Below are 72,089 nucleotides of genomic sequence, written 5' to 3'. Positions count from 1 at the left end.
CTGCTGCCATCATCTATACATTGCACAGCACAAGGTGGCTTAACCTGTGCCCTGTGACCTTCAGGTGTATTCAGGAAGGGGGGTGGGGGGTAGGCTAGCCACAACATCCAACCCATTCAGATACTGGCGCCAGGCTTCATGACCTTTTTGACACTTGACTCCAACTGTATTTTTTTGGGACCATCTTGATTTTGATTCTCCTGTGCACATGCCCAACAAGGTTTCTGGGTATGTTGGTGTGAGGTATACTGCAGCCATTCATGCCACTCGTTCTCTAATGCCCTTGCATACAGTGAGTTAACCTCACTCAGGTCTTCATCAAACTGAATCTCCCTTGGTGGGGCTACACTCGGCAGGGGTTGGTCCCTTTCCTTCTATTTTCGGGGAGTTGGTGCAACCCTTTAATTTACCTCAAGAGTGGATGTTACATTGGTTTGAGAATCCCAATCTATACGAGAGTATATGCACCCTATTGGAAACACTACATCAGTTATTTCTACAAAGGTGTCCTGTCTCTTCCCTAGGTTTATTCTCTCATCTTATTGTCCTTCAACTTCGGTCAGAGTAAGATTACATTTGTTGTTAAATATTGACACTCTCTTAGTTGATTGATCACCCAATAGCAAAGTTTATCTTCTCTGGCCTTGTCCCTTGCTGTTGAGGCTTGTTGAACCTTCTGGTACACTGGTGGTGGAGTTGGTATAAGCATACTAACCACCGTCTGCTGTACAGTACTTTTATTTCTAACAATGTCAGTTTCCAATTTGGAGGTGATCACTTGTTCCTTTAAAACAACTGGAGCCACAATCGGTTCTCCTGAAACAACTGGAATCTTAACTTGTTCCACCACACCTGCTGGAACCTCAACCTGCTCTACCGGAACCGCTGGAACTTCGTTTGGCCCTTGAGCCAGCATAATTCGCCACGGTCCGCAGCTGATCAACAGCAACCTGAGTAACCAAAGAGTCTGAAGATAGGGTTTGTTCCCCCTGAGGCCCCACTTCCGCGGGCTCCTCCGGGGGCTCTCCGTCCACAGGTTCCCTGGGATCCTTGGCGGGCGCCCTGTCCGTGGGTGCATTCATCCTCATGGTCTGGTCTTATGTCCCTTTGCAGTACCTTAGAACAAAGATTGAAGATGAACCCATGTGGTGCTTCCCTCTACCTGAATAGCAGTTTGTGTCGCTCTGACCACTGTATAGGGGCCCTCCCTCCTTGACTCGTTCCACCGTCTCCGGAAAACTCTCAGTAGACGCTGTCTGCAGGGTCCACCCCCCCTGGTGGGTCCTCGTCTGGCTCTGGAACTTTATTGTTTTCCTGTTGGTATATCACTTTATGTATTGCAGTTAGTTGTCTGATATATTCTCTTAATTTCATTTGCTATTGTTCTAATGGTGGACCTTCATGTGGTCCACGTAACAGGGGCACAGGCATGGGTCGACCTGTAAGCATTTCATGCAGGTTAGATAAGTTTTTCAGTTAGCTTGCATGCAGTAGCTCATTTGTGCTAGTGGGAGTGCGTTCACCCTGTTTAATTTTGTGCTTGCACAGATTTTGTTTATTTTCATCTTAAGCGTTCCGTTCACTCTCTCAATTTGTGATACACACATTCAAGCCTTTGCTTTATTCTCAGGTGCTGCATCACTTGTTTCACTTACTTCTGTATAAATAATGATCCGTTATCTGAGCTGATCTCTGTTGGATTACCAAATCAAGGTATTGCTTCTCTCGTGAGGAACTTTATCACTGTCCCTGCTACTTAGTCTGCTGATGGAACATCCTCTACCCATCTGCTGAATCTGTCTACTATCAACAGCATATACCTTTTACCAATGACCTCTTTAATCATATCCACATAATCCATCTGTAAGTGTCTAAAAGGTCCTTCTGGTGTTGGAATATGTCCTAATGGTGTAGTGATGCCTTTTGGCACATTGTTTTAGGCACAAGATTCAAGATTCAAGATTTTTATTTGTCACATACATATACATACTTTCATACATATATGCAGTGAAATGTAATATACATACTTTACACACATACTTTAGATTCAGCCAGATGTGGGTCAACCATTAATTGAAGATATTGAGACCAATATCCTTGCTTTTTAATTCTCTTGAATTAACTAGGTGCCACAAACTGTCTGTCCTGGGCCCTCCACAGGCCGTCCTCAGCCCGCTTGGCCCCTCTTTTTGTTCATACACACCCGCCTTCTCTTGCATTCTTATAATATCATCTAAGCTTGCTGCCACCTCGGGTATAATTTGTGGCGCTCAAATTCCTGTTGCACATTTTGAAGCCAGTTTCGCTGCTTTGTCTGCCATATTGTACCAATGATTAGGTAGTCATTGTCTTTCTTATGTGCCTGACACTTAACGATTGCCACCTGTTTTGGTAACAGAATGGGTGTGCCATCAGTTTTTTTTAACCCTCTTAGTTTCCATACTGCTACAAACAGATGACACAGGCCATGAGCATATGTAGAATCAGTGTAAATATTTACTATATGCCCTTCACCCTTTCTGCATGCTGCTGTTTTAGCTTTCAACTCCGCCAGTTGCGCTGAGCATGGTTGTGGACAGGCCTCACCCTGAATTGTGATAAACTGCTGATCAGCCTTGCGGCGGACCACAGCAAACCCTGTGTGGTTACCAATGTGATCCTTGAAGCATGGTCCATCCACAAACAGCTCATAGTTTATTATTGGGATGGACATCAGATCCAGTCTGAGTTTTGAGTATGTAAGTAAATCTGCCACACACTCATGTGATGTGCCCACGTAGTGCTGAAGGACTCTCTCTGTTGGGTTTACCGTGGAGCATCTTTTTGATGTCACGTCTGGGTATGTTAATAAAGTTAAATGTTCCAAAGCCTAGCATTGGTTAGCACAAAATTTTCCTGTTTGACGGCCACTGCATGATGGCCACTGAACATTTTTAGAACCTCTTTCTCTCTTTTCAATCCTTTTTTCTTTTCTCTCCTGTTCTAAGTTTGTGATTAAAGTTTCCATTTCCTTACACAATGCCATGTCAAATGTTCCCTCCTTTGGCCATAATTGCTTATTTATTTATCAATTTTATAGTTTTCAATCTGCTGTAAATAAAATGTAGTTTTACATTAATTGATTACTTTTAATTTATTGAATCTTACATTTAATTGTGTCCTGGTGTAGCTCCACGGTGAAGTTCTGACATTCCGGCAAAAAAGCGCCCAGTACCCCCCCCCCCAACTTCCCTCAGTGCTGCAGTACTCCAGATGCCTAACTTAAGGGCAGGGACTCGAAAAAGAGGATTTACGAGCCCACGTTGCCGATTGCCCAAATTGGAACCCGTGGTCTAGATTGCCACGGTGACACCCGGGTTCAAGGCAGGCAAAACTCAAAATGTGATCAGATCTGGACTTGATGACCTTAGAATTGGGATCCTCAATTGGAAAGCTACCGTGCAGTATCACCACTGAGAACCAGCCAGATCCAAAGCAGCGAGCACCTGAACTTCTTCAAGGGAATTTATCAGATCAACATACACTTGGAGAATTATTGGAGAACCTTTAACTAATAATCCTTAATCAACAAAGTGTCATACCTGAATTTTACCCTTACGACTCTGTAAATTTTCTCCTACTCTAGCCTTATGTAGTTTTACTCTTCCTCAAAGTAAATTCCTTTTCCTTATACTTTTTATTTGCTCTGGTTCTTCTTTCTTCTCTCCTTCTCCACTTCTGACCTCTTGTTCCAGACCAAGCGCCTCAGGGAAGCCCACTTGTCACACAATCTACTCCTTAATCTCTCACAGACCTTAGCGGCAGTATTCCCTACGGGATTGCTCTCACCACACACACACACACACACACACACACACACACACACACACACACACACACACACACACACACAATTAATCAGAATCACTAGTATTTAGACAATGTATCATGAACAGTTACTTTTAGGGTCTTATTTCTGAGATATTCATTTGGGGACTGTTTTCACACAATAATGTGCCTTGTAGGTAGAATATGAGCATAGAGAATCAACTCTGAGTCTGTCAGTGCACATATCATCTTCCAAGACATCAATTTCAACGGGCGCTAAGGGGACAGGCGTGTCATCCTCTTGTTCTTTAAAAGATGCATCTACCAAATTCGTATCTATTTTAATCACAATATTTCTTACCACTAAACATGAACTATACTTCACACACTTAATATAAACATTTAATATTAAATATAATATTAACATTCTGTGATGAAGTAGTAGAAACTAGGGATCACATCTTTCTTCAAAACTTTTTGGTGTGATATGTAAGATTGGCTGTGATCATAAACCTTTTCTCTCCAATTTTCCCAGAAATTATACAACATTTGGAAGCAGAACGGAGAGTAAAAAAAAAAACAATTTCTGTTTAATACTTTATTTTGTGTGTCCCGTCTGCTGTAATCCAGTATAATTCCACATCAGTCATATTTTAAATCTACCTGCAGGTACAGGAGAGAAAAGACATAAGATCATTGTGGAATTTGTCAAAGCAACAAGTTTGATGAGAGTTTGAGGTTTAAAACTGCAGTTCACACTCCAGACCAGTCGGTGGCGGTAATGCACCATCAAGTTGTTGATCAACCACCATTAAAAGAAAGAAGAAGAAGAAGAAGAAGAAACAATGGCCGAGCAGCTCCCTCCTTTCACTGTTTGTGTACAAGAGCGAATCGTTGCTGCGGTTGAAGAGGTTTTATTTGTCTGTGAAAAGGTAAAAGTAGCTAAAGAAGTGAGAGTTTTATTGAGCGAGAAACTGGCAGCAGCAGACAAAGACATTGTCAGACATTTAGAAGAATCTGTGGTGGATTGTGAGAACAGACTGGGGCGCTCGAACCAGGAGCTCTGCAGGCTGAACAAACTACTGTATTTAATACTGACACCTGAAGTCAAGCTACACAGAGCAGGTCTGTATGAAGAGACACTACTTTATGACATACATCTATCTGTCTGTCTGTCTGTCTGTATGAAGAGACACTACTTTATGACATACATCTATCTGTCTGTCTGTCTGTATGAAGAGACACTACTTTATGACATACATCTATCTGTCTGTCTGTCTGTATGAAGAGACACTACTTTATGACATACATCTATCTGTCTGTCTGTCTGTATGAAGAGACACTACTTTATGACATACATCTATCTGTCTGTCTGTCTGTATGAAGAGACACTACTTTATGACATACATCTATCTGTCTGTCTGTCTGTATGAAGAGACACTACTTTATGACATACATCTATCTGTCTGTCTGTCTGTATGAAGAGACACTACTTTATGACATACATCTATCTGTCTGTCTGTCTGTATGAAGAGACACTACTTTATTACATACATCTATCTGTCTGTCTGTCTGTATGAAGAGACACTACTTTATGACATACATCTATCTGTCTGTCTGTCTGTATGAAGAGACACTACTTTATTACATACATCTGTCTGTCTGTCTGTATGAAGAGACACTACTTTATTACATACATCTATCTGTCTGTCTGTCTGTCTGTATGAAGAGACACTACTTTATTACATACATCTATCTGTCTGTCTGTCTGTATGAAGAGACACTGCTTTATTACATACATCTATCTGTCTGTCTGTCTGTATGAAGAGACACTACTTTATTACATACATCTATCTGTCTGTCTGTCTGTATGAAGAGACACTACTTTATTACATACATCTATCTGTCTGTCTGTCTGTATGAAGAGACACTACTTTATGACATACATCTATCTGTCTGTCTGTCTGTATGAAGAGACACTACTTTATTACATACATCTATCTGTCTGTCTGTCTGTATGAAGAGACACTACTTTATGACATACATCTATCTGTCTGTCTGTCTGTATGAAGAGACTCTACTTTATTACATACATCTATCTGTCTGTCTGTCTGTATGAAGAGACACTACTTTATTACATACATCTATCTGTCTGTCTGTCTGTATGAAGAGACTCTACTTTATTACATACATCTATCTGTCTGTCTGTCTGTATGAAGAGACACTACTTTATTACATACCAAGCCCCAAACATATTTCTTGAATACATCTTCCTATGCAACTGAACACATCATCAGTGATGTAACCTGGTGTTCTCGGGTGTTTCGGGTCTCTCAACATCATACACCCGCTCCCAGGCGACCCCACCACGGTTGATAAGACCGCGGTGTGTGGTCAGGTGGCATTTGCTTGTCCCCATGGACCTTCTCTCCGGATCCAGAGCCATCTCGAGGCTTTCACAGCTGCTTCGGTGATGTTCTTGAGGGCTCTGCTCCTTGCTCCTCCTGTGATGCCCAGTACACTGAGGGCTCTGTGGATTGAGTGACCCACAAATCCTCTGCAGCCTACTTCAATGGGCGTGCACCTCACCTTCCAGCCCTGCTCTCGACAGTTGATGACCAGATGTTCATATTTGGTCAGCTTCCTTTCATGAGCCTCCCCCAAGCAGTCCTACCATAGCACTATCAGCTCCATGATGACGATGGTCTTGGTGGCCTCAGAGACCAGAAGTAAATCCAGCTTCGGGGTGGTGCTGACAATGTGCTGCGGGAATCTCAGTTGTTTCTCCAGGTCCACTGAGAGGTGCCAGTCCTGGGCCGTTGACAAGATCCCTGCTGCCGCCCTCTTGTGTCCTGCCCTTGGCTGCACTCCTGCCCCTACAAAAGCAATTGCACTGGTGGTGTTGCGTATTCGGCTGCAGCTGCTCATCCCCTTGCTGATAGCTTCTGCAATCGGTTTCAGCACCTGGTTCTCGGCTCTCGCCGAGAGCTTTTGGGCAGGAGCTCAATATGTGCTCCAACGTTCTCCTTGCTGAGCACAATGGGCAGTTCGGGGTCTCGACCTTTGCCCAGGTGAAGAGGTTCACCAGGCTAGGCCTCCCTCCCTTTTGTACCGATGTGTCTATGTACATGATGTTGGAAAGGAAGTCAGACAGCCGCCTTGCTATTATGCTGAGGAAAATCTTTCCTTCTACGCTCAGCAGTGAAATGATTCTGAACTGGTCGATCTTCTTTGAATTCCCCTCTTAAGGGGTCCAGACTCCTTCAGCACATCTCCACTGCTGCACCACCTTCCCTCTCCTCCAGATGACTTTTAGGATATTCCAGAGTCGCTTGAGTAGCAATGGGCAGTACTTGTAGACCTTGTATGGGACCCTACTTGATCCAGGGGCTGAGCTGGATCTTGCATTCCTCACAATCTCCTGGACTTCCTTCAGAAGTGATTCCCTGGTGACAAAGTCCTTGGTAGGAGGTGGTGGGTCTACAAGGATGTCACACTGGCCCAGCTCCATCTGTCTGTTGGGGTCACTGAAGGTGTTCTGAATGTGCAGATCTAGCTCCTCCTTTGAGCAGACCAGATTGCCATCTCGCTTCTGCCCCAGCAGCAATTTGGTGAAGCCAAAGGGATTGGCTATGAATGAAGCACGCTTCCTGGCTCTCTCCTTCCGGCGCCATTGATGCCATTTTGCTCTACGCAGTCATCAGCCTCTTCCTCAAGGGGACGCTGCTCCTCACTGACTTCCTTGCGCCTCTTCTTGAGGGACTTAAGCTCCTGTCGGATCTTGTGGATTCAAGATGATTATTTGTCACATACATATACATACTTCCATACATATATGCAGTGAAATGTCAATGCAACGCACCCGGTGATTACACACAATATGTTCTACACTGAAAACAGTAGCTACCTAAGAATTTCTACTTGACTAACTAAATGATTCCTAAAATGTAAAGCAGTAAGTCGAATGCTATAGAATAAAATAAAATATATAAAATAAAATAAAATAAAATAAAATATAATAAGAACTCAAGGGTAATGCAGGGTGGGGGTACAAAATAGATAAAGGGAATAGGCTTATGTATATGGGATAGGCTATTTATGTATATACAGATATGTGCATTAAAGTGGCATGTGAAAAAAGTGAGGTAGTGTTTGTGAGATATACAGCACAGTATACAACAGTACGGAACTTACGCTGAAATCTTCTGTTCGCTGCTGATGTTTGGTGAGTCCAATCCACTCTGATGTTAATGACTGTCACTCTGCTCTACAAATTCCTGTACTTATAGACCATAGACCAAAATGACCTAACTTCCCTGTAACATACAGGAATCTAAACAACTAACAACCAGTTCGGACTCAAACTCTCAGTACCCCGCAAAGCCATGCACCCAGAACAATAAAGATGTCTCTATTAAACGTAAGGTCACTAACAAACAAGTCATTTTTAGTTAATGAGCTTATAAATACTCATAACCTGGTTTTCGCTCTATTAACTGAGACCTGGCTGGATAGAAATGGCTCAGTCGCACTCACTGAGAAAGCACCTCCTCATTTCAAGTTCATCCAAACCACTAGAGCTGACCAGAGAGGCGTAGGAGTAGCTGCCGTCTTCTCTAGGATCTACACCTGCAAGGAAATCCTCCTTGGAGAATTCACGTCTTTTGAACACCTTGTTATGTCTATAAACTGCAGTGCCCCCATTTTAATCATCGCTGTCTATCGGCCACCAAAATATAAATGTGGCTTTCTTGATGAATTCTCTGAGCTACTGTCCAAGGTCTCCACTGATTATGATTGTGTAATTATCTCAGGTGATTTGAATATTCATGTTGACAATCAAACAGACCCAGATGCTCAACACTTCATGAGCCTGTTGGAGGCGTTTGGCCTCACTCAGCACGTTTCTGGACCCACCCACAATAAGCGGCAAACTCTGGACGTGGTCAAATCAAAAGGACTAAATATCACTGTACCCTATGTCATGGATGTTGCTATTTCAGATCACTGTTGCATTTTCTTTGACGTGTCTGCTCTTCCTGTACAACAGAGGGGAACCCCAACAATTATAAAACGTTTCATTAACAATCATACCATTGAAACCTTTAAGAGAATTGTAAATGAGTTACCGCTGTTCAAGGCATCATCAACTGAGGATCCTGTGAACAACTTCAACTCCAAAATATTAAATGTTATTGATAAGATTGCACCTGTTAAAACTAAAAACATAGAAAAACAAAAAGCCCCCTGGAGAAATGGAGCAGTTACTAGGCAGCTTAAGAGAGAGTGTCGCCGGGCAGAACGAAAAGGGAGAAAGACAAATCTTCAGGTTCATCATGAAATTTACAAGGATGGACTCAATCCATACAATATAGAAATGAAACAGGCCAGAGCGTCTTTCTTCTCTAAAATCACTAATGAAAACCTCAACAACAGTAAAGTGCTCTTCTTCACTGTTGATCGACTTATTAATCCACCGTCTACAACCCGTCAGAGATGCTCTCCACTGAAAAATGTGAGGAGTTCACTACATTCTTCAGTAACAAACTGATATCTATCAGACGGAATATTAGTGCCTCAACATCCAGAACTGAACCTTCCTCCAGTTCCCCAGTAACATGACTGCTGCCATGTCCCACCTCGTCCCCTCAGACATAAAAACACTGGATGATATTGTTGGTCAGCTCAGGTCCTCCACCTGCCGCCCGGACCCCCTCCCTACCACATGTTTTAAAACAGTTTTTAACTGCCTGGCACATGAGGTATTAGAGATTTTAAACGGCTCTCTTCAATCAGGTATATTCCCTGCAGCATTTAAAACAGCCGTCATTAAACCACTCCTGAAGAAGAGCAATGTCCATGCAACAGTTATTGCCAACTACAGGCCCATTTCCAACCTGCCACTCCTCAGCAAAATACTTGAAAATACAGTTTACCTTCAGCTTAACAACTGTCTAACCTCAAACAGACACTTATCAATCTGGCTTTCGACCTCACCATAGCACAGAAACAGGACTAATTAAAGTTCTGAACGATCTACACATAAACACCAATGCAAAAAAACGATCTGTTCTTCTGCTCCTGGATCTCAGTGCTGCCTCACAGCAAGAAGGTCCTGGGTTCGATTCCTACTTGGGGCACGGTGAGTTATCTCCCAATTAGCGGCCTTTCTGTGTGGAGTTCTCCCCGTGCTCACACGGGGTTTCCTCCTTGTAACATCAGACACGACCCCCACCAAAAACATGCACAACATTGTCATTGAAATTGGTCCCTGGGCGCTGCTGTGCGCTGCCCCCGAAGGAAGGACAAGCCAGGACGGGTTAGAAGCAGACAACTCATTTCACAATTTGAAGCATGTGTTGGTGTGTGTGGTAAATGAAGAATCTTCTTCATAACCATCTCTATATGTATATACAAGCTCTCTAGATAGATTCATACAGGGCATGCTCTCTATATAGATGTATACAGGCTCCGAGAGGTAGATGCCTCCGTACGTGACGTCACGTCGGCCCAGCAGGGAAATGCAGATGTCTAGCCTCGCGTGTTGTGTGAACATACGTCCGTCGAGATTTAAGTAAAACGAACTCTGAGCCATGTGAGGTGATAAATAGATAGAGATATCTATATCAACGATCCGTTTTACACGAATGCATGTTTTTTTTCTCCAAAAGAAGAGAATGTAAACTTTTAATGAAAGTAATAATGGCCATTTCTGAGCGTTTTGTTTGTTTGTTTTTTTGTTTTGCTCACAGTGATGTGAGTCAGGTACTGGAATACTTGAAAATATACCATTATGAGCTGCTTGAGAAATTGAGACCAGAGGTCTTCTGCCCTCGAGTGCACCGTGCACTGCTGTTTTGGAAGAGTTCCGACCAAAGGAGCAAAGCACAATTTATTAATATTCAGAACCTTATTTTATCGGACGAGTTTTGAAGATGTGTTTATGAAACAGGATTCAGCACATGTATACAGGGACAACAAATGCAGAAACGTTTTTTTGCCAAAAGGTTGCTGTTGAAATGAACCAAGGCCAAAACTTTAATTACATTTTTTGCCTCCATTTTTTCATGTGACAACATGTGATAAATAAGTTTACATTCATGACTGATGTATCAAATATGATCCATTCTGGATATTATTTGATGGTTCAGGCTTTTACTCTATGTCAACAGGTTAATATATTATTTCCAGAACCGCTGTTAGGACATTCTACCAGGGAAATATAATAAATCCAAATAGAATCCTGCATGGTTGGAAATAGACAATTATAATAGTAGATGACAATGAGAATAATGACAGATATATCGATTATAAATAATAACACTAATATTAATAACAGACAGTGGGACAATAGTGCTTGAAGGGTACTTGAAAGTCCTCAAATTTCATGTTGCAATGCAAATATGAGTCATTTTACAGTCCCGCTTCACCACGTTACAGTAACTGAGCCACGTTCATGCGACAATTATACAACGATAAATAAGGTAAAACAGTCGACGTCACGACGTCACGACGTCACCTCTCCCTCGGAGCGAATCCCCGGCGCTCTCCACCGCCCGTGCCCGCCTTCCCACCCCGCAGCTTCCGGGGACGCGAATGGCCGCTCTCCGCTGACACTTCCAGACGAGAGTTGGTCTAGAAACTCGAATCGAACCGGCTTTGCCACCTTCTCTGGGTCGGATTCGGAGCCGAGGTAGCCGCGCGTGTCATCAGTCTCCTCCGGGAGCCGGCGCAGCTGCACTAATTAGCACAGTTAGCACAGATAGCTAGTTAGCTAGTTAGCTAGTTAGCTGCCACAGTTACATAGCTGCGCTTTCTTTGCGCTCAGCCTTTCGTTGTGCTTCACTACATTATCCAAAGTATCCGGGTAGAAATACCGTCAAAATGGCTTAAGTTGTTTTTTTCCTGTATTAAGAAAAACAATTCGGTTGTTTACAGTGAGCTCATCCAAACACGTGTGATCAGAGCGCTACCTTGCCCCCCCCCCCTCCAAGAAGAAGGAGGAGGAGAAGGAGGATTATTCTGTATCGTTTAGTTCACAGGTACTATTTGAGGAGATATAGCGACTCACACCCCAGGACAGGAGGGTTGAAAAAGGAGATAAAAGGTGTTTGCAACCGCAATAAAACTGGAGAAGGAGAAGAAACAATGGCCGAGCAGCTCCCTCCTTTCACTGTTTGTGTACAAGAGCGAATCGTTGCTGCGGTTGAAGAGGTTTTATTTGTCTGTGAAAAGGTAAAAGTAGCTAAAGAAGTGAGAGTTTTATTGAGCGAGAAACTGGCAGCAGCAGACAAAGACATTGTCAGACATTTAGAAGAATCTGTGGTGGATTGTGAGAACAGACTGGGGCGCTCGAACCAGGAGCTCTGCAGGCTGAACAAACTACTGTATTTAATACTGACACCTGAAGTCAAGCTACACAGAGCAGGTCTGTATGAAGAGACACTACTTTATGACATACATCTATCTGTCTGTCTGTCTGTATGAAGAGACACTACTTTATGACATACATCTATCTGTCTGTCTGTCTGTATGAAGAGACACTACTTTATGACATACATCTATCTGTCTGTATGTCTGTATGAAGAGACACTACTTTATTACATACATCTATCTGTCTGTCTGTCTGTATGAAGAGACACTACTTTAATACATACATCTATCTGTCTGTCTGTCTGTATGGAGAGACACTACTTTATTACATACATCTATCTGTCTGTCTGTCTGTATGAAGAGACACTACTTTATGACATACATCTATCTGTCTGTCTGTCTGTATGAAGAGACACTACTTTATGACATACATCTATCTGTCTGTCCGTCTGTATGAAGAGACACTACTTTATGACATCTATCTGTCTGTCTGTCTGTCTGTCTGTATGAAGAGACACTACTTTATGACATCTATCTGTCTGTCTGTCTGTATGAAGAGACACTACTTTATTACATACATCTATCTATCTGTCTGTCTGTATGAAGAGACACTACTTTATGACATACATCTATCTGTCTGTCTGAAGAGACACTACTTTATTACATACATCTATCTATCTGTCTATCTGTCTGAAGAGACACTACTTTATGACATACATCTATCTGTCTGTCTGAAGAGACACTACTTTATTACATTAATCTATCTATCTGTCTGTCTGTCTGTATGAAGAGACACTACTTTATGACATACATCTATCTGTCTGTCTGTCCGTCTGTATGAAGAGACACTACTTTATGACATACATCTATCTGTCTGTCTGTATGAAGAGAAACTACTTTATTACATACATCTATCTGTCTGTCTGTCTGTATGAAGAGACACTACTTTATGACATACATCTATCTGTCTGTCCGTCTGTATGAAGAGACACTACTTTATGACATCTATCTGTCTGTCTGTCTGTATGAAGAGACACTACTTTATTACATACATCTATCTATCTGTCTGTCTGTATGAAGAGACACTACTTTATGACATACATCTATCTGTCTGTCTGAAGAGACACTACTTTATTACATACATCTATCTATCTGTCTATCTGTCTGAAGAGACACTACTTTATGACATACATCTATCTGTCTGTCTGAAGAGACACTACTTTATTACATTCATCTATCTATCTGTCTGTCTGTCTGTATGAAGAGACACTACTTTATTACATACATCTATCTGTCTGTCTCTGTATGAAGAGACACTACTTTATTACATACATCTATCTGTCTGTCTGTCTGTATGAAGAGACACTACTTTATTACATACATCTATCTGTCTGTCTGTCTGAAGACACACTACTTTATTACATGCATCTATCTGTCTGTCTGTCTGTCTCTGTATGAAGAGACACTACTTTATTACATACATCTATCTGTCTGTCTGTCTGTATGAAGAGACACTACTTTATTACATACATCTATCTGTCTGTCTGTCTGTATGAAGAGACACTACTTTATTACATACATCTATCTGTCTGTCTGTCTGTCTGTATGAAGAGACACTACTTTATTACATACATCTATCTGTCTGTCTGTATGAAGAGACACTACTTTATTACATACATCTATCTGTCTGTCTGTCTGTATGAAGAGACACTACTTTAATACATACATCTATCTGTCTGTCTGTCTGTATGGAGAGACACTACTTTATTACATACATCTATCTGTCTGTCTGTCTGTATGAAGAGACACTACTTTATGACATACATCTATCTGTCTGTCTGTCTGTATGAAGAGACACTACTTTATGACATACATCTATCTGTCTGTCCGTCTGTATGAAGAGACACTACTTTATGACATCTATCTGTCTGTCTGTCTGTCTGTATGAAGAGACACTACTTTATGACATCTATCTGTCTGTCTGTCTGTATGAAGAGACACTACTTTATTACATACATCTATCTATCTGTCTGTCTGTATGAAGAGACACTACTTTATGACATACATCTATCTGTCTGTCTGAAGAGACACTACTTTATTACATACATCTATCTATCTGTCTATCTGTCTGAAGAGACACTACTTTATGACATACATCTATCTGTCTGTCTGAAGAGACACTACTTTATTACATTAATCTATCTATCTGTCTGTCTGTCTGTATGAAGAGACACTACTTTATGACATACATCTATCTGTCTGTCTGTCCGTCTGTATGAAGAGACACTACTTTATGACATACATCTATCTGTCTGTCTGTATGAAGAGAAACTACTTTATTACATACATCTATCTGTCTGTCTGTCTGTATGAAGAGACACTACTTTATGACATACATCTATCTGTCTGTCCGTCTGTATGAAGAGACACTACTTTATGACATCTATCTGTCTGTCTGTCTGTATGAAGAGACACTACTTTATTACATACATCTATCTATCTGTCTGTCTGTATGAAGAGACACTACTTTATGACATACATCTATCTGTCTGTCTGAAGAGACACTACTTTATTACATACATCTATCTATCTGTCTATCTGTCTGAAGAGACACTACTTTATGACATACATCTATCTGTCTGTCTGAAGAGACACTACTTTATTACATTCATCTATCTATCTGTCTGTCTGTCTGTATGAAGAGACACTACTTTATTACATACATCTATCTGTCTGTCTCTGTATGAAGAGACACTACTTTATTACATACATCTATCTGTCTGTCTGTCTGTATGAAGAGACACTACTTTATTACATACATCTATCTGTCTGTCTGTCTGAAGACACACTACTTTATTACATGCATCTATCTGTCTGTCTGTCTGTCTCTGTATGAAGAGACACTACTTTATTACATACATCTATCTGTCTGTCTGTCTGTATGAAGAGACACTACTTTATTACATACATCTATCTGTCTGTCTGTCTGTATGAAGAGACACTACTTTATTACATACATCTATCTGTCTGTCTGTCTGTATGAAGAGACACTACTTTATGACATACATCTATCTGTCTGTCTGTCTGTATGTATGAAGAGACACTACTTTATGACATACATCTATCTGTCTGTCTGTCTGTCTGTATGAAGAGACACTACTTTATGACATACATCTATCTGTCTGTCTGTCTGTATGAAGAGACACTACTTTATTACATACATCTATCTGTCTGTCTGTATGAAGAGACACTACTTTATTACATACATCTATCTGTCTGTCTATCTGTCTGTCTGTCTGTATGAAGAGACACTACTTTATTACATATATCTATCTGTCTGTCTGTATGAAGAGACACTACTTTATTACATACATCTATCTATCTGTCTATCTGTCTGAAGAGACACTACTTTATGACATACATCTATCTGTCTGTCTGAAGAGACACTACTTTATTACATTCATCTATCTATCTGTCTGTCTGTCTGTATGAAGAGACACTACTTTATTACATACATCTATCTGTCTGTCTGTCTGTATGAAGAGACACTACTTTATGACATACATCTATCTGTCTGTCTGTATGAAGAGACACTACTTTATTACATACATCTATCTGTCTGTCTGTCTGTATGAAGAGACACTACTTTATTACATACATCTATCTGTCTGTCTGTCTGTCTGTATGAAGAGACACTACTTTATTACATACATCTATCTGTCTGTCTGTATGAAGAGACACTACTTTATTACATACATCTATCTGTCTGTCTATCTGTCTGTCTGTCTGTATGAAGAGACACTACTTTATTACATATATCTATCTGTCTGTCTGTATGAAGAGACACTACTTTATTACATACATCTATCTGTCTGTCTGTCTGTATGAAGAGACACTACTTTATTACATACATCTATCTGTCTGTCTGTATGAAGAGACACTACTTTATTACATACATCTATCTGTCTGTCTGTCTGTCTGTATGAAGAGACACTACTTTATGACATACATCTATCTGTCTGTCTGTCTGTATGAAGAGACACTACTTTATGACATACATCTATCTGTCTGTCTGTCTGTATGAAGAGACACTACTTTATGACATACATCTATCTGTCTGTCTGTCTGTCTGTATGAAGAGACACTACTTTATTACATACATCTATCTATCTGTCTGTCTGTCTGTATGAAGAGACACTACTTTATTACATACATCTATCTGTCTGTCTGTCTGTATGAAGAGACACTACTTTATTACATACATCTATCTGTCTGTCTGTCTGTATGAAGAGACACTACTTTATTACATACATCTATCTGTCTGTCTGTCTGTATGAAGAGACACTACTTTATTACATACATCTATCTGTCTGTCTGTATGAAGAGACACTACTTTATTACATACATCTATCTGTCTGTCTGTCTGTATGAAGAGACACTACTTTATTACATATATCTATCTGTCTGTCTGTCTGTATGAAGAGACACTACTTTATTACATACATCTATCTGTCTGTCTGTCTGTATGAAGAGACACTACTTTATTACATATATCTATCTGTCTGTCTGTCTGTATGAAGAGACACTACTTTATTACATACATCTATCTGTCTGTCTGTCTGTCTGAAGAGACACTACTTTATTACATACATCTATCTGTCTGTCTGTATGAAGAGACACTACTTTATGACATACATCTATCTGTCTGTCTGTCTGTATGAAGAGACACTACTTTATGACATACATCTATCTGTCTGTCTGTCTGTATGAAGAGACACTACTTTATTACATACATCTATCTGTCTGTCTGTCTGTCTGTCTGTCTGTCTGTATGAAGAGACACTACTTTATTACATACATCTATCTGTCTGTCTGTCTGTCTGTATGAAGAGACACTACTTTATTACATACATCTTTCTGTCTGTCTGTCTGTATGAAGAGACACTACTTTATTACATACATCTATCTGTCTGTCTGTCTGTATGAAGAGACACTACTTTATGACATTCATCTATCTGTCTGTCTGTCTGTATGAAGAGACACTACTTTATTACATACATCTATCTGTCTGTCTGTCTGTATGAAGACACACTACTTTATTACATGCATCTATCTGTCTGTCTGTCTGTCTGTATGAAGACACACTACTTTATTACATGCATCTATCTGTCTGTCTGTCTGTCTGTATGAAGAGACTACTTTATTACATACATCTATCTGTCTGTCTGTCTGTATGAAGAGACACTACTTTATTACATACATCTATCTGTCTGTCTGTATGAAGAGACACTACTTTATTACATACATCTATCTATCTGTCTGTCTGTCTGTATGAAGAGACACTACTTTATAACATACATCTATCTGTCTGTCTGTCTGTATGAAGAGACACTACTTTATTACATATATCTATCTGTCTGTCTGTCTGTATGAAGAGACACTACTTTATTACATACATCTATCTGTCTGTCTGTATGAAGAGACACTACTTTATTACATACATCTATCTGTCTGTCTGTCTGTATGAAGAGACATTACTTTATTACATACATCTATCTGTCTGTCTGTATGAAGAGACACTACTTTATTACATACATCTATCTGTCTGTCTGTCTGTCTGTCTGTATGAAGAGAAGCTACTTTATGACATACATCTATCTGTCTGTCTGTCTGTATGAAGAGACACTACTTTATTACATCTATCTATCTGTCTGTCTGTCTGTATGAAGAGACACTACTTTATTACATACATCTATCTGTCTGTCTGTCTGTATGAAGAGACACTACTTTATTACATACATCTATCTGTCTGTATGAAGAGACATTACTTTATTACATACATCTATCTGTCTGTCTGTATGAAGAGACACTACTTTATTACATACATCTATCTGTCTGTCTGTCTGTCTGTCTGTATGAAGAGAAGCTACTTTATGACATACATCTATCTGTCTGTCTGTCTATATGAAGAGACACTACTTTATGACATACATCTATCTCTCTGTCTGTCTGTATGAAGAGACACTACTTTATTACATACATCTATCTGTCTGTCTCTCTCTCTGTATGAAGAGACACTACTTTATTACATACATCTATCTGTCTGTCTGTCTGTATGAAGAGACACTACTTTATTACATACATCTTTCTGTCTGTCTGTCTGTATGAAGAGACACTACTTTATGACATACATCTTTCTGTCTGTCTGTCTGTATGAAGAGACACTACTTTATTACATACATCTATCTGTCTGTCTGTCTGTCTGTCTGTCTGTCTGTATGAAGAGACACTACTTTATTACATACATCTATCTGTCTGTCTGTCTGTCTGTCTGTATGAAGAGACTACTTTATTACATACATCTATCTGTCTGTCTGTCTGTCTGTATGAAGAGACACTACTTTATTACATACATCTATCTGTCTGTCTGTATGAAGAGACACTACTTTATTACATACATCTATCTGTCTGTCTGTCTGTATGAAGAGACACTACTTTATTACATCTATCTATCTGTCTGTCTGTCTGTATGAAGAGACACTACTTTATTACATACATCTATCTATCTGTCTGTCTGTCTGTATGAAGAGACACTACTTTATTACATACATCTATCTGTCTGTCTGTCTGTCTGTCTGTATGAAGAGACACTACTTTATTACATACATCTATCTATCTGTCTGTCTGTATGAAGAGACACTACTTTATTACATACATCTATCTGTCTGTCTGTCTGTATGAAGAGACACTACTTTATTACATACATCTATCTATCTGTCTGTCTGTCTGTATGAAGAGACACTACTTTATTACATACATCTATCTGTCTGTCTGTCTGTATGAAGAGACACTACTTTATAACATACATCTATCTGTCTGTCTGTCTGTATGAAGAGACACTACTTTATTACATCTATCTATCTGTCTGTCTGTATGAAGAGACACTACTTTATTACATACATCTATCTGTCTGTCTGTATGAAGAGACACTACTTTATGACATACATCTATCTGTCTGTCTGTCTGTATGAAGAGACACTACTTTATGACATACATCTATCTGTCTGTCTGTCTGTATGAAGAGACACTACTTTATTACATACATCTATCTGTCTGTCTGTCTGTCTGTATGAAGAGACACTACTTTATTACATACATCTTTCTGTCTGTCTGTCTGTATGAAGAGACACTACTTTATTACATACATCTTTCTGTCTGTCTGCCTGTATGAAGAGACACTACTTTATTACATACATCTATCTGTCTGTCTGTCTGTATGAAGAGACACTACTTTATTACATACATCTATCTGTCTGTCTGTCTGTATGAAGAGACACTACTTTATTACATACATCTATCTGTCTGTCTGTCTGTCTGTCTGTATGAAGAGACACTACTTTATTACATACATCTATCTGTCTGTCTGTGTCTGTATGAAGAGACACTACTTTATTACATACATCTATCTGTCTGTCTGTCTGTCTGTCTGTATGAAGAGACACTACTTTATTACATACATCTTTCTGTCTGTCTGTCTGTATGAAGAGACACTACTTTATTACATACATCTTTCTGTCTGTCTGCCTGTATGAAGAGACACTACTTTATTACATACATCTATCTGTCTGTCTGTCTGTATGAAGAGACACTACTTTATTACATACATCTATCTGTCTGTCTGTCTGTATGAAGAGACACTACTTTAATCCAAGTTCTGTCCCATACAGTTAAAATGTGGATAAAACAAAATTATTCAGTTCAAGATTTTATTATGCAGTGAAATGCAAAGTGCTAGTACTAATTAGGAGGGAAATAAAAACATGAATAATGTACGATGTAATCAGAATAGATGATAGAACATAGTTTATAAGATGTATGGAACAGAATAATGAAATCTGGAGGTTTCACACATATTGACACTGTATGATTCACTTGGTGCTTTATGTTAAATCTTTATGCCTGAGTTTCAATTGAATTAATATTTCTTAAATACAAAGGGTCATTGTTATCTCTTGCTATAGTATAGGCAGGTATGTAAGTTTGGACTAAATTATATCCAACAGTAAAACCTTCTTATGTTGGGGTCCCAGAGACACAATCTTATCAAATACTTTGTGACTTAATACATATAAAATTGAGGGTCCTCGATATGAGAAAGATTCAGAATCGTGGATCTAGATCTAGAATCTAGCTGTCGTAATGTGTTGTGTTTTGTACATCAGAACTTTCAGCCGTGATACTTGGACCATTGTGTAACTTTACTAAGATCTGGAGAACATCATTTAAGTTTCCACTACATAACTGTTTTGAGAAAAAGCATTGTGTCATGATGTTTGTTGAGGCTTTTTTAATTTTGCTGAATGTGTGACTATGAAAGAGCCCTCTGACCTCAGCTTGGACACACTATCCTAGTTTTCTTCACTGACTGTGTGTCTGTATTTCAGTGTTGCCTCCAGAGCTCCAGCAGCTCTCTGTCTGTAAAGAGGAGCTTCCCTCTGAGCAGCAGGAGTGGAGCCCCAGTCTGGTCAAGGTGGAGCCAGAGCCTCCACACATTAAAGAGGAAGAGGAGGACCTCTGGACCGAGTTCCCATTCCTTCCTGTCTGTGTGAAGAGTGAAGAGTGCACTCTGTGGTACCAGCTTCATCAAAGCCAAACTGAGGAGAACACAGAGGCAGAACCTGTAGCCAGCACCTCAACTGATCAGATGAATCCAGAAACTGGTGGAGAGGACTGTGGAATATCAGAAGCAGCTGGAAGCTTTGATTCAGAACCAACTTGTTATGAGAAGCCCCTGTCTCCAGACTCGTCTCAGACTGAAGATAGTGATCAAGATTTGATTGGGGCCAGAGAACATCATTCAGGTAAAGTTTTGTTTCCAACCAATTTATGCTGGGTTTTTTTCCACTTTAGTTTTTATTGATGATCTCAACATTCATAAATGTATATTACCAATAGGTTAACATGCAAGGAAACGAACAAACCTGAAAACAAAACAATACAGAAAAGAGAATTGATCTCTTAAAATAAACACATTCAGCTGCCTATCGAAACTAGCTAAATTATCAAAGTCCGTAGTATCGATAAGCTCCTATGTAACTGGTACTGTTAATGGTATTGGAGAAATGAAGAAAATAGATATTCTGTTTATTTCGGCTACATAACCCGTTTCTAATTTGTAACATTAAAATATTGGAGTAAGAATTATCCCCCGCCCCATCACTGGCGATGTAGAGATATGCGCGACGGCGGCAAGACTGGCTCCCTCTGCCTGGCTCTCACACACACTTGGAGATGAGGGCGGAGATTGCGCCCGAAACGCCCCTCTTCATGCGTAAATTTGCAGAAAATAAACCAGTGTTAATTCTGCTCTCAATTTGGAGAAATCGCAATGATATCCATCCCTACGGAGCATCGTTCCTCCGTTCCCTCTTCCTCCAAATAAAACGGCACGCCGATTAGAGAGCATGGAGGGCCATGTTCATGTCCAGACGTGGACGATTCACACACATGAAAATATATTCATGATTCCCCTTATTAGTACCTCATTGAATTGTTTGCCCATTTTTGTAAGCTATCTATTTTATCCTGTTATTGTGATGCACACTGACTAACCAAAAAAACACTGTTCGACTTGAAGAATCTCGGTCGACTGATGGGTTTCTGACGGATGATTCAACTTGTCGCCAACGGGGGGTAGCCTTCACGCGAATTTTGGTGTAAAAACGGTATAACTATCGGAATCCCTCTAAAGCGCTCTTAAAGGGGAATGTGGATTGGGGAAGTGTCTTTAACAGTTGGTTTACAAAAATACTTAGCCTTTTTGGACATTAAATTTGTAACCTGATATGCGACCAAACTGACCCAAAACTGACAATATTGAGGGAAGGAAGGTATATGTGGTTAGAAACGTATTAGAGAAAGCTGCCGCAGAATTGAAAAGTTTATGGACAAGGCCATGACGAGTGATGCTCTCAAACCTATCATCGCTTCTGAGCCAGATGGCTAGAGGCTCTATAGCTATATTGAACAACAGGGGTGTTAGAGGGCATCATTGAAGTGTCCCGCGCTGAAGAGGAAAAGCTGATTTAATACAGTTTGTGTGTACAGATTAGGGATGCAACGGTACAGTGGGCTCACCGTTGCGTACGTATCACGTTTTGAGGCACAGTAACGGTATGGTTTCTGTATCTTTATAATTATAATATATTGTTTTTTTATTTTAAAAGAAAATGTGTAAAACAATGTTTTTCGACTCATCCGCCATAAATAAATAGTGTAACGTTCTGTGTATGACAGTGGGGGGAGACGGGGTTCAAGTTTATTGGTGGGTCATTATAATTTGCATGAGTTCATCTGATTGTAGGGGGAGGATAGGATATCTCTTACATGGAGGGGGAACAATTTGCCGGTGGCAGGAGATGGCAACTTTAACAAACGACACGACATTAAAACTGTAAATGTTGACAAAAAAAGAAAAGGGCTCATCACCAACACTCTGTTCCATTCATTCCTACAAAAGAGACAAAAAAAATCGTTCAAAAGAAGTCCGTAAGAAATAGGGACACGGCCATCTCAGGGGTTATTTTCTTCTGGACGACCTTTATTGGTTGCACTCTTTACAAAAACATTTCTATGTAGTTTCATCTCGTGTTTCTATTGAAAAGGCTGCGTAGCCGCACACAGAGCGTAATGAGACGTGGGGGGTTCGCCTTCGAGCGCATAGAATGTGATGTGGCAAATGCAAGATAAATTCATGAGGAACACTCCAGGAGCCTCGTACCTCTGCGCACCTGCGATGTGCGCACGGTGTCTCCGCTGTGCTGCGCCGTTTGCCCAGAACGCCCAAAATGCCTAGAACCAGAGCTTGGGGTCCATGTGTGTTTTCTTTTTGACCTGATCACAAGGTCAAATAAAATGGGTTTTATTTGTTTAAAAATAAATAAATAAAAAATAGGCGAAACGAAGGTGGGGGCGGTAGGCAAGTAATGTAATTGGGGTACGCCCGAACACCGTGTAACACAGATAACTGCAGCAACCCTAAAAAATACATACAAAAATCCCTTTCGTCCCAGAGGCGTCCCAGGGATGATCTGTGTTCATCCCAAACAGTAAATGCAGTAAGCGGTGTCGAGCCCTGCCACAGTGTTAAACCTATAGTCTTAAAGTTTTCCTCTCACTCAGTGCGCTGTATCCCTTCTCCCTTCTCTCATTGCCACTCACACTCCTCGCATGCTCCCCCGCAGGTCGGGTGTCGGTGTTGGATCTGGAGATTAGTTTCTTCAGGCAACTCAAGTTCAGTGTTTAGTAGTTGAGATATATTTGATAGTGATGCTCCCTTCTGGGTCCTCTGGTAAGCTGAAGATTCGATATGATGATTTTATTGACATGCAGTTTGTTAAATAATAAGTTGACCTCTTCTTTTTACTACAAACATTTTCTCAGGGTACAGTGCTTTACAGGTTTTTTTACTTAACATCCTAAAATATGCATACCCTCTACCTTTTTCATCATATTCCATACTTTTCTTTCTTTCTTACAGGAGTGAAATCCCAGTTGGACGAGACAGACTTTTCATCAAGTGAACTCAAAATTCATGAACGTATCCACACAGGATACAAAGGACTCTACCATTGTCAGCTGTGTGGGAAAGGATTCAGTAGATCATGGAATCTCAAGAAACATCAGAGTATTCACACAGGAGACAAGCCATACAAATGTCAGCTGTGTGGGAAAGTATTCAGTCGATCAGAACATCTCAAGGTACATCAGCGTATTCACACAGGAGAACGGCCGTACGAATGTCAACAGTGTGGCAAAGGATTCAGGGAATCAAAAAAACTCAAGGTACATCAGCGTGTTCACACAGGAGAACAGCCGTACAAATGTCAACAGTGTGGGAAAGGCTTCAAGCAATCTGGAGATCTCGAAAGACATCAGCGTATCCACACGGGAGAACGACCGTACAAATGTCAACATTGTGGAAAAGGATTCCGTCAATCAGGATCTCTAGAAAGACATCAGCGTATTCACACCGGAGAACGGCCGTACAAATGTCAACATTGTGGGAAAGGATTCAGGGACTCAGGATCTCTCAAGACCCATCAGCGTATTCACACAGGAGAACGGCCGTACAAATGTCAGCTGTGTGAGAAAGGATTTAGGGAATCTACAAGTCTCAAGACACATGAGCGTACTCATACAGGAGAACGGCCGTACAAATGTCAGCTGTGTGGGAAAGGATTCAATCGATCACGAGATCTCGGAAGACATCAGCGTATTCACACAGGATAACGTCCGTACAAATGTCAGCTGTGTGGGAAAGTATTCAGTCGATCAGAACATCTCAAGGTACATCAGTGTATTCACACAGGAGAATGGCGTATAAATGTCAACAGTAAAACAAAAATTGGGAGTATAGGAAACCTATCGAGCACATTTACTTTGAACTTGCAATTGGAAATCACTGTCTCAGAGCCACTAGAAAGAGCCTGGACATATACCCGTTATCTGAGCTATGCAGGAATGCAAATGCCTGCCATGCTATTTTTTATCTATTATGTGAGATATGTTTTTGTTTTTACAAAAATAATAATCTTTTGAATCACTGGATTGTGGAGAGAAATTGCTGACTCCAATTGTACCATGAAGCATGTCCTTTTGCCTTAACTGGATAGCTCATTAAAGGTTTCACGTTATCAGGGGAAAATGCTCATCTGTGGTTGCACCCAGCCTGTTTTTTTGTTTTGTTTTGCCACAGTATGTTCAGTCCATCATATTTAGTCGCCCATAATATAAAATATTAACTGTCACAATTCTGATATTTATATATGAAAATTTGCACATTTGGAAATTGGATTTGGGGCTCTTTCACTCCCATTTGCAACTAAAGATAGATGTGGACTAGCATATATATATATTTTTTTTTCAATAAAAAGGGTAACATTCCTAATGATAAATATCCTCCTGGAACTCGACGGTGAAACATGCCTGTTGTGCCGCTGCAGTGTATCCACAGCTCATTCACGACATGTCCTAAGGTTGCAGCAACATAGCGCAGCGTACCGCAAAAAGAAGTCAGGTGGTGACCGGTAACAGCCATCATAGATACATCATTGTACGCTGCTGTATGTTGCCCCTATGCGTCTGCGTGTCTCCCATATTGAGGGAAGTCAAGAGCTGCTAGTTAACAAATACAATGTGTGTTGAGGGATGCAGACTTCTCTACAACATCCAGTGTAACTCTTAATTCTGAACTGATTTTAATGAAATCTGCTTTGTTATGAACATGAGATATTGAACATGATACTGGTTACTTACTGGAATTCAATTCAGTTACTGGGGGCGAATCTAAACAGCTCAATGTAAAAACATCCTGAATAGACACAACTTCCTCTGGGACACGCAGGCTCCCATCTATGAATAGGCAACATCAAGTGTCAATTATTTAGAACTTCAGCCTTTGTGATTTTCTCCAAAGATTAATATTTCTTTATCTATTATTGTTGTAAAGCGGCCACGTTGCTTGTTATTGGATTAAGAATTAAATATTCATTAATAAGATAAACAAGACTATTTTTGTTATCTTTTGTCTAAATGGACTGAGCAGACTATATTTTGGTGTTTAGAACTAAGAACTACTTTGTTGTGTTAATACTGATGTACTTTATCACTGAAGTGTATGGCAAAGAAAACAGCAAAAAAAAATAATGAACATTATTAATGCCTTGGCATTAGAAGAGCCCCCTAGATATTTTCTTTATCTTTTATTTTAATAGCTTATAATTATGTTTACATTATGTGCTTGGTTTTCTAAAGAGCTACTACTGATGGTGTATAATTTGCCATATGTTGTTGTACAATGTCAAAAAAAATCATAAATATAATTTCAGCATCAATAAAACACTAAGCCAACAGAACAATGTGAGTTTTATCAAGAGGAGGAATGGGTAGAAGTTAGAACATGCAGTAATTATGTGTAATAATGATATAATATGTAATGTGTAGTAACATGTACACACAAGGGTCAATTAAATGTTATCTTATTTAATCTTTCGATCACATTCATTACATTTCCCTTGAGAGTGGGGCGCTGCCATTCGACCAGGGCGAGAAGTGACATGCTGCGCTCGTTGAGAAGTAGATCACACTGCCCAAGTTCCCGCTTATTTCTTTACGGGTTAAAATCCGTTGTGACACTCTCAAGGAGGATGTATTAATGACAACATTCCTCGATAGGAGATGCGTGTGATTTTGTTCTGAATAGTAAACATGAATTGAATTGTACATTTTGAGTTTGTTACTGTACTGTTCTATAGCTTACAAATCTTCTTCGGGCTGCTCCCGTTAGTGGTGGCCACAGGGGATCATCTGCCTCCAACACCTTGTGGACTTGTGCATCTTCCTCCCTGACACCACCCGCCTGCATGTCCTCCCTCAGCACCTCCATCAAGCTTCTCTTTGGCTTCCTCTTTTCCTCTTGCCTGGCAGCTCCACCCTCAGCCTCCTCCTCCCAATGTAACTCTCATCTCTCCTCCACACGTGTCCAAACCATCTCAGTCTGGCGTCTCTCACTTTTCCACCAAACTGTCCAACCTGAGCTGTCCCTCTAACGTCCTCATTCTTAATCCTGTCCATCCTTGTCCCTCCCAATGAAAACCTCCACATCCTCAACTCTGCCACCTCCACTTCATCCACCTGCCTTTTAGTCGGTGCCACCGCCTCTAAACCGTACAACATGGCTGCTCTCACTACCGTCCTGTACACCTTCCCCTTCACTCTTGCTGGAACCCTTCTGTCACAGATCACTCCAGACACTCTTCTCCACCCACTCCACCCTGAAGGTACCCTCTTCTCCACCTCTCTCCCGCACTCTCCGCTGCTTTGGATGGTCAACCCCAAGTACTTGAACTCATCCGCCTTCTCCACCTTCTCTCCTTGCATTCTCAGCTTTTCTCCACCCTCCCTCCCATTCAGGCACATGTATTGTGCCAACCTACAACCTATTGTTGCTCCCCGGCCTGCTCCGCCCCTGGATCAATCTGGTCCCGATTCGCTTATCTCTCCCAGTGCCAAAACACATACTCGCACATACACCACACAATAGGATCGAGGGCTTGCGGGATGGGGGTGGGTGCAAGCTATGTGGGTGGGGATGCGGCAGGCAGTTGCCATCTTGCCTGTCACGCTCCTGCCCCAGTGTGCTCATCCGTCCTGAAATTTTAATCACACTCATATTAGCTTAGAACACATACACTCACACACCAATCCTACTCCAAACAACACTCCATCGGACCAGGGTCAGCGGGACAGGAGGGGTGCAATTGATTCTGGTTTGACTTGCCTGAAGGACTTACACCCCCAACCCCACAATTTTAACTGCAATTACCAACAGCACACATTGAGCACTGGGGTTTTCCAGGGTGGGTCCGTGTGGGGGCTTGGTTGGCCGGGGGGCCGTCGGGTGGGCCCCCCTGCCGGCTGGCGGCTTGCGCCTGGTGGCTTAAGATGTGCTGAGAGCTGGCGAGCTGCGGAGAGCGCCGCTGGGTGCCTTCCGGGGCCCCTGGGGGCGCTGCTTGCCGTCATGGGTGTGGGTTGGGGTGTGGGGGCGGCTGTTGGCCTTTTGCTTCTGCTGCACGGCTTCTCTGCGGTGCACGCACCTGGCTGGGGGAGGGCCTGTATATCTGCCGGCCTGCTGGCATCAGTGGGGGGGGGGGGGGTAACATCAAGGTGCCCCGCACTGAGCACACGCCACTACGTGTATGGTCACTTGGTACTCACGCTGGGTGGGGCGTCTGGTCGGCTGCGGTGGGGCGGGCTTCCCGCGGGGTGTGGGTGGTCGTGGGAGTCCTGCCGGCTCGCCCACATGGCAGGCGGCTCGGGCAGGGTGTCAGTCTGTCGCCGTTGTGCCCGGATCTGGGCCTGTGATCCGTGCCTTGCGCCTGCGGCCCGGGTTCTGTGCCTGCGGCTGCGTCTTGTGCCTGCACCTGGGGGTTGGTTGTATGTGTGTGCCCCTGGGGTGCGGGGTCTACTCGTGCTCCCTGGGACTGGGTAATACTCCTCGGGGCCAGGCGTGGGGGTCCCTCCACGGCCCTCTGGCTTCTCTGGGGGCTCGGGGGTCTTCTGTGGCCACAGGGTAGGGTACTCGGGGCTTTCCTGCAGCCGTAGGATGTCGACAAGGCTGCGGAGTTCGGGGGGCTGCTTGAAGGCGCCGCGACATAATACCAACCTTCTACACCAGTACCAATGGGGATAAGTCATGTACACTCACCGGTGGACATCTTACACACACACACACACACACACACACACACACACACACTGCACCACACCTGCTTGAAGTGCACCCCAGCACCCTCCTGGTTGCATTCCTCTCCTTTTCTCCCTCATTTACTGCCATAACTATGACAGGAAGAATCCACGTGACCAGTTCCAGTTTTCCTGAACCTAATTCATTGTTTACAATGAATACATTGGACAATACATGTTATTGTCCAATGTTTATGTTTTTGTGTAAATGTTGTTTGTTTCTATCTTTATTTGTCTCACCGTGGTGATTCCCCCTCTTGGAGTTCAGTTGTTTATAGACCCAAACATGATCTTCATAGTTTGGGTCATAGGGGGGTTTGTGGTGGTTCTCTTTAAACAAAAACTGTGCTCTTGTCATGAGAGAGAGAGAGAGAGAGAGAGAGAGAGAGAGAGAGAGAGAGAGAGAGAGAGAGAGAGAGAGAGAGAGAGAGAGAGAGAGAGAGAGAGAGAGAGAGAGAGAGAGAGAGAGAGAGAGAGAGAGAGAGAGAGAGAGAGAGAGAGAGAGAGAGAGAGAGAGAGAGAGAGAGAGAGTGTGATTGATTTTTAAAGCATCTTTTATTTTTTTCAGTTTGATGAAGACGTCCAGACTCTTCATCAGTCTGTGAACGTTAAAATCAATCAAGACTCTGGCCCTGACCAACGCTACAAACACTCTTCCTAAAACACTCTCCTTTCCCCTCAGTTTGTTCCTCCTCATGAGGTAGATGGCCATCTTCGCTTCCCCTACTAGAAAATTAAGCAGTCGCCATTTCTCTGCGTTGGCCCTGTAGTATCTAGCCCCAAAAATAAAACAGTTTCTGGACCACTCCTCCTTAAAGAGCTTAAAACTTTCCTTTAAAAGACTAAAAAGCTCTAAAAGTCTGTCGCACTCTGCAAAACAGTGAAACACGGACTCTGGCAGTTTGCAGAATGGACATTCATTTGCGACCGTGGGATTAAAAACAGAAACAAAGCTGTTGACAGCTATGGCTCCATGTAGGACCCTCCATTGGAGGTCCCCCGTCCTTTTCTTGGAGGGAGCTTTGTAAAAACTCCAACACGGCTCCTCCTGTCCCCCCCTCTGGAGCCGTCCCCTCCAGAGAGTGTCCTGCCGCCCCTCCAGTCCCTTCCTATTTAAAACAACCACACACTCTTTGTAAAAGGCCTTCCCGCTGGCTGTGTGCAGGTCCAGTTCTGCATAACGTGCCCTGTGCAGCAGCTTCCCGGAGGACCCCTCCAGGTTGGGGGTCAGGGTCATCTCCGGGAAGGGATCCTCCGAGTTTGGCTCCTCCGCGCCTTCGCCGTACTCCTTCAGCAGGGCCAGCTCCTCCTCCGTCAGAGTCTCCCTCCACCCCTTGAGCACCAGGTGTACGATCCTGGTGGACCTCACCCCCAGCCGCTCTGCCATGGCCTCGCCGTCCTGCAGGTCGCTCCCCGCCGCCGCCACCACCTGCCTCAGGGTCAGGACCCCCGCCTCCCTCAGGATGCTCCTCAGTCCTGGAGTGGCCCCGTCCTGCACATCCAGCCTGGCTCCTCCGATCACCGGCTCCTCCAGGAGCCAGTGGAGGGAATCTGCGGCCTCCCTTTTCCTGTTCTTAAATAACCCCCATGCTTTAAAAAGCTCCTGATAAAAACGGGGTAAGCCCGACTTGTTTAGAAGACTCGTGTCCATTAAAAACAACGAGCGGTCAAGTCCCATCCTCCCAGTCCTCTTTAAGACCGAGCCCGCCACGTCCTTCCAAACGTTAAAGTACCCCGTTAACAACTTCTGCACAAACTGTAACCTAAAAGTTGCCACTCTGCTTTTGATGTCCACCACACCGTGCCCCCCTTCCTCTTTAGGCAGAAAGACCCTTTCCTTCCTGACCCAGTGGAAATTCCGCCCCCAAAAGAAGTCTATCAGCTCGGCCTGTATCTTCCTAACTAGCAGGTCTGGTGGTTGGACACAGGCCACTCTGTGCCACAGCTGTGAGGCCACCAGGTTGTTAATAATGAGCGTCCTGCCCCTATAGGACAGCTGTGGCAGTGCCCACCTCCATTTTCTTAGCTTGCCCTGTATCTTTCCTAGCAGTCCTTCCCAATTCTTCCCCACCACACTTTCACTCCCTAAAAACACTCCCAGATACTTAAACCCATCCCTTCGCCACCGTAAGCCTCCTGGCAGTTTTAAGAGTCCCCCCCTCCATCCGCCCACAGCCAGCGCTTCGCTTTTGCCCCAGTTGACTTTCGCTGCTGATAGCAGCCCAAAGTCCCTGACGATCCCCTCCAGTTTGCTGATTTCGTCCTGTTTCTTTATTAAGACAATGACGTCGTCCGCATAGGCTGATAGAATGTGGCTTCTCTCGAGACCGTTTAGAAACACACCCTCGATGTTCGTCCTTAATTGACACAGCAATGGTTCTATGGCCAGAGAGTACAACATCCCTGAGAGGGGGCAGCCCTGTCTCACCCCTCTACGCACTTTAAAAGGGCCGCTCAGCCCTCCATTAATCTTCAGTATACTCTCGATGTCCTGGTACAAAACCTGGATCATGCTATCAGACCAGGGCTGAGGCCAAAAGCCTCCAGAGTTTTCCAGAGGTAAGGGTGCTCAACCCGGTCAAACGCCTTTTCCTGGTCTAGCGAAATGAGCCCAGTTTCAATGCCCAGAGAACTAGAGACGTCCAAAATATCCCGAATTAGGGACACATTGTCCAGAATGGACCTACCAGGCACACAGTAAGTTTGGTCCTGATGGACTACCAGGTCCATCACCTCCCTCAGCCTGTTGGCCAGTGCCCTCGACAGGATTTTATAGTCCGTGCACAGAAGGGACACAGGACGCCAGTTCTTGATCTCCTGCAGGTCTCCTTTCTTGGGTAGGAGGGTGATGACTGCCCTCCTGCAGCTGACTGGCAATAACTTATCTTTTAAAACTTCATTAAAAACCATTAAAAGGTCCTCCCGTAACTCCTCCCAGAACTCTTTGTAAAACTCCGCAGGAATCCCGTCGATGCCAGGGGCCTTACCCCCCTTCATGCTCTGCAGGGCCGTGGAAAGATCCTGCAGGGTCAGAGGTTCCCCCAGCACCGCACTGACATCTTCCGGGACCCTGGGCAAATTCCCACAAAAGGAGTAAAACAGTTCTTTTTGCTCCTCGTACTCACTTCTGTACAGCTCTGTGTAAAAGTCCACGGCTCTCGTCCGGATCTCCTCCGGCCTCCTGAGCTCCTGTCCTGTGTCTGATCTCAGGGTGTGGATGAACCTGACATGCTGACATGCTCTGCCCGTTCCTCTTCTCCAGGCTAAAAAAGAAACTAGATGGTGCGTCCATCAGTGCTGCGCTCTGGAAGCGAGAGCGGACCAGCGCCCCCTGCGCCTTGGTGCCTAGTAGGTCTGCAAGAGCAGCTCTTTTAGACTTGAGGTCCTTAATGTGATCTCGATTCCCAGTGGGTTCCACTACACCCTGTAACTCCACAATGTCAGTCTCCAGATCCCTCATAGATCTGGTGATGTCCCGTGTGACATTGAGAGTATACTGCCGACAGAGCTGCTCTATCTCCCTCTTCCCATAGTCCCACCACAGTCTTAAGGAAATAAAATCCTGCTTTCTGTCTCTAAAACCTTCCCAAAAAAACCTAAAAGCATCTTTAAAGTTGGAGTCACATAGTAGGGTGGTGTTAAAATGCCAATATGCGCTTTTGGGCTTTACATTGGCGATAAAAACACTGCAAACAACCAGGGAGTGATCGGTAAAACCAACAGGCACCATTCTACATTCCTTAAAAATGTTAAAATGGTGCTTAAAACAGTAAAACCGGTCTAGTCTGGCCAACGATAAAGAGGCGCCTCTGCAGTGCACCCAGGTGTACTGTCTTTCATCCCCGTTGGTTCTCCTCCACACGTCTGTAGCTCGTTCTCGCTTGAGAGCAGCCTCATCGCGTTCTGCGATGCTCTGTGAGGCTCACAGTGGTTCCTGTCTAACAGGTCGTTCTCGTTGCAGTTAAAGTCACCTCCTAGAAACAAAAACTCCCCAGTACGAGCTTTGCTTAAAACCCCATTTAAAACTTGCAAAAAAGTGACTCTGTGTGGTCCTGTGGTGGGAGCGTACACATTTATAAAGACAAACTTATGCTCAAATGCTGCCCTCACCACCATCAGTCTGCCCTCCACCACCTCCTCCACCTCAAAGGATGCTGGGGCAAAGCTCTTAGAAAAGAGAAGAGCCACCCCCCCGCTGGTGGTGCTCTTGTGGCTTAGCACCACCTCCCCCCCCCACTCCCTCTTCCAGTCCGCCTCATTGCCAGAGTCACTGTGGGTCTCCTGCACCAACAGCACATCCAGCCTCTTCTGCTCCATCAGCTCGTACAGCAGAGACCTCTTAGCTGCGTCTCTGGCCCCATTCGCGTTCAGCGTGCTGATGTTAAAGTCACTCATTGCAACGGAAAAGGGAAACAGCCCGAACAGCAGCACCCACCTCCACCTCCTCCCCATCCTCTCCGTTGTTCAGCTCCTTCCTGATCTTCTGCACTATTTTCTTTAACCTGTACACCTCCTGGTCCGTGAACCCTCCTCTCCCCTTACTCCTCATCTGTTGCTGGGCCGCGTTCGCCAGCAACTCCTTGTCTGAGAAGAAATCCTCCACCTTAATCCCTTTCACATTCTTCGTCCTGTGCAGAAACGCTTTTATTTTGCCCACACTGTAGCTTTTTTTGCCCTTTTTCTTTCTTCTTTACGCCGAGAAAAACCTGCCCCTCACTGTCTGCAGCAGAGTCCTCCTCCATCCAGGACTCTGACTCCGAGCCTCCCTGCTCCACCTCCTGACTTGCCTTCCCCTGGCTTGCTGTCCCTCTCTTCGCCTGAGTCTCCTGCCATTTTGTTGGACTTTCTTTTGAGGCGAGGGACTCTCGCCCGATCGTCCTCGTCCCCCATCTCAAAGTCACTTCCTTCCAGTGCCTCCTCCTCCCTAGCTACGTCACCTGCACTCCTTTGACTTTGTTCCGTAGCTTCCTTTCCCTCACCAGTCCCCTCCTGTCCCCCCGCACCCACCTGCCTGTCTTCCGGACCCTCCTCCTTCCCCTCCTGTCCTCCCGCCCTTACCTGCCTTCTTTCCAGACCCTCGCCTGCCTCCCCCCGTGTCTCCACGCTCACCTGGCTGCGCTGTCTACCTCCACCCGTTCCCTCCTGCGGCTCCACATTCCCCCCCCCCCCCCCCCCCCCCTTTTTTTCCCCTGCCCCTCGCCTGCCCCCTCCTGTGCCCCCACCTTCACCTGTTTCTTCTCCTTTCCTTTCCGCCCTCCACCTGTCTCCCCCTGTGCCCCCACCTCCACCTGTCTTTCCCCTGCCTCCATTTGGCCCTCACCTGCCTCTCCCTGTGCCCCCACCTTCACCTGCTTTTCCCCTCCTTCCTTCTGGCCCTCCCCCGCCTCCTCCTGTGCCCCCTTCTTTGCCTGTTTTCCCCCCTCCTGACCCCCCCCTGCTCCTCCTGTGCCCCCACCTTCGCCTGCTTTTCCCCTTTCTGACCCTCACCTGCCCCCTCCTGTGCTCCCTCTTGTCCTGTCCACACCTTCTGCCCCTCACCTGTCTCGCCGTCTGCCTTCTTACCTGGACATGCCCTGACCTGGTGTCCCTCCCCACCGCACCCAAAGCACTTGGTGGTGTCAGTGTTGACAAACACCACGTAGTCAAACTCATCCGCCCTGATTTTAAAAGCTACGTTTAACTCCGCATCCCTGTTGTTCAACACCATCAGGACGTGCCTCCTGTGCGACACCACATGCTTGAGCAGCGACGACTTGCACCCCGACGGGACTTTTTTAACTGGCGACACAACATTCGCCAAATTCACCCTCTTCGCCGGTGTGGAGAGAGGCAGGACGGGAACAAACATTTTGTTCACCGTAACGCCGCTCGCCACCACAGCGTTCACCTTGTCTACACTGTCCAGGAAGATGACCACCGCGCTGTTCATCCGCGCTGCGGACACAACGCTGCTGTAGCCGACAGCCTTCCCCACCGCCAGGCTGCAGTCCTCCACCCAGACCGAGGAAGACACGGGCAACTTAATGCCGTGCTTCCTCGTTAGCTTGGTGAGGTCCGACATGGTTGCGGACCCGCACCACCACCACCCCCCACCCGCTGTGCGCACACCCTACAACCAACAAAAAACTAAACCCGTCACCAACAAATAATTATAAACATACAATTGATAGAAAAAGTTAGAGAGAAAGTCACTCACTCTACCAAACGCTCACACGCTCCGCTCGCTCACACCTCCAATCACTCAGAGAGAGAGAGAGAGAGAGAGAGATTATAAGATCATAAGATCAGTGCTTGATCATGTAGCATATAGATCAGCATCTGAAAAATCTTTAAAAATAACTAGAAAAAGGGCGTGAAGGGGGGGGTCGTGTTGTGGTTAATTAGTAACCCCACATGAAAATAACCTTTTGCGTGCTATACTAAACCACCAATACTCAAGATATATGGATCAAAAAACCTTTTGAAAATGTATGATATAAACTCAAAACAACAGGAAGTAATAAAATGACAGAAAAAGCTTGACCTTCAGTAAAAAGAGGCCTAAACAGAACACCAACCAAACACAGTTGAAGCAAAGAAATCGGCCACGGTTGTGTCCGACAGTAGGAAAAGGAAATAAGCCAATATTTGGCAAAAAAAAAAAGGTGCAGAAGTTCCAGGAATCATAGAGAAGGGCCTCTTCCAAGAAAGGAGAGGGTGCCAAGTAGCAAGGCTGTGATTGGCTGTTTTGAAGAACCATTCCAAAAAAATTGTAGAATGCCTGGTGACTGCTGTGAATGGTTCAAACCTACAAGGAATGTGACTGCTTTTTCAACGACCTAAAACAATAAAAAAAAAAAAAAAAACATAACCATGGCAACAGGATTGTGAATGGTTCGCGCCGCTGAAAGGGGCGGAACATGTAATAGAAGGGTGCTTTTCGGACATAAAGCACAAAGGGTTCGGTTGTTCACTTGGTTCCACGGAACCTACTCAAAGTTTATTGATGTGTTTACATAATTTACAATTAACATTTTCACTTCAGACTTTGGTCGGTTCTAGTGTTTTTTTCTTCTAAGTTTTTGAGGCCAGAACAGATAGAAACGTCATCCAGAGATCCAGACATTTGACTGACCAAGGTCTGGACATTTTTTTAACCACGACAGTCAACATGCACCTGACAAGGGGTTAACTGGTTGTGCTCCCTAACTACAAGTTCTTTAAGAACCACCGGGATGCCAGCCCCCAGGGGCTTGGGCGCATCACCGGCCCCCCTCCATCCATTCTGTTAGGGAGGTGGAGCTTAAGCGCTGCGATACAGAGAAGATGATTAACTACTCTTTGAAAGCAGCATTTAAAATACGATTTGGTTATTAAAGAATGTCATTAACGATTTCAAATGAATCTTATAATATATGCAATATTTTTTCAGACAATGTTTAATGTTATAAATTAGATTGTGCTCAATTTGGACTGTTTTGAGTATTTTCCTACTTTTAGAAAAGTAAACACACACTCATATTAGTTTAAGGAAGTTTAAACTTCCCTTTAAGCGTAAGGAAAATTTGTCGTTTGGAAGATCCCTCGAGTCGAGCACAAATTAGTATTTTTTCCCAGGTAAAACTAAACCTTTAATAAGCTACCCAGTAATGCCATAATGACATACTTTGGGATATAATTGGAGTCATGAATTTCACTCCACAATCCAGTGCTTGCTTAAATGTTTGGAAAGTATTTCTAAAATACATAAACTCCTATGGTAAAGTAACGGGTCTATGTCCAGGCTCCTTCTAGTGGCTGTTAGACTGATTTACAGTTGTAAGATCAGAGAAAATGTGCGCGTTAGGACTGCAAGGTTCCTATAATCCTTACTTCCATTTTACTGTTGACATTTGTACGGCCGTTCTGTGTGAATATGGTGATGTTTTATGAGATCTGTGATGTTTTTTGAGATCTGTGTTGATGTTTTTTGAGCTCTGAAACTGTATTTGATCTTCACTGAATATTCATTCCGTTTCACAATTCAATTTCAGTTCAGTGTGTCTCACACATCCGGGTCATTGAGGAAGAGCAATCGAGTGCAGATTCACAGAACTCCTTTTAGGCCAGGACAGGCGTCGCCTTCCCCTCAATGTGTGTGTGTGCGTGTGTTTCCACATTCTCTCATCCAGTCACCCTAACCCTAACCCTAACCCTAATTCAAAAAACAAAGAATCTTCAATTCCAGATGGGAACATCTTGCATGTTCTCCCCGTGCGCACATGGGGTTTCCTCCACCTACCAGTAAGAAAAACATGCACACATCATCGTCTGACCAGTGATGGACACTCGTCACCAGGTCCCCGTGCGTCGACGAACGCTGCCCACTGCTCCTGGCTCTGCCCCCGGAGGAAGGACAAGCCAGGATGGTTCAATGCAGAGGAACCATTTCACCAGCAACATCCAAAAAGCATGTTTGTGTATGTGTGTGTATATACAGTATATGCATGTGTGACAAATAAAGATTATTCTTCTTCTCCTTAAGGTGTGAAATTGTGTTTGTACAATATTTTCTAATATAATAACCAATAACCAATCTTTTTAAACATTAACACAATACCAAAAGCTGTTATTTACCAAAAGGATCTTAACCATTTGATCTTTAAGGTTCCATTCACACAGTCAAAGTCAAAGGTCTGTAGACCACCGTGCTGATCATCTTTTACCATGGTTGCTTTTTAAAATCATAACTTTCTTTGCCAAATGTAGTCAAAGTTTAACTTGTTGATGGTCTTCACCACTTTGTTAGATATGGAGGTAGAATAAGTTGGATAAAAGCACCGGCAATGATTTTCCATTTTTGTTATATAAATGCGACAAAAAGACAAAGATCTCTATTTAACCACCTGTCTGACCTTGATTTGCATTCATCCGTTTTGTTCCAGATATTCAAAGTTTTACTTCATTATTACTCTTTGTAATATGCACACATGAGTATTTGATCAAAGCTGTAATGGGGATACCATCTGTTGCCACAAGATGGTAGATGAATGAACAGATGAATCAGTCATGTATAGCTAATAAATCTATGATGTGAAAAAAAATCTATAATGTCAATTGCCTTTGGAATCTGTTCAACATTTTTAAAAACAAAGTCATGATGTCTGCCAACTGACTTATGACTTTTTGGTTTTCAAAGACACTCAATTGTTCAATATCTGTATTTCTGATTAAAATTTGAGTGCTAGATTGCCACCTTCCAAGTGAAAATATCAGGAACACATTGCTAGCGGCCCCATGACCACTGTGATGGAGGAACCTGACACCACGATGGTTGATGCCTGAACACGACATGTTCTTGTGTACGTTTTTATTTTTTGCTGTGAAACTGATCAGACAATGATCCTGGATGTAAGCATTGAAATAAACATCAACCTGTTCCAGAGTGAGGGAAATGTGGACAAACAAAATAATTGCCAATATATTGAGGTTATGTGAACTTATACATATATGAAGGATGCAATTGGAGTCACAAATTTCTCATCACAATCCTGGGCTTCAATAAATGTTTGAAATTGTGTTTCTGAAAAACATTATCTCCCATGGTACACACTATGGGAGAAATTTACTAGTACATTTAAAATAAATATGTTCATTATATTCTACCATTAAATAAGGAAGAACATTCGTTATCTTGCCCATATGCTATATGAATGAAGTAAGTGTGTGTGAGACAGGGGTCAGCAAAGACATGAATAAGTGCTTTGTTGACCGTGGGCCATATGACATGGGAAGGTGTGAATGCAAACATCCCCTCTAAAATATGGCCTGGACTAGTGTCGGGAGGTTTGTTATTGTAACTGACGTCAAAGAATGCAGACAAATGGCTTCTTTGCACTATTGACCGTGTAGGAGGAAGGAAGGGATCCTAATTGAGGAAACAGATGTACATTCTCGACCAACAGAAAGAGGTTAAAAGAAGGAGTCCGTGAGCAGCTCAGGAGTTCTTTGCCAAACCAACTCAGATTCTGTTGTCACTTCTTGCAAGTGATAATAAAGTCTTATATCTTCAGACCTCGACTCTCTCGAACTTCTCTTCTTCAGTTTAATTGTTAGATGCGTTTTTTTCCACTACAACACCAGCTCAAGTAACAGGTCTATGTCCAGGTTTTCCTGCTAGTGGCTGTTAGACAGTGATTTCTAGTTGTAAGATCAAAGTAAATCTGCGAGTTAGGACTAGGTTAGGTTAGCTAGGTTAGTTAGTTAGGTTAGTTCCTGTATTCCTTTTTTTTTTTTTTTTACTATTGAAATTGATACAGCCATTCTCCTGAGTGAATATGCTGATGTTTCTTGAAATTCTATAATCTACTGAATACTTTCCGAAACAGCTGACATCTGTACGGCTGTTCTCCTGTGTGAATATGCTGATGTTTCTTAAGAGATCCTGAGTGATTGAATCCGTTCCCACACAGCTGACATTTGTACAGCTGTTCTCCCGTGTGAATGCGCTGATGTCTATTGAGATCCCCTGAAAGACAATCTTTTCCCACACTCTTGACAGTGGTACAGTCCTTTGTATCCTGTGTGGATAGGTTCAAGAATTTTGAGATCACTTGATGAAAGGTCTATTGTGCACAACTGAGATTTCACCCCTGGAAGAAAGAAAAAAAGAGGAAGAAATAAAGAAAGGGAGAGAACAAAAAGTAGGGAATACAAAGAAAAGGTTAGAGAGGGTATGAATACTTTAGGATGTTAAGTAAAAGAGGTGTAAAGCACTGAACCATAAGAAAATGTTTGAAGTAGAAACAGAAGTAAACTTATTATTTAACCAAAATGTGCATGAAAATAAAGATTAATTAGTATTGTGAAAGTCTGTGGTGTTGATATTATTTTTTTGTTGTTTTTAGATATTATAAAATTCTGCAATATTGAGGATATGGTAACCTGCCGTCATCGAACTGCGATGTGGAGAGGATTAAACAACCCACATTAGTCAGAGAAAACAACAAGACGTTACCTGACTGATGTTCTCTGGTCTTGATCCAATCTTCATCACTATCTTCAGTTTCAGAAGAGTCTGGAGAGAGGAGCTTCTCATCACAAGTTGGTTCTGAATCAGGAGCTGGATCTAAGCTCCCAGCTGCTTCTGATATTCCACAGTCCTCTCCACCAGTTTCTGGATTCATCTGTTCAGTTGAGGTGCTGGCTACAGGTTCTGCCTCTGTGTTCTCCTCAGTTTGGCTTTGATCAACCTGGGACGACTGAGCACGCTCTTCATCACTTTCACTCTTCACACAGACAGGAAGGAATGGGAACTCGGTCCAGAGGTCCTCCTCTTCCTCTTTAATGTGTGGAGGCTCTGGCTCCACCTTGACCAGACTGGGGCTCCACTCCTGCTGCTCAGAGGGAAGCTCCTCTTTACAGACAGAGAGCTGCTGGAGGTCTGGAGGCAACACTGAAATACAGACACACAGTCATCCTCTTCTGCGTCTCTATGCCAGAGGTCTCTGAACACGCCTCTTGGCTGGCGTGTGGTAGGCAAAACGGCAACACTGGCACCTGAACAGGGACTTTCCGGCACAGGAAAGGGATACAGAAGGGCCGCCTGAAGACGCCCTGGGCCACCAGCGGGTCAACGGGCGGCCACAGCACCAACCGTCTCCCAACTGGCAACAGCAGCCCCCAGGGAGTCCGGCGGAGGACCGGGGGAGAAGCAGCTGCTGCAACCACCACGGGTAACCACCTGCAGCTAGCTCCTCTGCCTAGCAGCCACAGCCCGGACCATCCAGCAGCCCAGCAGCCAAACCACGCCTCCAAGCAGCCCCCTCAACAGCCACGTCTTCTCCAGCCAGCACAGCAGCCAAGGCCCCACACTCTGGAAGGGAGGTGTTGGCAGTCTGTCATCGCCCTTTGGGAAGTAAACCAATGGACCCTTCTGTTCCGGGGAACCAGGTCCCCAAATCAGAACTATCCCTTTATATTAACTCTTATCTGTGTACTTATTTTGATTTACTTTTTCAATCATCTGTAGAGAGTTAGAAAAACCTGATGAAGTTTTGAACAGGCTGGTAGGTGCCCGCCCGCAACCTCAAGGTGGATGTCATGCAGCGGAATCTTCCACGATCCGAAACGTGCTTCCGGTGTCTCTAGCTGCCTGGCCACTTCCCAACATACCAGAAGTTTGAAGATGCCCTCCAAATCTGCATCAGCATCAATGAAACAGAATTGATTGCAAGTTTCAAAGTTTATGAAAGTTTATGAAAATTAAAGTTTTTATTGTTGATGTTTTAATTGTTTATGGCCGTTTAGCATTTTTGCTTCAAGACAAGAATTACTTGGAACACACATCAAAAAGACGGAGTGACAATGTAAATGCTCATTTCTGGGGAGATGACTAATAATTTCTTTCCATCTTATTAAAAGTAACCTTATATTGCTCAGCCAAAGAGGGAGAAGGTCGCTGCCATGTTCACCTTTTTAAGGATTACATCTGCTAAGGATTACATCTGTGCCTCCCTTCCCCGTACCTTGTACCCGTTGCAGTTTGCGTACCGGCAAAACAGATCCACGGATGACGCGGTCTCCCAGGTACTGCACACCACGCTCACGCATCTGGATGGCTGGAAGGGGGCCTATGTGAGAATGCTGTTCATCGATTATAGTTCAGCTTTCAACACCAGAGTCCCCACCAGATTGGCTGTCAAGCTGATGGAGCTCGGATTGAATGGTCCGCTGTGTGCCTGGATCCTGGACTTCCTCACAGCCCGCCCCCAGGTGGTCAAGGTGGGGAAGTACATGTCAAGCTCCCTCACCCTGAATACAGGATCCCCCCAGGGCTGCGTCCTCTGCCCCCTACTGTGCTCCCTGTACACACATGACTGTGTGGCCAGGTCCAGCTCCAACACCATCATCAAGTTTGCTGACGACACCGTGGTCGTGGGCCTGATCACCGACTGCGATGAGAAGGCCTACCGCGAGGAGGTGGCTGACCTGTCAATCTGGTGCCAGGACAACAGCCTCCACCTGAACGTCAGCAAAACCAAGGAGCTGATTGTGGACTTTAGGCGTGGATCACAATCGAGGACGCACGCGCCCTTGTGGATAAATGGGACTTCTGTCGACAGGGTGAGCAGCTTCAGATATCTGGGAGTCCACATCACTGAGGACTTAACATGGACTGTACACACAGACACTCTGGTGAGAAAGGCGAGGCAGCGTCTTTACCACCTCAGGCAGCTGAGGAAATTCCGCGTCTCGGTGAGGATCCTCAAGTCCTTCTACTCTGGAGCAGTGGAGAGCATCCTGACAGGCAACATCACTGCCTGGTTTGGGAGCTGTACTGCCCAGGACAGGAGGGCCCTGCAGAGGGTGGTGCGTTCAGCTGAACGTACCACTGGAACTACCCTCCCCCCCTTGCAGGAGTTATACACCAGGAGGTGTAGTAGCAGAGCCCGTAGGATCATGAAGGATCCTCATCACCCCAACAACGGACTGTTTCAGCTGCTGCGGTCAGGCAAGTGCCTGAGAACTGTCAATGCTGACCTCACCAGGGGTCCTAACACATAGGCTCCACTACCTACTGTACTATATGCAGCATACTGTACCGCATAATGTATCACTGTTCAGGGTTGTTCGTGATGCCGTATTGCTGCGCCGTACTGTTGAATACTGTGCTGTATTATCCCAAACACTACCTCACTCTATTCACATTCACATGCCACTTTAATTCACATGCCACTTTAAATGCACATATCTGTATATACATAGGCATATTCCTTCTATCTATTCCATTTTATTTCAATTTATTTTTATTGTATTTTATTCTATATATTTTTATCTTATTCTATAAGTATTCCAATTAATGTGTTACGTTTTAGGAGTCAGTTAGTCGGTCTATTAGAAAGGAATTCTTTACTTTTATTTTTTTCCTAGGACATATTGTGTGCTATCACCGGGTGCGTTGCATTACATTTCACTGCATATATGTATGAAAGTATGTATATGTATGTGACAAATAAAAATCTTGAATCTTGAATCTTTATACATGATTGCATTGGTAAGGTTCCATCTGTGGACAGGACACCACAGGTCAAAAGGAATATTCAGCTTATTTGTTATTGAGGGGAAGGTAAACTCAAGGAATTTACATGTAAACAGCTTAACCAGAATAACCGAAATGTGGCCAGTACGAAGGTTTTTGTTATATTTACGCTATTTTATTTATTTATTGCTATTCGGGGAATAGGCAAAATTATTGTTAACATAGAGTAAAACAAGGTTTCTTTCATTAATTTCTTGCACTGCACTGTAACTTTAATGCATTCAATGTATTAACTTTTTTTACTTTCAATCCAGAAAGCTTCAAATGCTTTCGGGATGCTTGGAGTCATGTTGGAAATATGTAGTGAACACAGAGGGGGTGCAATGGTGTACCTCCTCAGTGTTGGTGTAAGATGCAATTCAGGTGTATGTGAAGCACACAATAGATGCAAGTCACAGCTCTCAAACTTGACACCACAATGGCCGTTATATATCGAGCGAACATTACACTGGTATTTAGTATTCTGCAGGGAAATCCTCCATTATACTGCTTTCACTGCCTTTCTTCTCTATATCACCCGCTTTATTGCTATCTTTGCGATTCTTCATGTTGACAACAACTCATCACATTAGACTACATGAATGAATGTTATACAGGCCAGGGAATATTGTTCATTGTAACTGTTTATGTTGCACACACTGTCCATGAATGGTAATGGGGAGTTGGGGCAGATCAGGTGGACCTATAACTGCTAATCTCAGCAAAATATCAACTAAATAGCACACTTTTATAATTCAACGTCACGTTCATTGTTTAGCCACATAACAATCCAGTTGTTTCTTGAGACCGTCACAGGGAGGAATGTTCTCTTCAAAGCTAAAGTATATTAACAAGATTAGTTCAAAACAGGAAGGCAGCCACTCAGCTGCTAACGCTAGATTCAGGAGCTCAACTTGACTTTCCTCCTCCTGTTGACTCATAGTTCAATGTTTTTGTCTCCAGAGTTATTCCAGAGAACATTAGTCTATTCATCAGGAGTTAATCTGATTTGTTTGATGAATGATCTTATTTGAGTGTCTGGGCCGCAGGTGATCTACCTGTTGGCAGACTGCAGGAAAAGACTGCTAGAAAGGCCCGCCTCCTGGGTCCATGATTGGCTAGTGAAATGATATTCCTGATTGGATAGTCAATCTGAGCATCCCCACTGGCTACTCGGGAGGACGTGTCAAATACGGGACAAAAATTGTGTAACTTGTAGGCTTGATATGTAAGTTTTGTAACTTGTAGGTTTGATTTGCACTTTTAGATTTGATTAGTAACTGTTAACTTGGGATTCACACATACAACTGAGTTCTGTGTGAACCATTTTCACTCAAACAGATAGATGTGTAACTGCAAAGCTGATGTTCCATAGACCCCCAAACATAACATTTGGACAGAGAGCATGGGAAACTTGTCAGATGGAACAAATAAAATACTCTTTGAGACTTCAAAAAGATGTATATTTTAAAAGCCCTGCCATGGCTATATTAATACAGTGATCTAAACCCTTCTACATATTCTGAATCATACACGTATCTTCCCTCCCTTCACCGAGCCACCCGCACGCACGCACACACACACACACGCACACACCTCCTGTAAAGCATAGGTAAAATTGTGAATATGATTGTACAAGTTGCTGAAACCGGAATAAAAACAAAAAGTAACTTTGCTAGTAAGCGTTCCTGTAATGTCCGTTCTCCTGTGTGGCTACACACAGGAGTTTCTGGAGATCTGCTCATCTACTGATTTCTTTCCCACATTGCTGATATTTCTAGAGCTGCTCTCCTGTGTGAATACGCTGATGTTTCTTGAGATTTTCTGATCGATTGAATCCTTTCCCACACTGCTGACATTTGTATGGCCGTTCTCCTGTGTGAATAAACTGATGTACCTTGAGTTTATCTGATCTACCGAATCCTTTCCCACACTGCTGACATTTGTACGGCCGTTCTCCTGTGTGAATACGCTGATGTGACCTGAGCCCTCCCAATCGCTTGAATCGTTTCCCACATTGTTGACATTTGTACGGCCGTTCTGTTGTGTGAATACGCTGATGTTTCTTGATATCTGATGATCGACTGAATCGTTTCCCACACTGTTGACATTTGTATGGCCGTTCTCCTGTGTGAATAACCTGATGTTCCTTGAGATTTTCTGATCGACTGAATCCTTTCCCACACTGCTGACATTTGTACGGCCGTTCTCCTGTGTGAATACGCTGATGTGAACTGAGATCTCCTGATTGCTTGAATCGTTTCCCACATTGCTGACATTTGTATGGCCGTTCTCCTGTATGAATACGCTGATGTTTCTTGAGTTCTGCTGATCTAATGAATCCTTTCCCACACTGTTGACATTTGTATGGTCTTTCTCCTGTGTGAATAAGCCCATGTTCCTTGAGTTTTTCTGACCTACTGAATCCTTTCCCACACTGTTGACATTTGTATGGCCGTTCCCCTGTGTGAATATGCTGATGTTCCTTGAGATTTTCTAATCGATTAAATCCTTTCCCACACAGCGGACATTTGTACGGCCGTTCTCCTGTGTGAATACGCTGATGTGAACTGAGATCTCCTGATGCCTTGAACCCTTTACCACATTGTTGACATTTGTATGGCCGTTCTCCTGTGTGAATACGCTGATGTTTCTTGAGATCTGCTGATCTACTGAATCCTTTTCCACACTGTTGACATTTGTACGGTCGTTCTCCTGTGTGAATAAGCTGATGTACTTTGAGTTTATCTGACCTAATGAATCCTTCACCACACAGCTGACATTTGTACGGCCGTTCTCCTGTGTGAATACGCTGATGTGACGTGAGATTCCCTGATTGTCTGAATCCTTTCCCACACTGTTGACAGTGGTACAGTCTTTCGTATCCTGTGTTGATACGTTCAGGAATTTTGAGTTCACTGGATGAAAAGTCTGTCTTGTCCAACTGGGATTTCACTGCTGGAAGAAATTCAAAAAAAGGGAGAAAAAGAAAAGTATGGAATACAAAGAAAAAAAAAGTCAGGGAGGGTATGAGTAAAATTGGATATCAATTAAAAAACCTGTAAAGCACTGTACCCTGAGAAAATGTTTGTAGTGGAAACAAGAAGAAAAATTATTATTTTACCAAAATTTTCATGTCAATTAGTGGTGTAACGGAACGTAGATGATCCGTGATCCGTACAGATCACCCCCACGGTTCAGCACGCATATCAACCGCAGATCAATTGCAAAATTTAACAATCATGGTGAAAAACAGTTTGACTGCCGCTGTGGCTTTATAAAGAAATAATTCCCAAAATCTCGATGCAGGGTTGCAGTGAAAAGAAGACAAAACACATGCATGCTCTGTTTTACTCTGAAGCGCAATGATTGGTTCATAGGAGTGTTACGATTCAGATTTTATTTTTTGTTTTGCTGATCCGAAAAATGATCTGATCCGTGGCTAAAAATCGATACAAGATATGATCCGAACCGTGAGTTTTGTGACGCGTTAAACCCCGAATGTCAATACAGTTTAATTAGTTTTGTGAATGTCTGTATTGTTTATATATTTGTTTAATTCTTAGATGCTGCAATATTGAGGATATCGTAAACTGCCGACATCGATTGAGTCAACCATCGATGTGGAGATGATTTAACAGAACAAACTGGGAGGAGAAAACAATAAAATATTACCTGACTGCCGTTCTTTGGTCTCCTTCCAATCTTCATCACTATCTTCAGTCTCAGTTTCAGAAGAGTCTGGAGAGAGGAGCTTCTCATCACATGTTGGTTCTGAATCAGGAGCTGGATCTAAGCTCCCAGCTGCTTCTGATATTCCACAGTCCTCTCCACCAGTTTCTGGATTCATCTGTTCAGTTGAGGTGCTGGCTACAGGTTCTGCCTCTGTGTTCTCCTCAGTTTGTCTTTGGTCAACCTGGGACCACTGAGCACGCTCTTCATCACTTTCACTCTTCACACAGACAGGAAGGAATGGGAATTCGGTCCAGAGGTCCTCCTCTTCCTCTTTAATGTGTGGAGGCTCTGGCTCCACCTTGACCAGACTGGGGCTCCACTCCTGCTGCTCAGAGGGAAGCTCCTCTTTACAGACACAGAGCTGCTGGAGCTCTGGAGGCAACACTGAAATACAGACACACAGTCAGTGAAGAAAACTAGGATAGTGTGTCCAAGCTGAGGTCAGAGGGCTCCTTTATAGTCACACAAACATGTATTGTGTAGTGTTCTACATGTTGTTTTTGTGTTCTTTAGAAATATGTAGGGAAAGAATTCAGACAAAACAAATCATTTATACAAAGCATCAACTGAATCATAAGTTGTGTCAAGATGTCTGAAACTTTTAGATTGCCTCTTCTGCTATGCATATTTAAATTCATTGCCTTTTCGTTGCATGGGTCAATGGAGTATATTGCTCCACCGTCCTCCAACTCCACGAATGGTTGCTCGTTGCTTGACGCACTTCCTGTGACGCGCTGCAGTAAATAAATCATTTTCCTGGGAGTTCGTACCTGGTGGCAGTCCTCATGCATAGTGATAACAAGGCTTATAGGGAACCAAGCTAAACGCTGATGGTGTCATTGTTCTATAGCCATTACACTGTGTAATAAACATTTACTTCATTATGATAAGGAACAGCAAAAAAGTTGTTTATTGCTCCTTTAAGTTTTTAGTTTTCTCATCATTTTAACCGTATGGTGTAGACCTGCACAGCAGCACATTTGACAGCCTGCAGCTTAGTCAAATATACAGAAAAACATGTGAATTAGTTTAGGACATAAAATTAGAATTACTGTATTATTTAATAAATGTTGTTAGAGAAGAGATGGACAAAGTGGTGGCAGCAATTGAGGAAGTAAATACTATGATACTTGGACCAAAAGTGTGATTGCTTGGTCAGAGAGAAAGATGGATAACAGACAGACCGACCAATGTATGTATTAAAGTAGTGTCTCTTCATACAGACAGACAGACAGATAGATGTATGTACTAAAGTAGTGTCTCTTCATACAGACAGACAGACAGATAGATGTATGTCATGAAGTAGTGTCTCTTCATACAGACAGACAGACAGATAGATGTATGTAATAAAGTAGTCTCTTCATACAGACCTGCTCTGTGTAGCTTGACTTCAGGTGTCAGTATTAAATACAGTAGTTTGTTCAGCCTGCAGAGCTCCTGGTTCGAGCGCCCCAGTCTGTTCTCACAATCCACCACAGATTCTTCTAAATGTCTGACAATGTCTTTGTCTGCTGCTGCCAGTTTCTCGCTCAATAAAACTCTCACTTCTTTAGCTACTTTTACCTTTTCACAGACAAATAAAACCTCTTCAACCGCAGCAACAATTCGCTCTTGTACACAAACAGTGAAAAGAGGGAGTTGCTCGGCCATTGTTTTCTCAGTTTGGCTTTGATCAACCTGGGACCACTGAGCACGCTCTTCATCACTTTCACTCTTCACACAGACAGGAAGGAATGGGAACTCGGTCCAGAGGTCCTCCTCTTCCTCTTTAACGTGTGGAGGCTCTGCCTCCACCTGGCCCAGACTGGGGCTCCACTCCTGCTGCTCAGAGGGAAGCTCCTCTTTACAGACAGAGAGCTGCTGGAGGTCTGGAGGCAACACTGAAATACAGACACACAGTCAGTGTAGAAAACTAGGATAGTGTGTCCAAGCTGAGGTCAGAGGGCTCTTTCATAGTCACACATTCAGCAAAATTAAAAAAGCCTCAACAAACATCATGACACAATGCTTTTTCTCAAAACAATTATGTAGTGGAAACTTAAATGATGTTCTCCAGATCTTAGTAAAGTTACACAATGGTCGAAGTATCACAGCTGAAAGTTTTGATGTACAAATACACAACACATTACCTTATGACAGCTGGTTTAGATTCATGATTCTCAACCTTTTTCATATCAAGGACCCTCAAGGTAAAACACATAAAGTCAAACTCTATTTGATAAGATTGTGTCTGTGGGCCCCCAATCTGAGAACATTTTACTGTTGGATATGATTTAGTCCAAACTTACATACCTGCCTATACTATAGTTAGAGAGATAACAATGACCCTTTGAGGCAAACAGTCATTACTGCACATGTTCTAATGGTTTTATGGTCTTGTTAATTGAAATCATGGTGAAGTTTAACCATTAATGGTTTTGCTTGGGACTCCCTGTTACATCTTGAGGGACCCCTGGGGGGTCCCCAGAGCTCAATGTTCAGAACCACTGTGATTATATGAACATTTTAAGATCCCATCATATAAAATATATCTTCATTGTGAACATTTCTGATCATACGTTAGGAAAGGAAACAATAATGCTTTAAGAATTAATATGAAATAATATAGAAATTTCTTTACATAATTAAACTGTTTTATTGTGTAGTGATTTACTATTGAGTTCAACTGTATGAGACAGAACATGAATTAGTTGAGGATGGACAGATAAATGTAATAAAGTAGTGTCTCTTCATACAGACAGACAGACAGACAGACAGATAGATGTATGTAATAAAGTAGTGTCTCTTCATACAGACAGACAGACAGACAGATAGATGTATGTAATAAAGTAGTGTCTCTTCATACAGACAGACAGACAGACAGATAGATGTATGTAATAAAGTAGTCTCTTCATACAGACAGACAGACAGACAGATAGATGTATGTAATAAAGTAGTGTCTCTTCATACAGACAGACAGACAGACAGATAGATGTATGTAATAAAGTAGTGTCTCTTCATACAGACAGACAGACAGATAGATGTATGTAATAAAGTAGTGTCTCTTCATACAGACAGACAGACAGATAGATGTATGTAATAAAGTGGAGTGTCTCTTCATACAGAGACAGACAGACAGACAGATAGATGTATGTAATAAAGTAGTGTCTCTTCATACAGACAGACAGACAGATAGATGTATGTCATAAAGTAGTGTCTCTTCATACAGACAGACAGACAGATAGATGTATGTCATAAAGTAGTGTCTCTTCATACAGACAGACAGACAGATAGATGTATGTAATAAAGTACTGTCTCTTCATACAGACAGACAGACAGACAGATAGATGTATGTAATAAAGTAGTGTCTCTTCATACAGACAGACAGACAGACAGATAGATGTATGTAATAAAGTAGTGTCTCTTCATACAGACAGACAGACAGACAGATAGATGTATGTAATAAAGTAGTGTCTCTTCATACAGACAGACAGACAGACAGATAGATGTATGTAATAAAGTAGTGTCTCTTCATACAGACAGACAGACAGATAGATGTATGTAATAAAGTAGTGTCTCTTCATACAGACAGACAGACAGATAGATGTATGTCATAAAGTAGTGTCTCTTCATACAGACAGACAGACAGACAGATAGATGTATGTAATAAAGTAGTGTCTCTTCATACAGACAGACAGACAGATAGATAGATGTATGTCATAAAGTAGTGTCTCTTCATACAGACAGACAGACAGATAGATGTATGTAATAACGTAGTGTCTCTTCATACAGACAGACAGACAGATAGATGTATGTAATAAAGTAGTCTCTTCATACAGACAGACAGATAGATGTATGTAATAAAGTAGTGTCTCTTCATACAGACAGACAGACAGATAGATGTATGTAATAAAGTACTGTCTCTTCATACAGACAGACAGACAGACAGATAGATGTATGTAATAAAGTAGTGTCTCTTCATACAGACAGACAGACAGATAGATGTATGTAATAAAGTAGTGTCTCTTCATACAGACAGACAGACAGATAGATGTATGTAATAAAGTAGTGTCTCTTCATACAGACAGACAGACAGATAGATGTATGTAATAAAGTAGTGTCTCTTCATACAGACAGACAGATAGATGTATGTCATAAAGTAGTGTCTCTTCATACAGACAGACAGACAGATAGATGTATGTCATAAAGTAGTGTCTCTTCATACAGACAGACAGACAGATAGATGTATGTCATAAAGTAGTGTCTCTTCATACAGACAGACAGACAGATAGATGTATGTAATAAAGTAGTGTCTCTTCATACAGACAGACAGACAGATAGATGTATGTCATAAAGTAGTGTCTCTTCATACAGACAGACAGACAGATAGATGTATGTCATAAAGTAGTGTCTCTTCATACAGACAGACAGACAGATAGATGTATGTAATAAAGTAGTGTCTCTTCATACAGACAGACACAGATAGATGTATGTCATAAAGTAGTGTCTCTTCATACAGACCTGCTCTGTGTAGCTTGACTTCAGGTGTCAGTATTAAATACAGTAGTTTGTTCAGCCTGCAGAGCTCCTGGTTCGAGCGCCCCAGTCTGTTCTCACAATCCACCACAGATTCTTCTAAATGTCTGACAATGTCTTTGTCTGCTGCTGCCAGTTTCTCGCTCAATAAAACTCTCACTTCTTTAGCTACTTTTACCTTTTCACAGACAAATAAAACCTCTTCAACCGCAGCAACGATTCGCTCTTGTACACAAACAGTGAAAGGAGGGAGCTGCTCGGCCATTGTTTCTTCTTCTTCTTCTTCTTCTTCTTTCTTTTAATGGTGGTTGATAAACAACTTGATGGTGCATTACCGCCACCGACTGGTCTGGAGTGTGAACTGCAGTTTTAAACCTCAAACTCTCATCAAACTTGTTGCTTTGACAAATTCCACAATGATCTTATGTCTTTTCTCTCCTGTACCTGCAGGTAGATTTAAAATGTGACTGATGTTAAATTCTACTTCTTCATGTAAATATGTTTGAAACATGTCCCACTCTCTCTTCTAGTGTGTACAACTAAGTAAAAGATGAATTCCAGTTTCCTGGTCACAGCCTCCATCAGCGTTTGAACAGTGTTCTATTTAAAGCCGTGTGACCTCATCTTACCTTGTTGTCACACTTGTTATTAATTTCACAATGTTTTCAGATGTTTTTATTTTTATTTTTATTTTATTGGTGGAATAAAATTGTCTGAAATAAACACTTGTTTTAAAATTACATAAAAAATAAAAACCTTCATTGTAAAAAAAAATGTTCCAACAAATCTTAGAAGAATTTCGCTTCCTCTTTTTAGAACAAAATAAATATTAAAGATTCAAGATTCAAGATTCAAGATTCAAGAGGTTTATTCGTCACATACATATACATACTTTCATACATACATGCAGTGAAATGTGAACGCATTGCAGCCATATTCAACGCAATATCAAAGAGAGATAGTGTTAAAACCAGAAGATAAAAAAAACTGCTTAGCAACAGCTCAACAGTTTTTCATATAATGAACATTGCACAGTCCTCGTAATGAAAGTAAGAAGTGAACAAGAAGTAACAAGTGCAGCTGCTTTAATAAACATTCACTTAAATAAAATGAAGATAAAAACCAAAACAAAATAAATATGGAAAGTCGGCCTAAATATGAATAAATATTGAAGTTTGTGTTGCTTTGTCGGCACGTCTGATCAACATATTTTACACGATGGATATTTACCGTCTGCTTTGGGTCTGAAATTACATATCCAAAAAAAGCCAAACTATGGATGTATGTGGCCCTGTTGTCAATGATACATTATCTTTCTGCTTCTCCTATGTACTGTACATATACACAGCTTAATCAGAATAACCAAAATATAGCCTTTATCCACGTTATTGTTATATTTATGTAATTTTTGTTATTTCTTGTTATCTGTCCATGTAAACAAAGTACATAATATGCATTTGGGAAATTGAGGCACAAATGGTACATTGAGTGGTACAAGAGAACATTTTCTATGTCCATGCATTGTGTAGAAAACAGTTGATATTATCTGCTGGTCTTCCAGCATTTACAAGCACAGATGGTGGCCATGTGAACCTGAAGGTGATAGGGTGTTAACCACAGACCCAACGCTGTCAATTCTTTGTCAGAGACCAGTGCCTCAAATTAAGGGACCAGAACTCTATTGTATCAAGTGTCAGGGTCATATAATTATAGAACCCAGAATCGTGATTGTGGCGCCTCCCCTTGCGGCTGCCTGCGCGAGCACCTTGTGTCGATTACGCACATTTTGGTATATTTTTGTATTTTTAGAGCTTATAGAGCTTATTGTGCGTCATCACCGGGTGTCATGACATTTCACTGCATATATGTATGACCGTATGTATATGTATGTGACAAATAATCTCTTGAACTTGAACTTGAACTTGAACCTTCCCAGTCAACATCTAGGTCTGTAAGGCCCAAAAGATAAGGGGAAAAAAGAGGCTTTGGTTATTTTCCAAGGTTTTGTGAAAGCCACTGTTCTATTGCGCTTCCTGCAGAGGATGATCAAATCAGCCAGCTTCAAATGTTTTCAGGGATGCTGGGAGTCATGTTCGGGGGAACAGGTGGACCTATTATTGCTAATCTCTGCAAAATATTAACTAAATAACACACTTTTAAAATTCAACGTCACGTTCATTGTTGAATGTTCTCTTCTTTGCTAAAGCATATTAACACTCCGGGGGACGGTAGCTCAGGAGGTAGAGCTGGTCGTCTAGTAATCTAAAGGTTGCTGGTTGGATCCCAGGCTCCTCCTGCTAGCATGCTGTAGTGTCCTTGAGCAAGACACTTAACCACTAATTGCTCCTGATGGCTGCGTCCGTTGGAGTTTGAATAATTGTAAGTCGCTTTGGATAAAAGCGTCTGCTAAATGTAACATGATAAGTTCAAAACAAACAAACAAACAAGCAGGCAGCCACTAGGCTACTCACATTAGATTCAGGCGCTCGACTTGACTCAATGTTTTGGTCTCCAGAGTTATTCCAATGGATGTTAGTCTATTCTGGCACAGGGACTTTCTGGCACAGGACTACACTGCTTTAAATCCTGCTTAAAGATCAGGGACTACTTTGGATCGATAGGGAATTACACATCTGAGCAGACAAAGATGACATGCAGAGTTCCCCAAGGCTCCCTTCTGGGGCCTCTTCTATTTAACATTTACATGCTCCCACTGGCTCAGATAATGGAAAACAACTAAATATGTTTCCATAATTACACAAATGACACACAAATTTACAGAACCATATCACCAGGGAACTTTGGTCCAATACAATCACTGAGCTGGTGCATTGAACAAATCAATGATTGGATGTGCCAGAATTTTCTCAATTCAAACAAAAACAAAACTGAAGTCATTGTTTTCAGAGCCAAGGAAGAACAACTAAAAGTCGATACTCAGCTTTAATGGGTAATGTTAAAAAGCAAAAACCAAGGCAGAAATCTTGGTGAAGTCATGGACTCGGACCTACATTTCAACAGCCATATTCAACCAATGACAAAGTCAGCCTACTATCACTTCTGGAATATATCAAGGATAAAATAATTAAATTCTTAGCAGAATTTGGAAAAATAATGTCCATGCATTTATTGTTAGTAGACTAGATGACGGTAACCGTGTCTTTACAATCCTCCCTAAAATATGGATCAGACAGCTGCAGTTGATTCAGAACACTGCTGCTCAAGTCCTCACTCAGACCAAGAAAGTGGATCATATCACTCCAGTTCCCACATCTTGACACTGTCTTCCTGTCCGTCATATAATTAATTTCAATAATACTACTATTGCTTTATAAAGCATAGAAAGGTTTAGGGCCAAAATACATTTCTGATCTTCTGCTACACTAAGAATGATCCAGAGCACTCAGGTCGTCTGGGACAGGTCTGCTTTCTGTCCCCAGAGTCAAAACTAAAAGTGGAGAAGCAGTGTTCACTTTATATGCACAACATAAGTGAGTTGTGCATATAATCCGCTGGTGCTGGATGAGGTGCCGGATGAGGTGTGTGTTGCAGCTCTGCTGCAACTCACACCTCGTTAAACCAAGACTGAAGACTTTTCTGTTTGCAGCCTTTTACTAAACCTAATATTCTTTTCTTGCACTGCAACTTTTATGGCTTGATTTGATGCCTTCTATGTATTCTATTTCTAGACTATATGCATTCTATATATTTTAATAATGTGTTTATTTGCACTTTGCACTATGCATTTTGTTTTATTGTGGCAAATTCGCCTACCACACACCATCCAAGTGCCGTTTTCAGGGACTTCCCCACAGAGACACAGATGACGGGCTTTCAGACACAGTTTATTGTAGAGAGTGGGCCAGTTGGAATAAGCCCAGGAGCAGATGGAAATGTGTCGTGACAAGGGCTCCCCCCTGAGTGTGTGTGGGGATGGGGGTTTTATCTGTGGCTCGTTAGACCAACCTACCAGCAACAGGTGTACAGCCACTCTGATCCTCGGCCCCAATTACCTAGACCCAGGTCAGGTGTGGCTGCTCAGACCTCACCATTTCCACACTACATTTATGTAAAGCACTTTGAATTGCCTTGTTGATTAGATGTGCTATAGAAATAAACTTGCTTTGCCTATTCATCAGGAATTTCTGATTTCTGATTTCTTATTTGAATGTCTGGGCTGCAAGTGATTTACCCCTTGGCAGACTGCAGGAAAACACTGCTGGAAAGGCCCACCCCCTGGCTCCGTGATTGGATAGTGAAATGATATTCCTGATTGGATGTCAAGCTGAGCATCTCCATTGACTTTTCAGGAGGAAGCGTCAAATGTGGGAAAAATGTTTAATAACTTGTAGGTTTGATTTGCATTCAAGATTTGACTTTTTGCTGTAAACTTGGGATTCACACATGCAAATGTCCCTTCGTCCCGCCAGCGGCAGGTCAGCGTTCAAAGAAGGCGTTGAAACTAAGTAACGATGCATCTAAAATGCAGGAGTTGTCTGGATCCACTGGAATGGGTCGGAGAGTGATTCGACTTAATTGTTTGTAGTTGACTAATTTAAAAATAAACTCGCACATGAACGTCAGTGGCCTATCGACGATAAGTACATATTATTAACTTCAGTGACTGTAAAAATAAAACAAACAGGCTCGCTATGCGCATTCGCAATCCAGGAAGTTTTAAGTGGATAAAATCAAAAATTCTTAAAATAAAAAATAAAACGATGAGTAGACTAAAGATAAACGTGGTACAAGTTTATAAGTTGATACAAGGTGGAAAAAGCTCCTTCATTCAGGGATATCGGCACTTTTTATTGTAGAAGAGACATGGGCGTGTCACTCGGACACACCCCTGTGACGTCACGTCCTCTCTGACTGGTCTGCCGTGGTTAAATCCTTAACTTATCTAATTTGATAGTTTACGCGGAATACTCACGACTCTCATCACTGTCAATTAATGGACTTAAAAACATATGAACCTTTAACAGTGTTATCAAAAAAATATAATATATTATGTATCTTTGTATTTCTTTTGTAATATATAATATGATAGTAAAACAACATCGCAGAAACATATCTACACTTAATTTAAGTACAATAAACTAACACATTATATCAATGGGTCCAGTGGTGTTCTAAACACTTATTGCACTGTGGAAACATTCTAAAGGAATGTGTTCTCCAAGATTTGTGAATTTGCTCTGTGAGACTTTAGATAAGTGACAGGAGGAGAAAGGGGTGAGATGGAGAAGAGAGACTTTGTTGCTATTTAGATTATTTTGAGCAAAGTAAAGGAGAAACATCTAAACAGAGGGAAGTGAGAAATTCCCTTTGCCTTAAATAAAGATCGCCTCATTTGGGGAAATGATGTGTATTGGATGTCCATGCGCACACTCAAAGCGATGCCCTTTATTCTGCCCTGGTGTTAACCTCATATGACCAGAAAAGGTTTGGAGGGTTCACAACCGACTGACCCCTTGCAGGTCACTTAAAGGTTTCCTATCTTGTGAAGATCCTCTTATCAGGCGTGCCAGAGTGTCTTTCTGACCGTTTAACGCTGTAGGCTTAAAACAAAAATGTCAATGATCCATTTTAAACACAAAAGCCTGGTGTTAGGGTCCCGACGGTAATCAGGCATGCAAACTGTTGAGGGGTGAAAAAGGTGAGAACGATGCGTGAGCGGAGAAAAACACAGACCCACTAGGGTTTTCCGGGGTTATGCTCTGGGGGCATTTCCTTTTTGAAAAGTAAGTTACTAAATGCTAATTTTTGATTACTTTTAGGATTACTTTAGGGTTGACTTGATCGCAAGTTAAAATAATTACAAGACTGCGCACAATTAAGTACAAATTATGAATTTATTATGTGCAAAAGGCAGCCCCACTAGGTACATTTACATTTACATTTACATTTACATTTACATTTAAATTTAGTCATTTAGCAGACGCTTTTATCCAAAGCGACTTACAAGGGAGAATAACATTCAGCTACATTGCGACAGAGATTAGTGTAATAACAACATTGGTATAACAATAAATACTGCAAGGTGGTGCTAAGTAATTGTAGGTTAGGACAGGAGGTACTCAATGAAGAGCTGGGTCTTCAGGTGCTTCTTAAAGACAGAGAGGGAGGTCCCCGCTCTGGTCATTTTTGGCAGCTCATTCCACCAACGTGGAACTACAAATGAGAATAGCCTGGATTGCCGTGGCTGTATGGCCGGCAGAGCCAGGCGACACTCATTTGACGAGCGCAGCATCCGGGGGGCAACATGTGCTCTTACAAGAGCATTTAAGTAGGCGGGAGCATTCCCAGCAATCACTCTGTAGGCCAGCATGAGAGACTTGAACTTGATGCGGGCGGCTACAGGTAACCAGTGGAGCTCGATGAGCAGCGGAGTGACATGTGCCCTCTTTGGCTGGTTGAACACCAGTCGCGCCGCCGCATTCTGTATCATCTGTAGTGGCTTCACCGCACAGGCCGGCGAGCCTGTTAAGAGGGCGTTGCAGTAGTCGAGACGGGACATCACCAAGGTTTGTACCAGCAGTTGAGTGGCATATTGGGTCAGGTACGGCCTGACTTTTAGGATGTTGAGTAGTGCGAAGCGGCACATGTGATTAAGGTACATAACTAATGTAAAACTTGATACTCTCCAAGAACAATATTGCTAAACTAGACAATTCCAGGAAATTGTGTGGGTGTTTACCGGCACTCACCACCAACTCAGTGCATGTTGTTGGGTTGCATGGCGTGAATTAAGTGTGCAGTGGACGTAGTGGTCAGTTGCCAACAGAGCCGGCCCTGACCTCCATGGCGCCCTACACAAAATTCTATGCGCCTAATTCACCCTGAGGGTCCGTGTCAACGGAGAGGGTCCCTCTCACCAAGTTGATGTTGAGTCACTTTACTGAACACAATGAAATCACACAAATCAAAAAAAATTTTAATCACATTGTCATCATCACTTTCCATGTTACATGGAGGATTAGGGCGCTTTAGAACTAAACTCACGTTATCTCAATAGTTCACAACAATGCAACCATCACTTATCTAACGTTTTCAGGACTACGAAACTCAAAATCAAAATAAGCTGGAGCTAAGCTTATATAAGATTTATTTCTTTATTACTTACATTTGTGACCCACCACTGGTACATTTGGTGACTTTCGACTTTTTCACATCATTTTAAAGTGAAGAATCAGAGCTTCCAAACAAGGTGTCACTTGTGCAAATCAAGTAAATATTTTTATAGTTATGACTTGTTTATGACAAGGGTGTGGAAAACCGTGTTTCTGAGATAATCACTTTCAAAGTTTTCCCCCAGACTCGGTTCATTCAGCTCCCAGAATGCAAATGGTTGGAGGACCAACAGAGCCTGGCTACTTCAACATGGCTACTTGACACCCTGCTGTGACACCCTGCTGAATGGGGCAACCTCTGCATTGTTTTGGTGTTGTGGAATGTTTAACAGCATCATCGACATACATCTTTTTGTTTTTAAAAAAGCTTTTATTTAACAGTAAGAATATACATGTTTTATAAAAGTGGAATTATTTAGGAGTTTCAAAGTGCGGACAACACAACAAAATGTAGAGTCTATCAATAATATGAGTCTCTGAAAATCAGCCTTGTGTGTGATTTAATAAATAAATGTGCGTATGCCAAATATCTTCTAAATTCTTGGAGTTATTATGTGAGCTAACCCTACCCTACCCCAGCTACATTCTGAGAGCCTGTTTGGGGCCTATTTTCATTTTATTTTGGACCCTGGCTGCATTTGCAGGTAAGCTTGAGAATCTTGTGCATTACTACTTGTTCATAATCTGCATCACCAACCTCAACGAACTTCATCACGTCATCAACTTCTTCAGTTGTAACAACGGGCGTATCGTAGGTGTCCTCCGATGGTTCATCGTTTCATCGTCACATTCAGCTTGAAATCCGCAGTTTAAAATGTTCTCCAAGTCCGGGATAACGCCAGTATCAGACCCAGCAGAGCTGTCATTCTCAGCGTTGCTGTCGGAGAACTGACGATCATCATGGAAAATTAAGTCCAGTACACGCTGCTTACACGTCCGCGATATGATTAACATCTTCCTCCACCCACTTATCGTAATCCATAACAACACGGAGAAGAAAGTTTTCACAGACAAGTGAAACCGGATCCTCGACTTGTTTATGGAAGTGGTATCAGCGTTTGTTGTTCGATGGCACACGTTGGTACACGGCCCCTCCACAATAATGTCTCGGTGCGTGTGTAAAAATAGTGCGATTTAAAGGTTGAACTCTATCAAAACGGTTTCACGTTGTGACTTGAACTTGAACTTGAACTTCACATCAGATGGAATATGGAGGAATGATCTTCACCTGGATGGTGGCTTTAAAGGAAATGATCGATCGGCGTTGTTCAGCGCTGTTCAGCGTCTCGGTAAGTGAACTGTGTTTCCCCATGTAATCTAACGGGAATATTTGTCTCCACGATTTAACATTTTTCTACTCTTTATAAATCAAACTTGGTTTTGAAAATTGTTTAAATACGAAAAAAAAAAAAACACAAAGAAAATCAAATTTTCCTTCAATGAAGGTTTTTTCAACTTATTAGCTGCTCCTGGTGATTTTAGACATACGCTATATAGCCGTTTTTGCTGCAGTGGGTCACATTAATAATCTTTAGGGGTTTGGTTGAATCAACTTGGTGCCGCCTGGGCTTGCTTCGGTGTCTGCCATAGAAAATGTAGTACGTGCCCAGCCAGTGTGGCCCAGACCTCCGACGGTCGTCAGTGAAAACTTTAAAATTTGTCCGTAGATCTAGTATGAGTAAAGAATCAGCCACTGAATTGCATATTACCCCAGGCAAATATGTTCAGACATCGATTTTGGTGGGCTGTAAAAATAAATTACATGAAAGTTTACGCAGCTGCTTAATCGTTCTTTTTTAATTATTTTTTTTTATTATAAAATCCAATATCCTTGGCCGCGCAATGAATCTTGCGTAGGGTAGGCTGTGAAGGATACAACGGTTGAAGCCTTAAAATCGGGGAAAATAAGGCTGCATTTCTAGACCGCATTTGAAGGAGCCTCCGGAATGGGACAGCCCTTTGTCCCGCCGGTGTGACACATTCGGTTTTAAAATGCAGCCAGTTGACAGCAGGGCCCACTTGGCGCCTGCACATTTTGAGAGATCTACATACAGATGGATTGAAGCCCCGCCCCCCTCCCCTACCCCCTCCTAAATATATTCTCATCGGATGTCCACGAATCACGTAGGTGGTCAACTTTCGTTTCAAAATGGCGAATTTCGCTGAAAGCTAACAACTTTGCATGCCTGGGTAATAAACATTGTTTCGTCTGGTGCCCTCAGTTCAGTTCAAAGTGCAGGGTCCTGGACAATCTGACCAGGCAAGAGCAATAGAGTCCAGCTCATGGAGACTGTACTGATACATGTATCTTTGTCTTCCCAACTCATCTTATCTCTTTATGCACGTACGCACACATTCATAACACTGAACACAACTCCCCTCCCTGACCCCCCTCCCCCTTTAAACAGTAGGCAAAATTGTGAATATGATTGTATAAGTTGCAGAAACCAAAATTAGAACTTTGCTTTAAAAAAGTATATGTGCTGGTAAGGGTTCCCATAATCATTATTTTTGTTTTACTGTTGACATTGATACGGCCGTTCTCTTGTGTGAGTACGCTGATGTTTCTTAAGAGATCCTGATTGACTGAATCCTTTCCCACATTGCTGGCATTTATACGGCTGTTCTCCTGTGTGTGTACGTTGATGTACCTTGAGATGTTCCGATTGTCTGAATCCTTTCCCACACTGTTGACATTTGTACGGCCGTTCTCCTGTGTGAACACGCTGATGTACCTTGAGATGTACTGATTGTCTGAATCCTTTCCCACATTGTTGACATTTGTACAGCCCTTCTCCTGTGTGAATACGCTTATGTATCTTGAGTGTTTCTAATTTACCAAATCCTTTCCCACATTGTTGACATTTGTACGGCCGTTCTCCTGTGTGAATACGCTGATGTATCTTGAGTGTTTCTAAATGATTAAATCCTTTCCCACAAAGCTGACATTTGTATGGCCGTTCTCCTGTGTGAATACGCTGATGTCCCTTGAGATGTTCTGATCGGCTGAAACCTTTCCCACACTGTTGACATTTGTATGGCCGTTCTCCTGCGTGAATAAGCTGATGTTTCTTGCAATTTGCTGATCTACTAAACCCTTTCCCACACTGTTGACATTTGTACGGCTGTTCTCCTGTGTGAATACACTGATGTACCTTGAGATGTACTGATTGTCTGAATCCTTTCCCACATTGTTGACATTTGTACAGCCCTTCTCCTGTGTGAATACACTGATGTACCTTGAGTTTATCTGATTTACTGAATCCTTTCCCACACTGTTGACATTTGTATAGTCCTTTGTATCTTGTGTGGATACGTTCATGAATTTTGAGTTCACTTGATGAAAAGTCTGTCTCGTTCAACTGGGATCTCACTCCTGGAAGAAAGAAAGAAAGGGAGTTAAAGAAAGGTATGGAATACAAAGAAAAAGTCAGTGAGGGTATGCATAATTTAGGATGTTAATGCTACTGCGGCTGCGCGCATGGACACAGCGGCTTCTAGCTCTCCAGTTCGGTGCTTTCTTTGTGTGTTTTTGTTGTTGTTAGTCATGTTTTGTCAAGCAAGCCATTATATAGTTGCCAGGACTTAACTGACATTGGATTACAGTACAATTCATCCATTATCAGTGACATTCAGAGGATTTACGAGATACTGAACGAAATAGCCAGACCTCAAGGCTCTCCGTGGATTGTTGTCGGACCCAGGAAAGCGACGGAGGCGGCGGAGGGAGAGAAAACAGAAGCGGGGATGCCGGTCGGGCCTACTTCCTAGACTAAGGTTACAACCACACAAACCTCCATTTTGAGTATGTTCCTCACCAACGCCAGATCCATCACTCACAAAATGGAGGAGAACATTCATTACGGAAACCTGGCTTTGCCCGTAAATTCCGGCAAGACAGGAACATAGACTCGGGTAAGAACAGAGGCAGGGGACTTTGCATCTATGTGCACAATGACTGTTGTACCAACAGCAGACTAATTGTTTGTCACGGTTCCCCCGACTTAGAAGCCATATTAGTGATATAAAGACCCTTCTATTTACCACAAGAGCTAACAGTAGTTATTCAGACAGCCGTTCACACACCACCAGATGCAAACGTCAGCACAGCTCTCTTCCACTTACTCACTAGCATAAACAACCAACAGATGGCTCACCCAGATGGTGTGCATATCATAGCCGGAGACTTAAATCAAGCATGCTTAAAGACAGCACTCCCTTGATTCATCCAAACTAGGCCCCCACCTCTCCTCCACCCTCACACTCAGCACCGGCTCTCGACAAGGCTGCGTGCTGAGTCCACTTCTCTACTCTCTGTACACATACAACTGCACATCAATCCATACCACCAACACCGTCATCAGATTTGCAGATGACACTCCAGTAGTGGGACTCATCTCAGGAGGCGACGAGTGGGCCTACAGAGATGAGGTGCAGTAAAAGGCGGCATGGTGTTCAGTAAACCACCTGACACTGAACACCACACCAAAAAAATAATTTGTTGTGGATTTCAGGAGACACAGGGCAGAACTGGCCCCACTCTACATCAACAGGAAGTGTGTGGAGAGGGTTCATACATTTACATTCCTGGGAACCCAAATCTCTGAAGATCTCTGCCAACACCACAGCGGTGGTTAAAAAGGCGCAGCAGCGTCTACACTTCCTGAGGGTGCTCAGGAAGAACAACTTGGAAGAACAGCTGCTGGTGGCCTTTTTTCGCTCCACCATCGAGAGCATACCGGCATACTGCATCTCGGTGTGGTATGCCGGCTGCTCAGCAGCAGACAGGGGAGCACTCCAGAGAGTCATCAACACAGCTCAGAAAATCACCGGCAGCTCTCTGCCCCCCCTGGAAGACATCGGCTGCTCCCGCTAACTGTGCAGGTCCAAAAAATCATCAAGGTCTCTTCACATCATGGACACCACTTGTTTTACCTGTTGCCTTTTAGCTGGCGCTACAGGGCCCTTAGAGCACAGACCAACAGACTCAAGGACAGCTTCTTTCCCAGGGCCATAAACGCACTGAACACGCACTTATGCAAGCACCGAAAGGCAGCTAAGTAACTCTGCACCTCACCCACACTGGAACTACATCCCTGTGCAATACTGTGTAGCTACATCTAGCTGTGCTGCTATCAATGAGTGTGCAATAATGTTTCAAAGTGCAATAACCACCTTCACTGGTGAAGGGACACCCACACCTTATGCTCGAGCATATAGTTTGTGTTACATATAGATATATTTCACATTATTAACTACCATTTTTAAACTTTGTATTTGTATTTTTGTATCTCCACATGCACCAGTGGGAGCGGCGCTCCTAATCTCATGTGAATACAATGACAATAGGCATAAGGCTTTCTATTTCTTAAGAGGTAAACCTCTTATTTAACCAAATTATGCATATCTATAAAATTGAATTAGTATTGTGAATGTCCATAATGTTTATATAATTGTTTTATTATTATTAAATTCTGCAATATTGAGGATATCGTAAACTGCATTGATCCAGTCAACCATCAATGTGGAGATGATTTAAGAGAATAAACTGGGAGGAGAAAACAATAAAACATCACCTGACTGAGGTTCTTTGGACTCCTTCCAATCTTCATCACTATCTTCAGTCTCAGTTTCAGAAGAGTGTGGAGAGAGGAGCTTCTCATCACATGTTGGTTCTGAAACAGGAGCTGGATCTAAGCTCTCAGCTGCTTCTGATATTCCACAGTCCTCTCCACGAGTGTCTGGATTCATCTGTTCAGTTGAGGTGCTGGCTACAGGTTCTGCCTCTGTGTTCTCCTCAGTTTGGCTTTGATCAACCTGGGACCACTGAGCACGCTCTTCATCACTTTCACTCTTCACACAGACAGGAAGGAATGGGAACTCGGTCCAGAGGTCCTCCTCTTCCTCTTTAATGTGTGGAGGCTCTGGCTCCACCTTGCCCAGACTGGGGCTCCACTCCTGCTGCTCAGAGGGAAGCTCCTCTTTACAGACAGAGAGCTGCCGGAGCTCTGGAGGCAACACTGAAATACAGACACACAGTCAGTAAAGAAAACTAGGATAGTGTGTCCAAGCTAAGGTCAGAGGGCTCTTCCATAGTCACACAAACTTGTATTGTGTAGTGTTATACATGTTGTTGCCGTGTGCTTTAGAAATATATAGAGAAAGAATTCAGACAAAACAAATCATTTATACAAAGCACCAACTGAATCATACGTTGTGTCAAGATGTGTGAAACCTTTAGATTGCCTCATTCTGCTATGTATATTTTAATTCATTGCCTTTTCTTTGCATTATCCATTTTTATTTACGTCTTATTTTTTTCTGTTAAAGGGGTAATAGACAACTTTTCCTGCCAGTGTTTCCAAGTGGGATCATTGATTGTGTCGCAATTGAAAAACAATATTTGCACTATCAATTTTCGCCACTGGACATAATACACTGACGTTGACGCTTGAGCCCGTTGCTGTCATATGTAAACGTCATCCCCATATGGGAACGGGTGAGACTGGCCTATAAACAAACAGAAGTTAACGGGGGAGCCGTGGTTTTTATGGATAAAAAGCACAAAAATGTTTAAATTTGTCAACCGAGTTTCAATGAGTTGTTATCATGTTCAAGGGTTTATTGTCTACATGGAGTATATTGCCCCACCGTCCCCCATCTCCACTATTGGTTGCTCATTGCTTGACGCACTTCCTGTGACGCGCTGCTGTAAATCTATAATTTTCCTGGGAGTTCGTACCTGGTGGCAGTCCTCATGCATAGTGATAACAAGGCTTATAGGGAACCAAGCTAAACGCTGATGGTGTCATTATTCTATAGCCATTACACTGTGTGATAAACATTTACTTCATTATGATAAGGAACAGCAAAAAAGTTGTTTATTGCTCCTTTAATTATTTAGTTTTCTCATAATTTTAACCGTATGGGGCAGACCTGCATTTGACAGCCTTCAGCTCAGTCAAATATACAGCAAAGCATGTGAATTAGTTTAGGACATAAAATTAGAATTACTGTATTATTTAATAAATGTTGTTAGAGAAGAGATGGACAAAGTGGCAGCGGCAATTGAGAAAATCAATGGAGAGTGGTCTCTTATGCTGTACCCTGTTGACCAAAAGTGTGATTGCTTGGTCAGATAGAAAGATGGATGTCAGACAGACCAATGTATGTAATAAAGTAGAGTGTCTCTTCATACAGACAGACAGACAGACAGATAGATAGATGTAATAAAGTAGAGTGTCTCTTCTTACAGCCAGACAGATAGATGTATGTAATAAAGTAGAGTGACTCTTCAAACAGACAGACAGATAGATAGATGTAATAAAGTAGAGTGTCTCTTCATACAGACAGACAGATAGATGGTTGTAATTAAGTAGAGTGTCTCTTCATACAGACAGACAGACAGACAGACAGACAGATGTATGTAATAAAGTAGAGTGACTCTTCATACAGACAGACAGACAGACACAGATCCATCCATCCATCCATTTTCCTCCCTTTATCCAGGCCCGGGTCGCGGTGGCAGCAGGCTGAGCAAGGCGCTCCAGGCCCCCTTCTCCCTGGCAACGTTTTCCAGTTACTCCTGGGGGACCCGAGGCGTCCCCAGGCCAGCTGGGATATGTTATCCCTCCAGCACGTTCTGGGTCTACCCTGTAGTCTCCTACCAGTTGGACATGCCAGGAAAACCTCCAAGGGAAGGCGCCCAGGAGGCATCCTGATCAGATGCCCGAACCACCTCAACTGGCTCCTTTCGACACGAAGGAGTAGCGGCTCTACTCCAAGCTCCCTCCGGATGTCCGAGCTCCTCACCCTACCTCCAAGGCTGAGCCCAGCCACCCTACGGAGGAAACTCATTTTGGTTCCTAGTATTCGCGATCTTGTTCTTTCCGTCACTCCCCAAAGCTCATGACCATAGGTGAGGGTTGGCACGTAGATGGACTGGTAAATTGAGAGCTTTGACTTCCGGCTCAGCTCCCTCTTCACCACAATGGTCCGGTACAACGCCCGCATCACTGCTGACGCCGTACCAATCCGCCTGTCCATCTCACGCTCCATTTTCCCCTCACTCGTGAACAAGATCCCGAGATACTTGAACTCCCTCACTTGGGCCAGCAACTCGCTCGCAACCCGGAGGGAGCAATCCACCGTTTTCCAGCAGAAAGCTATGGCCTCAGACTTGGAGGTGCCGACTCTCATCCCGACCGATTCACACTTGGCTGAAAACCGCCCCAGTTCGGGCTGGAGGTCACGGTCTGATGAAGCCAACAAAACCACATCATCTGCAAAAAGCAGAGATGCAATGACACTCTCCTCGCCTCGGCTGCGCCTTGAGATCCTGTCCATGAATATCACAAACAGAACCGGGGACATGGGGCAACCTTGGCAACATCCACTGTGAACGTATTTGACTTTGTGCCGAAAATGCAAACACAGCTTTCACTTTGGTTGTTAAAGGCCCGGATGGCTCGTACCAACGGCCACAGCCCACAATCTCTCAGTTACCCCCACAGAATCCCCCAAGGACACAGTCAAAAGCCTTCTCCAGGTCCACAAAACACATGTATACTGGATGGGCAAACTCCCACGACCCCCCAGCAACCCTGCAAGGGTAAAGAGCTGGTCAACTGTTCCATGTCCAGGACGGAATCTGCATTGCTCCTCCTGAATCTGAGGTTCGACAATCGGCCGGAGCCTCCTTTTCAGCACCCTCGAGTAAACTTCCCCGGGGAGGCTGAGTAGTGTGATACCCCTATAATTAGAGCACACCCTCCGGTCCCCCTTTTTTAAAATGGGAACCCCCACCCCGGTCTGCCACTCAACAGGTACTGTATACAAACCCTGCTTTCCCTTTCTGAGTCGCCGAACAGTTTGCCAGAACTTCCTTGAGGCCAACCGAAAGTCCTTCTCCATAAGTCTCCCTGAACTCCTCCCACACCTGGGTTTTTGCTTCAGTGACCACCAAAGCCGCAGCCCTTCTAGCCTGCCGGTACCTGTCTGCTGCCTCGGGCGACCCCTGGGCCAGCCAAGCCCGAAAGTCCTCCTTCTTCAGCTTGACGGCTTCCTTGACCGCTGGTGTCCACCAACAGGTTCTTGGGTTGCCGCCACGACAGGGACTGACTACCTAGAGAAGATTAGCATGGCCCCTGCGCAAGGATGACACGCAAATTTGTGAAGCATTCCTCATTTTGTGGCACGGTGGCGCAGTGCATTGCACTGCACAAGAAGGTCCTGGGTTAGATTCCCGCCTGGGGCGCTGTTGGCACCGTGCTCCAGCGGGTTATCTCCCAAATAGGAGCCTTTCTGTGTGGAGTTTGCATGTTCTCCCCGTGCTCACATGGGGTTTCCTCCACCTCATGACAGTAAGGACCTTCACCAAAAACATGCACCCATCATGGTCTGACCAGCGATGTACACTTATCACCTGGTCCCCGGGCGCGTCCACGTACGCTGCCCACTGCTCCTGCTGTGGCCCCGGAGGAAGGACAAGCCAGGATGGTTCAATGCAGAGGAACCATTTCACCGGCACCATCAAAGCATGTGTGTGTGTGTGTGTGCAAGCATGTGCTGTAGTGTGGTGTGTTGCGTGACAAATAAAGATTCTTCTTTCTGTTTCTTCTACATTCCGACCAAAGCTCCTAGCAGCCGCCTCTGCAATGGAGGTTTTGAACATGACCCACTCGGATTCCATGTCCCCAACCTCCCCTGGGGTACGTGAAAAATTCTTCCAGAGAGGGAGTTGAAGACCTCGCAGACAGGGGCATCCACCAGGAGTTCCTAGTTCACCCTCACGACACGTTTGGGTTTCCCAGGTCTGTCTGACAGCCTCCCCCACCATCTGATCCAACTCACCACCAAGTGGTGATCAGTCGACAGCTCTGCTCCTCTCTTCACCTGAGTGTCCAAGACATACGGCTGCTGATCTGATGACACGACCACAAAGTTGATCATTGACCTTTGACCTACGGTGGTCTGGTGCCACGTACACTTATCAGCCACCCTATGCTTGAACATGGTGTTCATTATGGCCAATCCATGACTAGCACAGAAGTCCAATAACAAAGCACCACTCCGATTCGGAATAGGCAGGCCGTTCCTCCCAATCACCCTCTTCCAGGGTTCGCCATCGTTGCCCACGTGAGAGTTGAAGTCTCCCAGTAGAACTATAGAGTCCCAAGACGAAGCCCCTTCCAGGACGCCACCCAGAGAGTCCGAGAAGGCAGAAAAACTCTGAACTGGTGTTCGGTGCATAAGCACACACAACAGTCAGAGCTTTCCCCTAAGCAACTTGGAGTTGCAAAGAGGCAACCCTCTCGTTCACTGGGGATAATTCCAAAACAGCGCCAGATAGATGTATGTAATAAAGTTGAGTGTCTCTTCATACAGACAGACAGACAGACAGATAGATAGATAGATGTATGTAATAAAGTAGTGTCTCTTCATACAGACAGACAGACAGATAGATGTATGTATTAAAGTAGTGTCTCTTCATACAGACAGACAGACAGATAGATGTATGTAATAAAGTAGTGTCTCTTCATACAGACAGACAGACAGATAGATGTATGTCATAAAGTAGTGTCTCTTCATACAGACCTGCTCTGTGTAGCTTGACTTCAGGTGTCAGTATTAAATACAGTAGTTTGTTCAGCCTGCAGAGCTCCTGGTTCGAGCGCCCCAGTCTGTTCTCACAATCCACCACAGATTCTTCTAAATGTCTGACAATGTCTTTGTCTGCTGCTGCCAGTTTCTCGCTCAATAAAACTCTCACTTCTTTAGCTACTTTTACCTTTTCACAGACAAATAAAACCTCTTCAACCGCAGCAACAAATCGCTCTTGTACACAAACAGTGAAAAGAGGGATTTGCTCGGCCATTGTTTCCTCGGTTTGGCTTTGATCAACCTGGGACCACTGAGCACGCTCTTCATCACTTTCACTCTTCACACAGACAGGAAGGAATGGGAACTCGGTCCAGAGGTCCTCCTCTTCCTCTTTAATGTGTGGAGGCTCTGGCTCCACCTTGACCAGACTGGGGCTCCACTCCTGCTGCTCAGAGGGAAGCTCCTCTTTACAGACAGAGAGCTGCTGGAGCTCTGGAGGCAACACTGAAATACAGACACACAGTCAGTGAAGAAAACTAGGATAGTGTGTCCAAGCTGAGGTCAGAGGGCTCTTTCATAGTCACACATTCAGCAAAATTAAAAAAGCCTCAACAAACATCATGACACAATGCTTTTTCTCAAAACAATTATGTAGTGGAAACTTAAATGATGTTCTCCAGATCTTAGTAAAGTTACACAATGGTCGAAGTATCACGGCTGAAGGTTTTGATGTACAAATACACAACACATTACCTTACGACAACTGGTCCAGATCCGAGATTCCCAACCTTTTTCATATCAAGGACACTAGATAGATTATGTTACAAACTCTTTTTGATAAGATTGTGTCTCTGGGACCCCATTCTGAAAACATTTTACTGTTGGATATGATTTAGTCCAAACTTACATACCTGCCTATACTATAGTTAGAGAGATAACAATGACCCTTTGAGGCAAACAGTCATTACTGCACAAGTTCTAATGGTTTTATGGTCTTGTTAATTGAAATCATGGTGAAGTTTAACCATTAATGGTTTTGCTTGGGACTCCCTGTTACATCTTAACTGTATGAGACAGACCTCAAAGTTCAGAACCACTGTGATTATATGAACATTTTAGGATCCCATCATATTAAATATATCTTGATTGTAAACATTTCTGATCATACGTTAGGAAAGGAAACAATAATGCTTTAAGAATTAAATTTCTTTACATAATTAAACTGTTTTATTGTGTAGTGATTTACTATTGAGTTCAACTGTATGAGACAGAACATGAATTAGTTGAGGATGGACAGATAAATGTAATAAAGTAGTGTCTCTTCATACAGACAGACAGACAGACAGATAGATAGACGTATGTAATAAAGTAGTGTCTCTTCATACAGACAGACAGACAGATAGACGTATGTAATAAAGTAGTGTCTCTTCATACAGACAGACAGACAGACAGACAGATAGACGTATGTAATAAAGTAGTGTCTCTTCATACAGACAGACAGACAGACAGACAGACAGACAGATAGATGTATGTAATAAAGTAGTGTCTCTTCATACAGACAGACAGACAGACAGACAGACAGACAGACAGACAGATAGATGTATGTAATAAAGTAGTGTCTCTTCATACAGACAGACAGACAGACAGACAGACAGATAGATGTATGTAATAAAGTAGTGTCTCTTCATACAGACAGACAGACAGATAGATGTATGTCATAAAGTAGTGTCTCTTCATACAGACAGACAGACAGATAGATGTATGTCATAAAGTAGTGTCTCTTCATACAGACAGACAGACAGATAGATGTATGTCATAAAGTAGTGTGTCTTCATACAGACAGACAGACAGATAGATGTATGTCATAAAGTAGTGTCTCTTCATACAGACAGACAGACAGATAGATGTATGTAATAAAGTAGTGTCTCTTCATACAGACAGACAGACAGATAGATGTATGTAATAAAGTAGTGTCTCTCATACAGACAGACAGACAGATAGATGCATGTAATAAAGTAGTGTCTCTTCATACAGACAGACAGACAGATAGATGTATGTCATAAAGTAGTGTCTCTTCATACAGACAGACAGACAGATAGATGTATGTAATAAAGTAGTGTCTCTTCATACAGACAGACAGACAGATAGATGTATGTAATAAAGTAGTGTCTCTTCATACAGACAGACAGACAGATAGATGTATGTCATAAAGTAGTGTCTCTTCATACAGACAGACAGACAGATAGATGTATGTCATAAAGTAGTGTCTCTTCATACAGACAGACAGACAGATAGATGTATGTAATAAATAGTGTCTCTTCATACAGACAGACAGACAGATAGATGTATGTAATAAAGTAGTGTCTCTTCATACAGACAGACAGACAGATAGATGTATGTGATAAAGTAGTGTCTCTTCATACAGACAGACAGACAGATAGATGTATGTAATAAAGTAGTGTCTCTTCATACAGACAGACAGACAGACAGATAGATGTATGTAATAAAGTAGTGTCTCTTCATACAGACAGACAGACAGATAGATGTATGTAATAAAGTAGTGTCTCTTCATACGGACAGACAGATAGATGTATGTAATAAAGTAGTGTCTCTTCATACAGACAGACAGACAGATAGATGTATGTCATAAAGTAGTGTCTCTTCATACAGACAGACAGATAGATGTATGTAATAAAGTAGTGTCTCTTCATACAGACAGACAGACAGATAGATGTATGTAATAAAGTAGTGTCTCTTCATACAGACAGACAGACAGATAGATGTATGTAATAAAGTAGTGTCTCTTCATACAGACAGACAGACAGATAGATGTATGTCATAAAGTAGTGTCTCTTCATACAGACAGACAGACAGATAGATGTATGTAATAAAGTAGTGTCTCTTCATACAGACAGACAGACAGATAGATGTATGTCATAAAGTAGTGTATCTTCATACAGACAGACAGACAGATAGATGTATGTCATAAAGTAGTGTCTCTTCATACAGACAGACAGACAGACAGATAGATGTATGTAATAAAGTAGTGTCTCTTCATACAGACAGACAGACAGATAGATGTATGTCATAAAGTAGTGTCTCTTCATACAGACAGACAGACAGATAGATGTATGTCATAAAGTAGTGTCTCTTCATACAGACAGACAGACAGATAGATGTATGTCATAAAGTAGTGTCTCTTCATACAGACAGACAGACAGACAGATAGATGTATGTCATAAAGTAGTGTCTCTTCATACAGACAGACAGACAGATAGATGTATGTAATAAAGTAGTGTCTCTTCATACAGACAGACAGATAGATGTATGTCATAAAGTAGTGTCTCTTCATACAGACAGACAGATAGATGTATGTCATAAAGTAGTGTCTCTTCATACAGACAGACAGACAGATAGATGTATGTAATAAAGTAGTCTCTTCATACAGACAGACAGACAGATAGATGTATGTCATAAAGTAGTGTCTCTTCATACAGACAGACAGACAGATAGATATATGTCATAAAGTAGTGTCTCTTCATACAGACAGACAGACAGATAGATGTATGTCATAAAGTAGT

The 72,089-nt window shown here is 42.7% G+C and overlaps 2 protein-coding genes across 2 annotated transcripts; one reads left to right on the top strand and one right to left on the bottom strand.

Annotated features, from left to right (window-relative positions):
• Window positions 1-20,745: 20,745 nt before the first annotated feature.
• On the top strand, window positions 20,746-26,075 carry LOC307238279 (uncharacterized protein). Its single transcript, XM_080011212.1, has 2 exons — window positions 20,746-21,041; window positions 23,720-26,075. The coding sequence occupies exons 1-2, from the start codon at window positions 20,885-20,887 to the stop codon at window positions 24,469-24,471; spliced, it is 909 nt and encodes a 302-aa protein (XP_079867338.1). The 5' UTR covers window positions 20,746-20,884; the 3' UTR covers window positions 24,472-26,075.
• Window positions 26,076-44,300: 18,225 nt separating this feature from the next.
• On the bottom strand, window positions 44,301-47,049 carry LOC307237758 (uncharacterized protein; the record flags this gene model as incomplete). Its single annotated transcript, XM_080010522.1, has 3 exons — window positions 44,301-45,481; window positions 46,199-46,475; window positions 47,029-47,049. The coding sequence occupies 3 exons, from the start codon at window positions 47,047-47,049 to the stop codon at window positions 44,301-44,303; spliced, it is 1,479 nt and encodes a 492-aa protein (XP_079866648.1).
• Window positions 47,050-72,089: the final 25,040 nt, after the last annotated feature.

This window comes from Zeus faber (assembly GCF_960531495.2).
Source record: "Zeus faber genome assembly, chromosome: 12".
NCBI classification, from domain to species: Eukaryota; Metazoa; Chordata; class Actinopteri; order Zeiformes; family Zeidae; genus Zeus; species Zeus faber.
This window is presented reverse-complemented; position numbering and strand designations above follow the sequence as displayed.

Bases quoted from the DNA above. Each gene is read 5' to 3' on its own strand.
- LOC307238279 (XM_080011212.1), top strand. From the start codon at position 20,885: ATGAATCCAGAAACTGGTGGAGAGGACTGTGGAATATCAGAAGCAGCT. The intron at 21,042-23,719 runs GTAAAGTTTTGT...TCTTTCTTACAG, and splicing joins GGCCAGAGAACATCATTCAG to GAGTGAAATCCCAGTTGGAC.